Source organism: Colias philodice, chromosome 28, assembly GCF_061535455.1.
Source record: "Colias philodice isolate Cphi_HAF_F1 chromosome 28, ilColPhil1 Martin Lab GWU primary, whole genome shotgun sequence".
Taxonomy (NCBI): Eukaryota; Metazoa; Arthropoda; class Insecta; order Lepidoptera; family Pieridae; genus Colias; species Colias philodice.
This window is the reverse complement of record NC_143113.1, coordinates 811549-863180: the sequence shown is the minus strand read 5'-3', so window position 1 is coordinate 863180 and position 51632 is coordinate 811549. Positions and strand designations below refer to the sequence as shown.

General features: G+C 34.2%; 1 protein-coding gene across 1 annotated transcript; it reads left to right on the top strand.

Moving 5' to 3' along the window:
* Positions 1 to 22558: 22558 nt before the first annotated feature.
* LOC149476154 (uncharacterized) lies at positions 22559 to 47393 on the top strand. Its single transcript, XM_089711994.1, has 22 exons — positions 22559 to 22575; positions 22938 to 23022; positions 23329 to 23430; positions 24052 to 24104; positions 24633 to 24815; positions 25876 to 25934; positions 26590 to 26618; positions 38186 to 38282; positions 38768 to 39443; positions 39742 to 39913; positions 40164 to 40557; positions 40783 to 41178; positions 41648 to 41797; positions 42188 to 42518; positions 42664 to 42736; positions 42971 to 43073; positions 43607 to 43705; positions 44926 to 45048; positions 45479 to 45618; positions 46252 to 46335; positions 46899 to 47136; positions 47227 to 47393. The coding sequence occupies exons 1-22, from the start codon at positions 22559 to 22561 to the stop codon at positions 47391 to 47393; spliced, it is 3771 nt and encodes a 1256-aa protein (XP_089568120.1).
* The last annotated feature ends 4239 nt before the right edge of the window (positions 47394 to 51632 follow it).

The window sequence follows — 51632 nt, the reverse complement described above, 5'->3', positions numbered from 1 at the left end:
TTTATACCTATACAACGTTCACAATTTTTCTGTAGTGTATTTAGTATCAGCATTGCACCCGTGCGAAGCCGGGGCGGGTCGCTAGTACAAAATAAGCGGGAAAACAGTGTGGAAATGTTTCTAAACTAGATGCCTAGATGGCGTAATGTGGTGTGATGGCGTAATTATATTATATAAAAGGCAATGAACTATATATAACAAAACTTTTTATATATTAACTACTACGTTAATATGGAATATAGTTCTAATATGGTCAATCAATAATGTCGTTTAATTATTTTCATGTAATACCTATTTATATTTCTCGTTAATCCATACTAATATTATAAATGCGAAAGTAACTCTGTCTGTCTGTCTGTTACTCAATCACGCCTTAACTACGGAACCAATTTACATGAAATTTGGTATAGAGATATTTTGATACCCGAGAAAGGACATAGGCCACTTTTTATTGCGAAATATGTACCACGGGCGAAGCTGGGGCGGACCGCTAGTTATATATATAATTATGTGTACTAGCTGTGCCCCGCGATTTTACCCGCATTGCTCCGCTCCTGTTAGTCTTAGCATGATGATAATTAATAATTATATAACCCGTATCGATAAATGGGCTATCTAACACAAAATGCATTTTTCAAATCGGACCAGTAGGTAGTTCCTGAGATTAGCGCGTCCAAACAAACAAATAAGCCCTTCACCTTTAAAATATTAGTAGTCTTTTAAAGCTGAATATATAAGATGTTCTCAAGTGTTTTTTTTATGTTTTTTTTTTACAAGGTTTATTATGCGACACTATCATAGAAATCTAAATAAAAAGGCACTGATTTCTATGGACACTATAGAATAAAATCAAATTACACTTATTCTACTCGCCAACAGATGGCGATAAGCTTAGTCTTCACTACATAGTACAAAACAAAGTCGCTTTCTCTGTCCCTATGTCCCTTTGTATGCTTAAATCTTTAAAACTACGCAACGGATTTTGATCCGGTTTCTTTTAATGGATAGAGTGATTAAATAGAAAGGTCTTAATATATAATTTACTAGCTTTCCGCCCGCGGCTTCGCCCGCATTTTCAAAGATAAACCCGCATAGTTCCCGTTCCCGTGGGATTTCCGGGATAAAACCTATCCTATGTGTTAATCCAAGTTACCCTCTATATGTGTGCTAAATTTCATTGTAATCGGTTCAGTAGTTTTTACGTGAAAGAGTAACAAACATCCATACATCCATACAAACTTTCACATTTATAATATTAATAGGATTAAGTTTTAGACAAAGCGGGCGAAGCCGCGAGTGGAAAACTAGTATCTTTATAAGAACGTTTTATATTGTAATACAACTTTTTACTTAAAAATACTCATTTATAATTATAAAATAAAAAAGAGCGAGTGTGCAGAGCACACGACGTGTCAGAAGTAAAACTTGTTTTGCAAGATTGAAAGGTACGAACGACACGACTTTGGAATTTTACTCTCAACACGCAAAAAAAAATATTTCATCAAAATTAAGTCATCTATTTAATATCAACACGATATTTAAAAGCAACAGCTTGAATATACAAACAACTTAAAATCAGATGTTCTATAAAATATCTTTTGCATTCAATAGTGTCAATATTTGCCCAGCAAATTCTGAGCTTCGAGATTCGTCTAGAAATTCTCAAGACTTGGCATTTAGTGCTTTAGACCAAAAGAATTTAGAATATCCGTGAAAATATTTCTACCTAACTATTTCAAATTGGTAGTTAGGATTTGAAACTACAGTGTTTATATTCTTATCAACTTAACTGTCCCCATACAATACAAAATAACACTAGCCCACGTCCATCAGTTTTTTTTATCTATTAGGGTAAAAAACATTCACATTGTCTTAATAAATTATATTTTATGAAAATAGTTATTGTTTTTATGTATTTTATTCAATTTATATTTAAGCCTCATATATGAGCATGAGCGTGGGATAAAAGATTTTTTTTTCCAAGTTCAATGAGTCATATGTGTACACATCAAGTATAGACAATAAAACTTGATTGATGACCCGACGAACCGAATTTGATGATCCCGACGTTATAATAGACTATAATGAAGCAAAAGGTATAGATATTTCGGACCAACTAGCATCCTTTCACTCTCCTTTACGCAAAATCCTAACTTGGTACAAAAAAATCGCTGTTGATATTTTATTTCAAGTTGCTGTAATAAATGCTAGGTGCATTTACAATGATTTGGCATCAGGATGTCCTAAATTGTCTGTTTTGCAAGTACAAGAACATTATTAGTTCGACATTTTCTAGGGCTAGCAGCGAGAACTACAGAAAATAACGTGCCTCAAAGACTTTCGCTTTCTCTGACTCCCAGATCTCCAGTTTTTAGTTCATCTCCTGGCCATAGTGTTCAAGAAATTCCGCGTAATACTACAAACAATAAGTTAGTTCGAAAGAGATGTACCGGTTGCTATGAAAAATTAATAATTCAAGGGCAGTTGGCTCGAAAAGCTAAACAAGTGCACACAGAGTGCAAAACATGTAAAAAAGCATTTTGTTTATATTGCTACAACGAAAAACATAATATTATGTGTTGATTGGTTCTCCTAATAATACTTACAAACATACTTTTCATAATAAAACGTTTTCCTTTTCACTGTATTTTTTGTTTTATTGCGAACAAATAGGATACACACACCTACCTACCTTAGTACCTACCACAGATAATGTATAAAACTTTTGCGAAAATTTATTTAAATTTCTTGAAGGTTAGGGTTTTTGCCACACGTTCACGTAATTATATTTAGTATATCACTCCACGTTCATAACAAAAATATACCCCAAAGATTCTTGAAAAAGGAGTCACCTGTGACTCACGAACTTATTCCAAAAGTTCACCATGAGTCATATGTGACTCATTGGACAGTTAAGTTGTTATAATACTAGCCGAGCCCCGTGGTTTTACATGCATTGCTCCGCAACTTTTGGTCTTAGCGTGATGATATATAGCCTTCCACGATAAATGGGCTATCTAACACCGAAATAATTTGTCAAATCGGTCCAGTAGTTCCTGAGATTAGCGCGTTCAAACAAACAAACTCTTCAGCTTTGTAATATTAGTACTTATAGATACATATATAAGTAAAAAGGTGTAGATAGATTATTATTAGTGCGCTGGGCACGTTTAAATGCAGCTAATTAGCCACAATTTACTTCGTTTGTCTCTTTCGCTCACAATAGTTGAATCATGCCATCTTATTTTGACATCTCATGTGTGCTGTGTTTGAAGATCGAATGATGTGTTGGTAATAATCTTAATCTTAATACTATTATAAAGTACTATTATAAAGGCGAAAGTTTGTATGGATGTATGGATGTATGGATGTATGGATGTTTGTTACTCTTTCACGTAAAAACTACTGAACCGTAATCGGTTGATGAAATTTAGCACACATATAGAGGGTAACTTGGATTAACACATAGGATAGGTTTTATCCCGAAAATCCCACGGGAACGGGAACTATGCGGGTTTTCCTTTGAAAATGCGGGCGAAGCCGCGGGCGGAAATCTAGTATAACTTATACTAATACCACTAGCTGTCCGCCTGCGGCTTCGTTCGCGTTTTCAAAGAAAAACCGGCATAGTTCCCGTTCCCGTGGAATTTCCTGGATAAAACCTAGCCTATGTTGCTCAGTGAAGATGCAGCTTTCTAATGGTGAAAGAATTTTTGAAATCGGTCCAGGTCCGGTAGTTTATGCGTGAAAACCATACATACATACATAATTACAAACCTTTCCTCTTTATAATATTAGTATAGATAATAAGAGCGTGTTAAAAACGAACCACCCTTTCTAAATTCGGTTAAACATGGAACTTCAAGCAATATTTTCCCGCGCATTCCGTCACGGTGGCCACAGATAAAGACAAAATACAGATAAATAAGATTAAATATAAACAATGTAAGATTTCCGCCGGCATTTACAATCCAAGTGGAATAATATTATAATCTGTGACAGCTGTTATGTTGTAAGGGCCGGTTTAACTGACGGTTAAAGATAAACCCCGTTTAGGGTTAATCGTAGATTATAAATTTATTTTTTCTGTGTGAATTTTTCTATGTTTCATGCAAATAATATTAGTTGTGTTCTTCATTCCGCTATTAAATCCATACTAATATTATAAATGCGAAAGTAACTCTGTCTGTCTGTCTGTTACTCAATCACGCCTTAACTACTGAACCAATTTGCATGAAATTTGTTATGGAGATATTTTGGTACCCGAGAAAGGACATAGGCTACCTTTTATTGCGAAAAATGTACCACGGGCGAAGCCGGGGCGGACCTCTAGTAAATAATAAAAAATCTTTCCTTGCAAAATATGAAAATAATTTTTATACGTCGTGAACTATTATCATTTTGAATTTCATCCAAATCTATGCTATAGTTTAGCTATAACAGAGAGACAGACTTTAGCATGTCTAATTTGTGCATAGAAAATATTTAAATTTAAGAACCTACTTGAAACGTTCTGGCTTATCAGCGTATTTGACTTCAATTAAAAATAATCTTTGTATTTTTTATGTAAAAATGCAAAAAAAATTAATTTGATTTCAAATTTCTTAACCTTGTAAGTTTAAGACGAATCGTGAGCTAAGTTTTAATATCTACATGTTTGAAAAAACCACAAAATACGCATATAATATCTATACTAATATTATAAAGCTGAAGAGTGTGTTTGTTTGAACGCGCTAATCTCAAGAACTTCTGGTCTGATTTGAAGAATTCTTTCAGTGTTTCCCATTTATATCACGCTAAGACCAACTGGAGCGGAGCACTGCGGGTAAAACCGCGGAGCACAGCTAGTTGATAAATAAGAAAGATAACAACTGTATTTAAGTTAATCCAAGTTTAAGTAACATTTAGTTAAGCCCGTCCCTCTGTTGTTGACACTTGAATAAAATTTACATAAAAATTATGGATTTACAAAGATCATTGTAATTTTGATCGCGGATGTTGAACCCTGTTTTAATATTTATAAATACACAACGTGTTTCTTTTCATTTCCTATAGACTCTATTTTTATTTTTATATTTTATACTAGTAGTAATTTAAAATGAGACGCAAAATATTCAAACACAAACATATTTTATTTATTAAAGTGAAACTTTTATTACATCGTCTCAAACTGTTTGGTCTGTGTAGCGCATGTCGCGTGTATCGCGGTTACCGAGTAGGTATACCTACTCGGCAGCCGACCGTCACGCGACATGCGCTACACAAAGCAGTGTTCGGAACCGTTCGAACAGTTTCACTTTTACCGTGGTTTCATAAAACCACACAACATTTTTTTCAATAAGACTTATTCTAGGAGCACTTTTGAATCGTCATAACATATTTAGAAATTGCATGGTCACGGGGAGACTCCCCTGGAGAATAGACGCTCGCTGTAAAGTGTTCGAAACGTTGGGAAAATAATATAATGATTAAATCGCATTTAAAATCCGTTAAAAAAACTCTTCTTAAATGTATAATACTCGCCTAAAATCTAACACTAGAAAATACTATGTCATAACACATTTTTTACATTTACCACCGATTCGATTATGTTACTGCATATTATATCATAACTAGCTTTCCGCCCGCGGCTTTGCCCGCTTTGTCTAAAACATAATAAATTATATACTAAGAGCATCCTCTTGAAGCACTCTATCTATTAAAAAAAAACCGCATCAAAATCCCTTGCGTAGTTTTAAAGATAGCATACAAAGGGACATAGGGACAGAGAAAGCGACTTTGTTTTATACATTTTATATACTACTAGTGGTCCGCCCCGGCTTCGCCCGTGGTACATATTTCGCAATAAAAGGTAGCCTATGTCCTTTCTCGGGTATCAAAATATCTCCATACCAAATTTCATGAAAATTGGTTCAGTAGTTTAGGCGTGATTGAGTAACAGACAGACAGACAGAGTTACTTTCGCATATTTTATAATATTAGTATGGATGTAGTGATATGCCAAAGAACTGTTCTGTGGTTCTTACGCGACAACCCTCCATGGTTTTTCATCTGCATACAAGCTTTTTTACCGAGTAACATATGAGATAAAGAAAAGTTTATCCCGATTGAATAAAGCTGGATAAAACTAGTTATAAATCTATACTAATACAAGCGGTCCGCCCCGGCTTCGCCCGTGGTACATATGAAAAATAGATGTTGGCCGATTCTCAGACTTACCCGATATGCACAGAAAATTTCATGAGAATCGGTCCACCCGTTTCGGAGGAGTATGCAGACTAACATTGTGACACGAGAATTTTATATATAAGTTTATCAAGCTGAAGAGTTTGTTTGAACGTGCTAATCTCGGGAACTAATGGTCCGATTTGAAAAATTATTTCGGTGTAAGATAGCCCATTTATCATGGAAGGCGGATATTATCACGCTAAGACCAACAGGAGCGGAGCAATGCGGGTAAAACCGCGGAGGACAGCTAGTGAGGAATAAAACTAGTCACAAATAACATGATTTATTATGAATTTTCCAGCAAACAGTGCTAACAACCCGTATTTACACGTGTTTATTTATATTCAATGCACAATCGTCGATTTTCACGTTAAATGGATTTTAAAAGCGCTGTATTTCAACGCTTTTTGGACGGCTTTAAACAAGAGAATAATACATACGACTGCATACATAATATAAAAAGGTTTATATTTTGTATGAATATTATGACACACTGACTGACAAAAGTGGCGGTTTCGAATCCCGCCTCGTGATAGATTTTTTCTATTCTTTAAAAATTTGGAATTAGGCGCTAAAAAAAAAACAAAATATGAAAGTCATCCAGACTGAATAGAAATAAAAAAAACACAGGAATAACAGTTAACAAATAGGAGAAAGTATTTCTTTGTTCAAGTCGTATAAGTCGTTACGTTTGCAATACACATTTAGTTCAAAAATAAAAATCAAAATCAATAATATTTATTCAGTAACAAATATGTTTACAATTTTATCAGTCATTGAGACATCCTTTTAAGCATTTAAATGCTTGTGTTAGAACATCTCGCTCGCTTAGTTACTTACAAGAATAATCCTCGTTAGAATATTGATATAGATTTAAATATATAAGTACGTACTTGATAAACTTAAACTGTCTAGTGTGTTTGTTAATATGTTAATATTCAATTAGCTGGCCCGGGAAATAAAATGTTTATGGGTATGAAATATAGATGTTGGCAGATTCTCAGACCTACCCAATAGGCACAGTAAATTTAATGAGAATTGGTCCAGTCGTTTCGGAGGAGTATAGCAACATTGTAACACGAGAATTTTATTTAAATGGAGGAGATAAAGTGAATATTATATTTTATATTATATTTTACAATTCATACTGTTGCATAAACCCGTCCCGCGCTGTACGAGCCCTCAGCAATTAGAGCATGACTCAACTGGGGATGGAATCGTCATATCCCCGTAGTTACACTAAAAATATATTTTACACTAGTTTTTGCACGTGACTCTGTTCGCTATTTTTGAGGAAATATATAATAAAATACGCGTTTTAACAAGAGCTTAAATAACTCGTGAAGTTTATATGGTCGTTAAGTTTTCGTATACATATTATGACATAACGAACACATCAAAATAAGAATTATCGAAATAGGTCGATCCGTTCACGCTGTGAACAGGGTAAACAGGGATTCATTGTAATATTATGTATTATATTAAAAGTTTTTATGAAATTCCTCGACAATGACTGAACAGATTTCGTTATTGAACGAATGAATGTATGATTTCGTAAATTCTTGTTTTTTAATTATTCCTTGAAATACGAGAATGGTTCTTATGGAGATAATGCGGTCCGCTAGTCTATAATATATATATATATATATATATATATATATATATATATATATATATAAATGAAACCCGTTTCGCGTTGTCACGGCATCACGTGTGAAAGGCTGAATCGATTTCGATAATTCTTTTTTTATTATATTCCTTGAAGTACGAGGATGGTTTTTATGTAGAGAAAACGTAAATATGTACCACGGGCGCAGCCGGGGCGGACCGCTAGTTACCCATAAAAACCAACAAAAATACCTTTATAATATACTAGCGGTCCGCCCCGGCTTCGCCCGTGGTACATATTTCGCAATAAAAGGTAGCCTATGTTCTTTCTCAAGGTCTAAAGATTGTCTGTGCCAAATTTCATCAAAATCGGTCCAGTAGTTTATGCGTGAAAACCATACATACATACATACAAACAAACCTTTCCTCTTTATAATATTAGTATAGACAAAAGTATAACATCAAAGCCAGGTTAGTACTTTCATTATCCAGGCTTAGGGTCTGATGTAAAAAGGCCACAATCGTAAAAACGTGTCATGTCAGTTTGTCTTGTGGGCTATCAATGTATCGATACAGTTATGGCATGAGCGGGAGCGATTTTATACAAAATAATCCATACTAATATTATAAATGCGAAAGTAACTCTGTCTGTCTGTCTGTTACTCAATCACGCCTTAACTACTGAACCAATTTGCATGAAATTTGGTATAGAGATATTTTGATACCCGAGAAAGGACATAGGATAGGTTTTATCCCGGAAATCCTACGGGAACACGTTTTTCTTTGAAAACGCGGGCGAAGCCGCGGGTGGAAAGCTAGTATTATATAGAATTAAAAAAACATCGATGACGAGGCCGGATACGGGTATAGTTACTTATTTATAGTAGAGCCATTTTAATAGGCAACATTTGACAGTTCAACAAAATTCAACAACGTAACCTAGTAACGACGACATAGAATAACATGATAATTCGTTTTGTTGTAACTGCACATTTGCTTAACTTTTTTCAATTACGATTACATATTTATAATAATAATGACCGATGCAAATAATTTTAGGATTTGATTTTACTGATAAACCATTCTAAACATAATAAACATTTTCTTATTTAAAGAACTGACGTCGCTACAATTTTGTGTCAATAAACCTTTTTTCTTTTTAAATACCAGAGACGTTACTCTAAAAATTGAAATCTGACATCTAGAATCGAATGCATTGATTACTTGGGAATAAAAATTCATCATAAATTATTGACATGTGTTTCAAGTTCGATTGACAAATGTTTCAAGTCCGTATCGATTAATTCGCTTTAATCGATGTTTTTAAGCAGGTTACCACCCTATGAAGATAAAATTGATAGACGTCAAATGTTGCCTATTAAATTGGCTCAACTATAAATAATATTTTCTTGTTTTCGATTTTTTGCTTGCATTTTAAAGACCTACATTTGGATAGAGTTTGAAAACGTATTTTAAACGCGATTTATTCACTCTTCTATTTTCCCAACACACAATTTTATTAAATGACAGTAAACGAAAGATTGAGATTGAGATTATAGTTTTTAATAATTTATAGCCACGATAAACTCAAACTGCCAACCGATCATCGAGCTACTGACTCAAGGAATATAAACCATAGCAGGGCCCGTAACCCCATGCATTTCATATCAATTCAATATCGACATTATGTTGTACACCATAGAGTACATTATAATAGGAAGGTATAGCCACATAACAACTACTCTGTTATTATTCTCTCACATGTATAATATTAGAAGAGCAAGATTCACTATTACAGCATTATCTCAAATTCAAATTCAGTTTCATTTATTTGGCACCAAAATAAGAAAATATTTATACTAGCTGCGCCACGTGGTTTCACCCGCATTGCTCCGTTCCTACGCCTTCCTCGATTAATGGGCTATCTAACATGTTAGTGAACTTAGCAGATCATTTTTAGCAGATCAAAAAAAAAATGTGAGTTCTTATCGCGTGCAGTTGAGTTCTACAGTTCCTGATACTTTTTAGAAATAGTTCTGGCGTTTTTACCTTAAGGTTGATGTTCCGACCGTCCCTCCATACATTTTTGATTACCTCTAAACACTTAACACAGACACTATTTCTTTAAAACTAATCATTTTATCACTTCTCTATAATGAAATGTGTGCGCGTTCGACCTTTTTAATCAATAATTTACAATATTTACTTAGAAAAACAACAGTAAAATACCGGAAAAATTTGACACTTCTACAGTAGTGTGCGTGACTTTTGCCAAGCGAAACACGACATAAAGCACGACATCTAGCGCATAGACTATATACTTATTACAGATCTAGCGCGTCAATGTCTAAACGAAAGGCGATGTTTAGACATTGACGCGCTAGATGTCGTGCATTCGCGTTCGTTATCTTATGCATAATGAGCATAATTCTAATAAATCAAAGTTCTGTGTAAAAATTGAGTAATTTCATTTCCAATCGTTCAAAGAAAATAACAATAAAATAAAATAAAACTAATGACCTTAGAAACTATGTTTTTTTTTGTAAACAATTTATTACTCATTATTGTTCGTGATTAGTATTGTGGCTAACATTGACTCATCAGTTCATCACTGAAACCAGTGATAAATCAGTACCTATATCATATTGTGTTTGAATATTTTTAAACAATGATATAAGTATACAATTATTATAAATCGGTAAACTATCAAAGTAATCACAAACTTGCAAACATTGGTAAAATGTCCAGTAGTTTATGAGCCTATTCATTACAATCAAACAAACAAACAAAGTTTTCCTCTTTATAATATTAGTGTAGACAAACACTATGAATACGATCACGAATGCAAATTCGGGGATTTTCTAATTATTGCTAAATAATAATTGAATTCGTTTTGAAATACTCTATAATTTTTAGTGTATAAATAGACATTTATAATGTGGTGCTCATTTTTTTTTTACTGCTAACGCTATTGTAGGTACCTATTTTCGTTGTTTTATTTCAAGTGAACACGGCCATACAATTTTGTCACGAGCCGCCTATGATTGTAGGTACTTTTGTTAGGCTCCTTCGTCGTCCGCGTCGCGTCGGCTCGAAAGTTCTTGATTTCATTGTCACGCGCTATGATTTGCGCGCGGATTTTCTTGTGTTGTGAATTTATTTTTGTATTATTATTATTTTTTATTTTTTTTTATTTTATTGATTCAAATAAAATATTTCACTAGTATGCATTTGAGACTATATTGTATTATGTATAATTTATCGTAGGTATAGTTATTCTTATAACGCAGTTATATTTTCGGTGGGACAATTTGACCCGTGATTTTTCTGAAATATCACCACGTTGCAAATCACATCAATCATACACACGTATGACGAAAGTATAGTGGCTAACATTGACTCATCAGTTCATCACTGAAACCAGTGATAAATCAGTATATCATATTTTATTGTGTTTGAATATTTTTTAAACAACGATATATACAATATTATTATAAATCGGTAAACTACCAAAGTACTTCCGAATTTTCAGACAGACAAACAAGTAGTTTGAACACGCAGTTTTCTTATACTAGTAGCAAAAATCAAAACCATAATATTATGTTTACCTACTATATTTTACTAAAAGTCGAGTGCGTCGAAATCGTAAATAATAGGTAGGTAATATAATGTTTTTCACCTTCCTGGTTATTTTCCCATAGTAAATAGTGTTTTTAAAACTATTTAAAAATTTTGTAGAATTTGGTTCATTATGAATGTTAATTTCGGAGAACGTTTACTACGTTTAAGATCGAAAAATAAAATTAAATGATGTTATAAAAAAAAGACGGGTTGCACTCCGGGAGTGCCGACTGCCGGCAGAAGTGAAAACTTGATTATTAACGTTCAGCATGTTTGATATTTTGGAATGGTATCCGTCTTACGCATGGAATACATTTAGGCTAAAAAAAAACATCCGTCTTACGCTTTTTCGATCAGGCCACGTGTCCTGACGCGAGTTTTAAGATTTTATACCCAACGCCGCTAAGGCGCGGGTCAAACACAAGCGGCGCGGGCGCGGGCGTGCCATAAGCGCACCTCTTGAATCTGTTTTGCACCACGTCCTTCTTAGTTCTTATACATTTTGTATGAAAGAATTTTGGAAAGGCGACGAGGCGGCACGCCACGGTTGCGCCGCGGGCGTACCGCAGGCGTACCGCAGGCGCGCTTCCCCCATCGCATCCAAATAGAGGTCAATTCACGGTCATACACAATCAAAAACAAATCGGGTGGTAGGAGACGGTAGCCTGTCAGTCAAAAATGTGTTCTCTCTGTGTGGAATTATATAGAGCTGCTATTACATACCCTTCTTCGTTTTGTTTTTAAAGGTGAATTGAATTAATCGATGAAATGATTTACACAGGTGATGGCAGTAGGGAAAGTGAAAATGAAGAAGAGCATAATGAAAGTTCCCATGTATTTACAATGTCAGAAATAAAGATAATCCTGATTTTGATTGTGTTTTTTATTTATTTGTAATTGTAATAATATTGTGGAATGATCAGTACTGTAAATACTTTTGAACTGAGATTTTAATGATAAGATTTATATGGTTTAAATGTAAACCTGTGTTTGAAAACCATATTTTATCTATACTAATATTATAAAGAGGAAAGGTTTGTATGTATGTATGTATGTATGTATGTATGTATGTATGGTTTTCACACATAAACTAGGTACTGGACCGATTTTGATGAAATTTGGCACAGATAATCTTTAGATCCTGAGAAAGAACATAGGCTACCTTTTATTGCGAAATATGTACCACGGGCGAAGCCGGGGCGGACCGCTAGTACAATATAAATTTTGTGTTATTTTAACCTTCTTTTCTTCCATCATTACACCAGTACTACTTTAAAATTACTTTAAAAGTACTATAAAATTTTCCAAGTAAATTCCAACATTTCCAACAAAGATAATATATTTGCAATCGTGGGGTTATCCTCGCTATTTACTTACAAGGAATTATCAAAACAAAATCGTTACTTTCAAATTAATGTTAATCTCTTTTAGCACAAAAAACATAATTTTACTAAATTATGCATGAAGAAAATGCATTTAACCACTCTATATAAATATCATTTTCGGACGCCAACAGCGCGCCCGATGCGCGCCGGCAGCGCGCCCGCGGTACGCCCGATGCGCGCCGCGCCGCTTGTATATGTCCCGCGCCTAAAGAAGTTTTCACTTCAAAAACGGAGACAAAAGAAGCATTATATCAAATAGTTATACGTTAACGTTTATATATTTAGTTCCTTTGTAATAGTTTTAAGTTGTGAAGGAAAATAAATAAACTTTTATTATTATTATTTATTAAAGTGAAACTTTTATTACATCGCACTGTGTTTCATTAGATCAAAAAAATTTCCCTGTGCTGTTTATTGTATTTATCGATCAAGGGATGTATTTATAATGTAAGAGTAGAACACCCACGTGTCAATTTCTTATACTTTATTTAAAAAAAAATGACAAACTTTAGGTGAATTTTTCATGAAAAATATTGAAATGTATTCTGAAATCGTAACTGTCTAAGATATTTATTTTAAATAAATATAGACTTATAAAGCATCTTTGGGCGCATATTATCCAGTTTTTATTTTTTGAAAACTACCTCCGAATACCGAGAAATATATTTTTTTCAGATTTTCGTTTTTATTTTTTTTCTCCCTAAAAACGCAAAAGTGCGGCTTGTCACTAGCATAGAATTATTGCTCGTAATAAGGCCTATCACTCATAAAAAAACCACGCCGCACTATTGCGGTTTTTGGGAATAATACGCTATTTTCAAATAGGTCAAAAAACACAACATAGGGTTGTCGCAAAAAGGTCAAATCAGTTTTTTTTTTCTAAGTGTGGATATACAAGGAATAAAAAGAGATATAACTTACATACTTATCACATCGCAAGCCCGAATTTATATATTAATTGTAATAATGTCCTATAATATTTATTTATTAAAAAAAAATAGTATAAATAAAAAAAAATTAAAAAAAGGTTCCCCAAGCATGTCATTAGATTTCATGCCTAAATATCTCATTTATTGTAATATGGTAAAAAATATAGTACAAAACAAAATAAAAAGAATGATGGTCAAATTTATTGACAACCCTTACACTATGTTTAGAAATTGGATTCCTTCTAAAAACCGCAATAGTGCGGCGTGGTTTTTTTATGAGTGATAGGCCTTATTACGAGCAATAATTCTATGCTAGTGACAAGCCGCACTTTTGCGTTTTTAGGGAGAAAAAAAATAAAAACGAAAATCTGAAAAAAATATATTTCTCGGTATTCGGAGGTAGTTTTCAAAAAATAAAAACTGGATAATATGCGCCCAAAGATGCTTTATAAGTCTATATTTATTTAAAATAAATATCTTAGACAGTTACAATTTCAGAATACATTTCAATATTTTTCATGAAAAATTCACCTAAAGTTTGTCATTTTTTTTTAAATAAAGTATAAGAAATTGACACGTGGGTGTTCTACTCTTACATTATAAATACATCCCTTGATCGATAAATACAATAAACAGCACAGGGAAATTTTTTTGATCTAATGAAACACAGTGCATCGTCTCAAACTTTTTGGTCTGTGTAGCGCATGTCGCGTGTATCGCAGCTGCCGAGTAGGTATACCTACTCGGCAGCCGACCGTCACGCGACATGCGCTACACAAAGCAGTGTTCGGAACCGTTCGAACAGTTTCACATGTTAGTGAACTTAGCAGATCATTTTTAGCAGATCAAAAAAAAAATGTGAGTTCTTATCGCGTGCAGTTGAGTTCACAGTTCCTGATACTTTTTAGAAATAGTTCTGGCGTTTTTACCTTAAAAAACGACATTTGAAAAAATGATCTGCCAACTTCCCGTAGCAGATCATTTTTAGCAGATCAAAAAAAAATGTGAGTTCTTATCGCGTGCAGTTGAGTTCTACAGTTCCTGATACTTTTTAGAAATAGTTCTGGCGTTTTTACCTTAACAAACGACATTTGAAAAAACCCGACCTGGACCCGGCTTAACGTGATGCTAAGACGTAATGCTACGACGTGATGCTACGACGTGATGCTACGACGTGATGCTACGGCGTGATGCTACGGCGTGATGCTATGGCGTAATGCTACGGCATGTGTTACGGCGTGATGCTACGGCGTGATGCTACGGTGTGATGCTACGGCGTGATGCTACGCTGTGATGCTCCGGCGTGATGCTACGGCGTAATGCTACGGCATGTGTTACGGCGTGATGCTACGGCGTGATGCTACGGTGTGATGCTACGGTGCGATGCTACGGCATGATGCTACGGCGTGATGCTACGGCGTGATGCTACGGCGTAATGCTACGGCGCGATGCTACGGCGCGATGCTACGGCATGATGCTACGGCATGAAGCTACGGCATGATGCTACGGCATGATACTACGGCGTGATGCTACGGCGTGATGCTACGGCATGATGCTATGGCATGATGCTACGGCATGATGCTACGGCATGGTGCTACGGCGTGATGAAATATGACATAAATAAATTTTCTAGTGTTTCATTTTACGCGAGTATTTCTAAAAAGTATCAGGAACTGTAGAACTCAACTGCACGCGATAAGAACTCACATTTTTTTTTGATCTGCTAAAAATGATCTGCTAAGTTCACTAACATCTATCTAACACCGAAATAATTTCTCAAAGCGGACCAGTAGTTCCTGAGATTAGCGCCTTCAAACAAATAAACTCTTCAGCTTTTTAATATAAGTACCTATATTATAATATTAGTATAGATAATAGATAATATGAATAAATCGCTCATCGCTTATAACAAATACCACCAAAAATTTCACCCCTTTTCAGTTAACAACGCGAAACAAATATTGGGTCTCAGGTAATATAGATGTAATTGAATTATCTTACATCTGTTAGGATTTTGTATATGTTCATCCGTCCAAACCTCGTAAACGGAAGCAGGGATTTCAGAAAAATATAGACTCGTTATGAGGAATATCGAATACACTTTTTAACACGTTTTTATTAGCTTCACCTGTATGTTTGTAACCGACTTCTTTGGGCGCGATTTTGACCCACTTTAAACGGCCAGATTTCGTTCAAACTTTGTACACTTATCAAGGACTGGTGACAATAATTTCATGAGTTCAATCAGATTTTTTTTAACTACATAGATATTATGTTTAATATGTAGTTGTTACTAGCTAATCAACCCGGTTTCGTTTCAGTTTCGTATTATGTAATTAACTTTGTTTTATGCATATATAACAGTACTTATCAGTTATTATTCAAAGTTCGTAGAAAACATACAAATACACTGAAAACTCATCGTTTACTTTGAATTATTTTTTACGTAATTAATTTTATGGCGTATAAAACAAAAAAATATTTAAATCTTATATCAATTTCAACATATTTATGAAAGACATCCATACTAATATTATAAATGCGAAAGTAACTCTGTCTGTCTGTCTGTTACTCAATCACGCCTAAACTACTGAACCAATTTTCATGAAATTTGGTATGGAGATATTTTGATACCCGAGAAAGGACATAGGCTACTTTTTATCCCGGGAAAATGACGCAATCCTGGAAATCCCACGGGAACGGGAACTATGCGGGTTTTTCTTTGACTGCGCGGGCGAAGCCGCGGGCGGAAACCTAGTACTTAATAAGGTATTTGTTTAGATCCTTCATTAATAGTACCAATATATTTTCCAATTCCAAAATATATTTAATCAACCAACAAGGTAAATACACCAAGTGTAGTATACTTCCAATTTTTAAGAGTTGTAATTTTGAGGCAACATCCGCAACGAATTCAGAATGTAAATGTCGTAAGGCGACTCCTGATAAATAAAATAACAGGTTAAACGGCAGAGGTGAGCGTAAACATGGCCGCTATAGGGCTGTTTACCCTGTGGGAATTTTTTTTTTTTGTGAAATAATTTAATTGAAAATAGTTACTGTACCGTTTTGTCCTATTGAAAAATATTGTTTAAATTTTAAAGAAGAAGAAATATAGAATACGCTGCGTTTGTTTATTTATTACATAAATAATGGTGCATTATAAAAAAAAAAAAAATTAAGAAATAAACATACAATGAAACACTCGTCATTCGTCGTCTCGTTGCAATGTTTAAAATGTAACTGAAAAATTTTAAAGTAAAATTTCAAGGTCGTGTCATGGCAAAACCTTTTTGGTATCTATGAATCTTGCCAAAGTTTTTTTTTTTCATTAAGGAATGACGATGCAGGTTTTTTTTTTCCTTTCCTTTTTTTATTTCCTCCTTGTGCCAACCCTGTGGGCTAATATGTGAGTGACAGACGGGCATAAATAACATACGTCGCATGATGCCCCTGGGTTAGGGTTCAAGATTCGATTCCCGGGTTTATAGCCTAGTGTCGTAATATTGTATGTTTATCCTACTTCACTTGCGGTTGAAGAAAACATTGAGTTTGAGTTTGAGTATGGTTGAAAAAAGGATTTTAGGAGGATAACTAATTATCTATACTAATATTATAAAGCTGAAGAGTTTGTTTGTTTGAACGCGCTAATCTCGGGAACTACTGGTCCGATTTGAAAAATTCTTTCGGTGTTAGACTAGGTTATAGGCTATATATCATCACGCTACGACCAACAGGGGTGGAGCCACGGGGGTGAAACCGCGCGGAGCAGCTAGTGTTTTTATGAAACTCAAACATTTATTTATTCAATTAGACTTCTTGCACTTTTGAATTATTGTCATAACCTAGTATAGTGTTAACATAGTGAACATTAAAATTGTATCTCAATGTTTAGTATTCAAGTTTATCAACGGTTAAGTGTGTAATTTTTTATCGAAATCTGTTCAGCCATTTAAATGTAAACATGTACGAACAAAAAATATTCAAAATGCTAATAAAGCTTGATAAAACGAGGGAAAAGTATTTAATATTTTTGAAAAAAAAAAAACGTCTTATTATTAGATAATAATTTAAATTCGACTTACATTACGCCCAATTACCTCACTTTATAATCAATAATCAATAAAAAGGGACGAATAACTTATTACACAAATAAACATATTAAAGTAAATTCCGTAGGAGGGTAGGTAACTTTATGGGACCTCCCCGGGACCGTCCCCGGGGACACATATCCGGGGCATGTCGAAATACCACCTAGTACTTATAAATTTTCCCCGGATACGAAGATATTGAGGAATTATTGGTATTATAAATCTTTTACATAAGTAATTTAGTACCTAAAGAACTGAAGAGTGTTTGTTTGTTTGAACGCGCCAATCTTGGGAATTACTGGTTCAAATTGAACTCAATTTACAGTAAGAGTGGTCACGGGTAAGTCATAATTTAACTAATTTAAATAATATATAATATACAACTGAAGAGTTTGTTTGTTTGACCGCGCTAATCATAGGAATGGCTGCTTCGAATTGAACTCGCTTTACAGTAAGAGTAGTCACGGGTAGGTAAGGTCTAATTGAATAAAAAATTATTTATTTTATTTATAAAATAAATATTTTGTGTTCGTCATGAAAAAAATTATAGTGTAAATAACCATTTACGGGTATAAAAAGGATAAATGGATATTTCATACGTATTTCAAAAACTGCGCCCAATAAACTCTTAAAGTGGTCAAGTGTGATCCAATTATTACAATTGGTTCCGTAGACTAAACGTTATTTATTATGTAAAGTTCAAAATATTGTAAATCTATACTAATACGAGGGCGATTCAATAAATACTTAGCCTACAAAAAGTATACGAAAATTTTGGAAAAATGGCAATTTATTTTTCAACGTAGTCTCCTTTTAGGTTGATACACTTAGCCCAGCGATGTTCCAACTTTTTTAACCCATCCGAAAAATAGGTTTTCTCAAACTCTGCAAAATAGGCCTCCGTGGCGGCGATAACCTCCTCATTTGATCCGTACCTATTCCCGGCGAGTGATTTTTTCAGGTTAGGAAACAAAAAGAAGTCACAAGGGGCCAAATCTGGAGAATACGGTGGATGAGGCAGCAATTCGTACCGTAATTCGACCAATTTGGCCATGGCAACGGCAGACGTGTGAACCGGTGCGTTGTCGTGGTGAAACAGCACCTTTTTCTTAGCCAGATGGGGTCGTTTTTTCTTTAATTCGGCGTCGAATCGGCCCAGTAAATCGGCATAGTAAAGCCCTGTAATTGGTTTACCCTTCTCGAGGTAATCGATGTAGATCACTCCTTGTGAATCCCAGAAAACGGTGGCCATAACTTTTCCGGCCGATTTTACAGTTTTCGCCTTCTTTGGGGCACGTTCCCCGGTCTGGATCCATTGTTTTGATTGCTCCTTGGTCTCTGGTGTGTACCACTGAATCCAGGTTTCATCGACGGTCACAAAACGACGCAAAAACTCCCCTGGATTCCGCTTAAACAGCGCCAAACACGTCTCCGATGTGGACTCACGGTTGCGCTTGTTTTCCGGTGTGAGTAAATGCGGCACCCATCGCGCCGACAGCTTTCTCATGCTGAGTTCCTCGTGAAGAATATGATGCACTGTTCCTTCTGAAATGCCTACAGTCTCAGCTAGCTCCCGAACCTTCAATCGGCGATCTGCCAATACGAGATCATGGACTTTTTTTATGTTTTCCTCCGTAGCAGCTCTTTTCGGTGCACCTGGACGTGGTTCATCAAAAACCGACGTACGACCACGTGCAAACTCGTTGAACCAATTTTTGACGGTGGCCATCGATGGAGAAGAGTCACCGTACACAGAATCTAAGCGCTCTTTGATTTCGATGCGCGTTTTCCCGTCCAAAAATAGAAATCGAATCACCGAACGATAGTGCTCTTTTTCCATTTTTGCAAAACCGATCGACACGTTCGCTTCCATAAGTTGTCAAATTAAAACAAATGAAGGGATTAGAATGAAAATTAAAAAAAATAATTAAAAAAGAATGAGCTACACTATGGTAAACCTCTTTTGAAAAAATAGCGCCCTCTGGCGATGAGGCTAGGTACTTATTGAATGCACCAGGTATTATAAAGCTGAAGAGTATGTTTGTTTGAACGTGCTAATCTCAGGAACTACTGGTCCGATTTGAAAAATTATTTCGGTGTTAGATAGCTCATTTATCGAGGAAGGCTATAGGCTATATATCATCACGTTAAGACCAACAAGAGTGCAGCAATGCGGGTGTAACCGCGGGGCACAGCTAGGATCTTAAGTTTGCAAATCTTTCCTTCAACATAACCCAATTCATACACAAAAAGCTTTCTATCCGCATAGTCAGATAATTATTATTATCATCATCATCAGCCCATAATACATTCCCACTGCTGGGACACGGGCGTCCTATGAGGGTACAGGCCATAATCCACCACGCTGGCCAAGTGCGGGCAGATGTCACATGTCGTCGAACTTTCGATTCTTTGACATTACGCTTTCCTCTTCTTCAACTTCACCGTTCGAGCAGTGGTGATTCTATCTACATACACATTGAAAATCAATTTATTTCCGAACCTCCAACTTAGTATTTTCTAGTGATTGATTTCACGCCAGTATTCTACATTTAGAAATTAAAGATATTAACGGATTTAAAACGCGATTTATTCATTATATTATTGTCTCGACGCGAAGTGTGCGAAATGCACACTTCGCAGCGAGAGTGGTCACGGGAAAATAATATAATGAATAAATCGCGTTTAAAATCCGTTCAGATTTTTAGTTTCTAAACCTCCGTCTTCGATTTAACGTCGGAGGTCTGCTACTGAGCCACCGCTGCATTTTTAGTCGTATTATAAATATTATAAAAACCTACGGAACCCCAAAGTTAGCGTCAAGAGTATCACTCAAGGATATTGCGTGCCGTTACTTGCCCGCAATAAAAATATATTTTATGTCGTACATTTGTTAGTAAATAATTGTTATTATCGGAGTTTAGCTGCCCCGCGAGAATGTTGAATGTTTTATTATAATACTAGCTGTGCCCCGCGGTTTTACCCGCATTGCTCTGCTCCTGTTAGTCTTAGCATAATGATATAATGCCGAAAGCCTTCCTGGATAAATGGGTCGACACAAGTAATTCCTTTTCTTGAAACAAACAAACTCTTCAGCTTAAAATATAAGTATAGAAGTATAGATACTAGCTTTCTGCCTTTTTTTTATAGTGGGGAAATCTTCCAAAGATACCCACGGCCCCCGGGGAAGGAGCCGACTAGCTTTCTGCCTGCGGCTTCGCTCACTTCGTGTAAAACCTAATAAATTATATACTTAAACTTTCCTCGAGAAGCACTCTATCTATTTAAATAAATTGCATCAAAATCCGTTGCGTAGTTTTAAAGATTTAAGCATAGGTAGGTATGTTATAGTCAAATCCCGATACACAATCTCTTCGTGGAAGGACTGGTTTATCTTAGTTCTATAATTTGAGCATTCTCGTTTGAGATATAAATATAAAATATGTATAATGTATAATGTATGTGTATAGGTATCTATTTTAATTTATTCATATTTTTCATTTTCTGCCACTATAGGCGTCATTTGGGAACACGGGAACCACTGAAAATCAGTACTGCAGCTCTTAATTCCTGAGTGGTGTCCCTGTTCAGCACACAGAATCACACCTAATTAATGTTAATGTTTTATAACGCAATTTCACTCTGTTTTTATCTTGTTTTTATATTTAATTTCTGTTTTATTTTTTATTTTTAAGTATTTATGTGTGTGTTGAATTAAATGTCTTTTCTTTCTTTCTTTCTTTCAAAATAATATAATAAAACTTCTTAAGCAAGGTCTTCAGGAATTAAAATAAATATAAATAATGTCTATCACAAATGACAGATTTTTGAAATGTTATATCAAGTATGGGATTAGGCAAAAAAAGGTAAATAATAATATTATTCTTACTAATATTAGAAGAGAAGAAAGAATGGATAGTTTGTTAGTCTATCACGTTAGAACGGCTGGTTCGATATGAATGTAGATTATTTATAATTATATCAAACTAGCTTTCCACCCGCGGCATCGCCCGCGCAGTCAAAGAAAAACCCGCATAGTTCCCGTTCCCGTGGGATTTCCGGGATAAAACCTATCCTATGTCCTTTCTCGGGTATCAAAATATCTCCATACCAAATTTCGTGCAAATTGGTTCAGTAGTTTAGGCGTGATTGAGTAACAGACAGACAGACAGACAGAGTTACTTTCGCATTTATAATATTAGTATGGATTAGTATGGATAGGCTACGACGATCTCGAGCGAAACCGCGGAAAAACACCTATATTCTATAATTATTGTATTCCTTACATTTGATTAGTAGATATTTTTTACATTTACTTTGTAGAAGGTTCTAAAACCGTTATGGTAAAAAAATGTGTGCGTGTACTAGTGTACACACGTAAGAAGTGAAACTTCTTTATGACCTTATTTTTCAAAAAAATAATTTACTATAATATGCAACTTTACAGAAATACGTCGAATCACGCGTGGTAGGGATAAGAAAAAGAGGGCGCGTAACGGAAAAATGTCACGCGTAACGAAAAAATGTTACTCTAAATTTTTTTCAATCCCGATAAAGAAGTTTCACTTCAAAAAAAATGCTTGTGCAAGTGTTGTAGTTCGATTCCGTTTGAGTAAAGTTTTTGTATTTTTCCAGTCATGGCGCAAAAGAAAATAAAGAGACACAATCACCTGTTTTGAAGATTTTTAAAGATATAATGCAAAAAGAAAACACGTATGTAATCATTTAAGTAATAGTAATTTTAAATTATCTACTATAATATTATAAATGCGAAAGTTTATGGGGATGGAAGTGTGTGTGTATGTTTGTTACTCTTTCACGCAAATACTACTGAACCGATTACAATGAAGTTTAGCATACATATAGTGGGTAACTTGGATTAACACATAGGATATGTTTTATCCCGGAAATCCCACGGGAACGGGAACTATGCGGGTTTTTCTTTGAAAACGCGTGCGAAGCCGAGGGCGGTAAGCTAGTATTTTTATATATTCCATCAAAATCCGTGCCTTAATCTTTAAAATTATAAAATTATTAATATGATCTGTGTAATTAATCTAAATTTATTTATTCAGAGACCCCGAGAAAATAACACTATTAAAAGATAAGCAAAAGGAAAAAAAGAAAAAGACTTTTCCCTCACGTCCTAAATATGATCAGGTAATATTTTTAGTTACCACCAGTGATCTCGCCAGCACAATCGATGCATATTATATTATTTATTTATAAATGTATAATACACTAGCTGTGCCCCGCGGATTTATCCGCAGTTTTCCGCACTTGTTGGTTTTAGCGTGATGATAATAATATATAGCCTTATAGCCTTCCTCGATAATTGGGTTATCTAAAACCGAAAGAATTTTTCAAATCGGACCAGGTTCCTGAGGTTAGCGCGTTCAAACAAACAAACAAACTCTTCAGCTTTGTACCTAGTATTAGTATAGATAATGTTATATTATATTGCAGAAGTCCTACGATTCCAGCAGTACAGATAGATACAGGCGTATAAAACAACATAAGATCACGGTCCAGGGAGTGAGAGAAGAAAAGAATGAAGACGGAAGCGAGGTACACCTTCTATCTCTTTCACACTTTACTTTTATCTAATAGGCCTGTTCACAATGGGCAGCGTTGGCCCAACAAAATTGCTCGTCGATGTTTGCCTCCATTACGGCATTCGACATTGACCATAACAATATACTAATTACGATACATTTTTTGTTTTGTCTGTCTGTCTGTTATGTTTGTTCATCATGTCTCTGTTATCTCAGAAACAATTTGACTTTCACTGGATGATAGTATTCATAGAGTATAAGAAAGCAATAGAAATCATGAAATTTGAACTGTATTTTTTATAGTTAACTTGTGATTTCTATCGATACGAATAAAACCATCATTTTCAGGCTCTCCAAGAAGATAAAAGAGAGGTTTGGTGGTTTAAGGTAATCTGAAATTTATTTTTTATTAAAAATTTATATTAAACTATAAAAAAAGCTTACATCACCAGTGAAAGTCTCGTCAAATTCGGTCATGCCAATTCGGAGATTAGGCAGCATTTTTATATCAAGTTTTTAATAATAATTACAATGTTAATTGATTAAATATGAGCTACGTTTCGAGGATTCTATAAATTAAATAGACGCAGAAAATAAAACCTAAAAAACTGATGAATTTACGTTTTACTTACAGAAAGATAAAACTGAGAGGAAAGCGGACGACACTTGCTCGTGCGTATCTTGCGCGTAAGTTAAGTTTTAAAGTTTTATGAAATTTAGCACACATGTAGAGGGTAACTTCCAAGTTACCCTCTACATGTGTGCTAAATTTCATTGTAATCGGTTCAGTAGTATTTGCATGAAAGAGTAATAAACATACACACCTACACATACACATACATCCATCCTCACAAACTTTCGCATTTATAATATTAGTAGGGTGATATTAATTATTTTGACTACAATGAAGTTTGTTTACATTTGCTTGTATAAACAACGTTATTATTTTAAAAAATACAGCGATATTTTAACTTAGTTTTTGTGTTAGTTTTGTTATAAAAACAACAATGTTAAAAAAATTACAATCTAATCTTTTTAAACTATTTTGGTATTACCACAAAACAATTTAAACACAGTCTAACTTTAAGCCAGGGATCTGTCACTTTAATAGTTGTCTATGTGAAATACGACAAAATGATATTAAAGTGAACCCGCGCTTAAAGTTAAACCCTGTCTAAAGTTTTTTGTGGTAAGACAGTTTATTTTTTACCATAGACTTAAGAAGCTAATCGGCTCCGAGTACATGTGCGTGGCGTGTCTACTCGTTCTGTTCACTGTGTCTGTGGCGGTCGCGTTTTGCATGGTCTTCCGGGCTCCCGTGCTGGAGACACGACCGGACCATGGACCTGTGAAGGGATTGCACTTGAGGAAGCGGCAGCTGAACGATGGGTATGATGGGTGAGTGCACTGAAACTCAAGCAATTAGATAATATGAAAAATGTACACAAATCAACAGTCTATCGCTACCGTTTGACCGCCTCCTTGGTACAGACGCGTGAGCGTAGCAGGTGGAGACGAAGAAAAAAAATGTCTTGGTCTGATAGAACACAGAAGGCTGATCACCTACTTGTCCCTAAAGAAAATCGATCAGTGAAACAGATGTATAATGCATCTGCCCCTTACCCCACTTGGGGATATGGGACTTCACAACAGTCTAGGGATATTTTATAGTGTACCTTAAAATGAGCTAAAATTCTTCTATTTACAATATCACAAAATTCTAGATTTTTAGACATTTGAACAATTCAAAATATTGTCCCTAGACTTAGTTGATGTGTGTATTTAGAATTAGTGATGGGTGTAAGGTGCAAATTGATTCAAACTCAATATCAAGCTAAGATAAAAATATATACAGAAATAAGAGTAAAAATATTATTGATCTATGAAGTAGTTAGAAAAAATAACTATATCGCAGTTTATTGAATATTGACCTGCCTATATACAAGGATTACACCCTGAGTGTTTAAAGCATTTTTAAAGTAACATTTTTCGATATTTCTCGTTTTATTTTTAAAAACTTATTATTGCCATTTTACTCATTAGGTTAAGTACTTTCATTATCAGTATAAAGTTTTTTGATATCTGCAATAGTTACGGAATAATCGCCTGTGCACACTTTAACGATTACATCCGGTATAGTTTAATTAACCGACTTCAAAAAAGAGGAGGAGGTTATCAATTCGGCCGGTATGTTTTTTTTTTATGTATGTACACCGATTACTCCGTGGTTTCTGAACCGATTTACGTGATTCTTTTTTTGTTCGATGCGGGATGGTGTCGAATTGGTCCCATAAAAATTTTATTTGGATAGGCCCAGTAGTTTTTATTTTATGAGCATTTTTGTCTGTATTTGTAAATGTTGCAAGTGCAAGTTTGAAGTCGGTTGTTTTTAACGCAGTTATCACTTGTTTATATTTGCAGTGCATTAAAATAATCAATAAGTATTATATTCTTGCAGCAAAAACTGGAACACTCTGTCAAACAGTTTTCCACAATATCCTGGATATATGGGATCAGGTAATCCATACTAATATTATAAATGCGAAAGTAACTCTGTCTGTCTGTCTGTTACTCAATCACGCCTTAACTACTGAACCAATTTGCATGAAATTTGGTATAGAGATATTTTGAAACCCGAGAAAGGACATAGGATAGGTTTTATCCCGGAAATCCTACGGGAACGAGTTTTTCTTTGAAAACGCCGGCGAAGCCGCGGGCGGAAAGCTAGTAATACAATAATTGATAAAATAATTACATTATTATTATAAATTGTAAACTAACTGTGTACTTCGACTTCGTTTGTGGCATCTTCTTGTGATATTTTTCTACTTTGCATATTTTAATTTAAAACTGATAGTCCTACTAATATTATAAATGCGAAAGTTTGTAAGGATGTGTGTGTGTTTGTTACTCTTTCACGCAAATACTACTGAACCGATTACAATGAAATTTAGCACACATATAGAGGGTAACTTGGATTAACACATAGGATAGGTTTTATCGCGGAAATCCCACGGGAACGGGAACTATGCGGATTTTTCTGAAAACGCGTGCGAAGCCGTGGGCGGAAAGCTAGTGTTTCATAAAAATAACCTCTCGAATTTTTCACGAAATATCATCACATTTTAAAGCGCTCACAATTATATTTATAAAATGGTATTTTTGTTTGTAGATGTCGCTGAAATGAAACTGCACGGTTCGGTAAGTTCATATTAATATACTTATTATACACAAAAAAATAAAATAAAAGTTTGTGAAAACATTAAAAAATTGAACACGGGACACGTTGATAATAATTATAATTTATATACGAATAACACTCAAAATCCGCAACAATTTATACGCAACAAGCAACAAGCAACAAGCGACAAGCAAAAAGCAGCAATCAGCAAGCGACAAGCAAATCATCCTCGTACTTCAAGGAATAATATGTATAATGAAAAGAGAATTAACAAAATCGGTTCAGCCGTTCTCGAGTTTTGCGCTTACCAACATAATATTTGGCGATTCATTTTTATTATATAGATTTACATACATATAGAAAAAAGTTTACGCACAAACAGACAATGGAACACGACGCCCAAAGGTATTGAAGTGATAGATGCAAAATATTTTGTCGTTTAGAAATCCCTTTGATGCAGTGCGTCGTATATTTTTATCAATCAAAAGCCCCTACTATTGGTTTTCGAACGTAACTTGTTAGGGAGGTTAAGTAAATTGGGGCACAGTCAGCAAGAGGATGGGTGAACGGATTTTAAATTTAACTCGTTGAATTGATGCAAATGCCTGCAATGTATATAACTTATTAAACTTACTACATTACTTAATGAGGGGTAAGGAGAATGGTGGGTGATTTAATTGAATGACTAGGCCGAATGTTAATGTAGTTAAAAATACAACGAACCTGACCTAACAGACCGCCTTATCTAAACCAACGACTATGCTAAATGATGTTTAGTCAAGACGTTGAATGTTACATTTAATAACTTGACGATTTGTCCTTTAGTCATTCAATTCAATGCCGTCATTCAATGAACGCGTTACTCATTCAAATAGCAGATTTAAACAGATGACTGCGACAATAATATACCTATGTAGGTATATGTACGAAATTGTTTTTATTTCGCGATTTCGTATCGAGTTTCTATAGTATGGCAAATCTTTATGCAGGGCTGTCTCGCGGAATACCGCAGGACAAAATAGAGGGTACTGTTGGGACGTAGGGTTGGCAAAAAAATATTTTTAACGTATGAAAATTTATAGGAAAAAAATTATATTTGGAATTCTTAATAATTATCCGTTTTATCCGTGGTAACAAAACAATTTTTTGTAGATATATGTGTGTATATTTTTATAATACACAGTATACTTGCAATATACTAGTGATTAGTGCCTAGAGAAATAAAAATGTGTGCGTGTACTAGTGTACACACGTAAGAAGTGAAACTTCTTTATGACCTTATTTTTCAAAAAATAATTTACTATATGCAACTTTACAGAAATACGTCGAATCACGCGTGGTAGGGATAAGAAAAAGATGGCGCGTAACGGAAAAATGTCCCGCGTAACGGAAAAATGTTACACTAAATTTTTTTCCAACCCCGGTAAGAAGTTTCACTTCAATTACAATTAAAATTCCAAACGTTGAGTTCTTTAGAGGTATGTTAACTACTAGCGGTCCGCCCCGGCTTCACCCGTGGTACCTACATGTTTTTTTTCATAAGAACCGTCCTCGTACTTCAAGCAATAGATTCCGCAGCGCACGCGATGACATAATTTTTATTTAGGATTTTTTTACACCTTGGGTTACATTATTGCATTTTTGGTAAGGATCTCTAATTTTTTTGAAAATGCAATATAGCCTTTGTTGCTCAGTGAAGATGCAGCTTTCTAATGGTGAAAGAATTTTTGAAATCGGTCCAGAAGTTTATGCGTGAAAACCATACATACATACAAACAATTACAAATCTTTCCTCTTTATAATATTAGTATAAACTAACTTATTTCGAAATCCACCAATCATAATATTACAATATTGTTTTGCTTTTTCTGCTGACGATTTTTTTGCCCTTTTCTGCTAACGCTACCGGCCATAGAAAAGACGTTCACATTGTTTGCCACGGGGCTATTCCGTGATGGATTGTGGGGGACGCTGTGGTGATGTTTTTTTTTTAAACTGCAATTGTCAAAACGATGGAAAATGAGCATTGCAATTAGTGTAAGCCATACATGATACTACCGTACGGGTTTACCGTATTTATTTTTATTTTATTACTAGCTTCCGCCCACGACTTTGTACGTGCATCCCCGTTTTTCCCCGTTCCCATAAGAATTTCGGGAAATCCTTTTTAGCGGATGCCTACGTCCTAACATCTACCTGCATGCCAAATTTCAGCCCGATATGTCCAGTAGTTTGGGCTGTGCGTTGATAGATCACTATATCAGTCACCTTTGAGTTTAATCTTCTTCTTCTTATATATAAAATTCTCGTGTCACAATGTTAGTCTGCATACTCCTCCGAAACGGGTGGACCGATTCTCATGAAATTTTCTGTGCATATCGGGTAAGTCTGAGAATCGGCCAACATCTATTTTTCATATGTACCACGGGCGAAGCCGGAGCGGACCGCTAGTTTATGTATATAGATTTAGGTGAACGCCTGTTACATTAAAGTATTAAGAAAAGTAACATCTTCATTTATATTTTAGGCGTAATTTTCATGACCAAATCTTAAAAATAAAATATATATAGGTACCTATCAAACTAGATGATATTTCGAGGATTCTGTTTGATCAAAATCATAAAATATTTTCATATTTTCTCATAAATTTCCTACATAATAAATAACGTACGAAAAGGTGTAATAAATCACGATTTAAAACCACAACCACTTTAAACAACATAAACAAGGTGGATCTATTAAAAAAACATTTCACATACGAAGTACAGCCAGCAAATAAATCGGGTTTAAAATCAATCGCGATTTGAGCCATAGATAATATATCGTTCTCAAAAGACAGAGGAGTCCTTAAATGCAAAAACCCTATACATTATTTTATAAATGTAATTTATATGGAGATACACGTTGTGTTTAAATTTGTACCTTATGTTTAAGGAAATAAGGTTGGTTTTAAATGAGGGTAGTTTTCAACCCTCTCGCGGGCCATAAATATTAATATATTTAGAAGTGGTGTATAAGTCAATTGGTTGGACGCCTTAAAGCTATACGGGATGGTCTTTATTGGGAAATTTTAACCGACTTTGAGAAAAGAGGCAATCGATTTCAGATATCAGTCGTTTTTAATTCAAGGCTAAATTACTTTTATTTCATGAAATTAAATTTTTTTTTCTATATTTTGGTTTGAATTTATCCAGCATAATTCAGCACATTAGACACACATTCACTATTTTGCGTTTTTAAATTATTCACAAGTCACATCTATTTATATCACAAAATTCTTCAAAATCATTTACCATAATAAAAGCACAGTTTCACATTGATAACATTAAGCTATTTATAAAAAAAAACACTCAACACAAACTCCAATATACCATAACAAAAAACTCAATTGTGGTAAGGTACAAAAATATTAATACAAAATAATCACCCCTTCGAGTCCGTAGCGCGTAAATCATTTTGCGTCTTACCACGCTTTCCCGTGGGCTATGTGATTTGTGGGTGTGCACAACTCTTTTTTGGGGTTCCCGCGGTGAATAAACGTAACCTGAAACAAGGTAACATCTGATATTTTTTATTTGTATAGCATTCAAATCAAATGATTTATAAATATATTTTTTTAAAGAATAGAAAAAAATTATTCACGAGGAGGGATTCGAACCAGCGTCTTTCGCCATTCCGAGGTCACGCCTGACCACGGATGATTTCGCCTGAACAATCGAATTTATTCCACTCTTTTCGGTTATATCGCACTAATAATACAAAACTGTCGTAACTCCAAATACTACATCGAATTTGACATAACATTATTATGTGTCCAATATTGCTGTCATACTATCCATAGTATTTGTATTCTCTTTGATACTATCTTGCAACACGCAGTGTTGCTAAAAACTTTAAAACATGGTGATTCAAAGTACTTATTTTTTGACTCATATTTTTGAACATAATTTCTCGTGATTTTTGATAATAACAGGATTTAGGCATAATAATTAATTATGGTTTTTTATATTACTTTTATAAGACCAAAAATATTTTGTGTTTTATGGCCTTTTTCATAATAAAATTATCACAAATCAAAATACTACGGAACCTCACTTACCTGTAAAAACTGTCACGCTTGCCGCCATCTTTCTTTTCAAGTGACAGTCGCGGTGTAACTTTTTCTATAAAAACTAATGTCAGATTTATAGGTCTTAAACGTGTGTCCAAGGGATTTCTGAAACAATACAATAATGCGAGGGAAGCAAGATGAATATACTAGCTTACGATTGTCTAGCTAAGAAGTTTTATAAATACTGAGTTACTTATTAGTTTTTTAAATGGAAAAAAATATGATGTTTTTTGTTAAAATGAAACGGCTTCAAGGGATCTCGTTGAGTACAAAGTTAGTGTTCAGTAGGTACACCTATCCCTACTAATAATATTAATGCGAAAGTAACTCTATCTGTCTGTCTGTCTATTACGCTTTCCCGCTTAAACCTCTCAACTGATTTTGATGAAATTTGGCACAGACAACCTTTAGACCCTGAAAAAGAACATAGGCTACCTTTTATCAAAACACCACGCGGGCGAAGCTGCGGGCGGAAGCTAGTAATTGATAAAACATTCGATACAATTGGTTATTGTTAATGTCTTCTTATATGTAGCTAGCTTTTCGCCCGCGGCTTCGTGCGGTTTATCTAAAACCTCATAAATAATATTGTACGTACTTGTAGTGATGATGTAATATTATTGTGTACAACCAACAACTTATTAGAAAGAATTGTTGTTGATATCAACGCTAAGCGGCTAGGTACAGCCGTTTCGTAGGCTATCGTACTTATGTTTTACCGTCTAGTGACTCTAGTTTTTAATCTAGACCGGCCCCAGGCGGCCATTGTTGTGTGCCGGAGTGTTTTAGCCGGCCTTTGTGTGCATTTTTAATATTTTCATTGCGCACTGATGAAGCGTGACGATCGCGCGTCGATGAGTGATGGTGGGTGATGGTAAATGACGGTGGCTTACGTTAAGTGTCGCTGAAAGAAAAAAATGTTGTGTGGTTTTGTGAAACCACGGTAAAAGTGAAACTTAGGCACAAAATTATCGTATTTGTACGTTAATTATCGTACGGTTCGACCGTCACGCGACATAGACCAAAAAGTTTGAGACGATGTAATAAAAGTTTCACTTTAAAAAATAAATATTTCAGGACAATTTTCACACACGGCACTTTCTGATACTAAGCTTTCGCTTGTGTTATGGAAACCAGATGGCTGATAAACATACATATATAATTTTGAATATAGATAATTAGCACCCAGACAATTACAATTACGTAGGTGATGGTTTATGATTCTGTGATCAATATTGGATGTAGGTATTTTTTTTTAATTTTAATATCATTGAATTTTTTTGTGAATTATGGTTTATTAATTATCTGTGCCACCACAGACAATAAAAACGTGTCAAATGGACGAACTATGAATATCCATACTTAATATTATAAATGCGAAAGTATCTCTCTGTCTGTCTGTCTGTTACTCAATCACGCCTAAACTACTGAACCAATTTGCATGAAATTTGGTGTGGAGATATTTTGATACCCGAGAAAGGACATAGGCTACCTTTTATTGCGAAATATGTACCACGGGCGAAGCCGGGGCGGACCACTAGTTCTATATAAAAAAATACTTAGACCACAGACTATAAATACGAGGCAAATACACTTCTTTATACGTTTTTCTTGTTACCAACATATTTCGGTCTAGAATTCTATCTAAATAATATTTGAAAAAAAAATACCCAGACCATAGACTAAAAAAAACGCGGCAAATATCGTTATTTTTTTCTTGTTAACGTATTTGGTCTAATGCTATACTAAATAATAATAAAAAAGCACACAGACAGACCACAGACTATACAAAGGGATGCAAAAAGCGGCATTCAAATAAGTTCAAGTTGCATTCACAATGTAGGTACTATTATACTCCGGGAGACCGTTGTTATTCATTCCTTTTTATATCCTTTTTATTTTGAAAGTATATTGAAATATGCGTAATGGTTGTGTTATGGGGTGCTTTCGCATTGACGGTGAAACATAAGTGAATAAGTAGTAGGTAGGTATCTGAAGAATTTGCGGTTTACCACACGTCGAAATAATTATTATATCCATAAGAACGATCCTCGTACTTCAAGGAATATTACAAAAAAGATACATGAGATGGTTTGCGTTAATTTATTTAAACTCCTGCATATTAGACAACTGAAAATCATACTTCATTATTTTAAGTATGATATGTTTTTCTAAATAAAAAAGTTGTCAAATTTTACTTTATACAGATAGTTAAAAAGAGCGTGTGCGCCGAGGACACGTGTCAGGAGTGAAACTTCTTTGGCAAGATTCAAAGATACCAAAACCATCGCCTTACTGCATGACGTGACGGCAATGCCATGACGCGACCTTGAAATTATATTCGCAACGCGCTTAGATAATTTCCGCTTTAATAAGTAATCTTAGAGCCGTCTAATGTGAAACGTCCTTTTAGATTGTCTCATTTCTGTTTAGTTTTCTTACAATAAAAGGCTCTAACGTTGCAAAGATGATTAATTATTGTGATTAAAAGTGTTTCTTTAATACTTTAGATTTGTATCTGTCTTCTTTTAACTGCTATTATAAAAAAGTGATCACTATTCGAGACGTACCTCAATGAATGTATGAATGTATGATTGAAGAAAATTATTATGTTTTGCGTACATAAAAAATGTGTTGATTAGTTTTTATTTATTAGTTTTTTTTTTAATTAGTATTCTATAGGTACTGCTTGTTGTCATTGTGCTGAATAAAAAAAAAAAATAAATAAATCGTTATAAAATACTAATATCTCAGCATCTACGTGGTTTTTATTTGTATTTGATAAATACATGTTTTATATTATGAAATGAAACTAATTAATCTATATATATTAGTAGTATAATTTAAGTAACTTATACTACTAATTTATATCGAAAGAAAGAACTTTCGAAAAGAGCTATTTTACAAAAATTACCGCAAGCCCCCGCACTATAACATTATGAACTAATAAAAAATCGTATTTAGCAGTTTGTGATCTTTAAAGTTTGTAAGGTACCCGCGTAATAACTACGAATGCATTTAGCAACGGTGGTACTCATTTGGTTGCCATGGCAACTATCTCTGATACGGGACTTTATGCCAGGTGATATAAACAGTATCTTGCTTGTTATTTTGTATGTTTGTACATTGATTATTCCTATTTTTGTAGATTGTGGCTAATTAGCAACAATATTTCGACGTGCCACTCCCGGTGATTACCTATCCATACCTATCTACTCCTTTTTACTTACAAAAATAAATTGTAATTTTTATTGACATATACAGGGTGTCCCACTATTGGTATACTAAGCGCGAAGGAACTTGTAGTTTTGCATACACTGATCACGTAAAAAATACTTTAAAAAAAAATTACGTCCAAAATTTTTTGCTAAATTTTTCCTGAAAATCCATGTTTTCTTCTCTAGCTTCGCGTAGCCGGCATATACCGCTTCTCTAATATGAGCATTTTATCTATGAAAACATAATCTTAAACGATAGCTCACGTGCTGGTGGCAAAGATGGGCGGCTCGCTTGTTATGGGTGTACACATAGAGTTTTAAGAATTCATCTATTTGAAAAAAAAATGCGTCTGGAATTTTTTAATTATTTTTTACGTACTCAGCGTATGCAAAACTATAACCTCATTTGAGCTTAGTATACCAACAGTGGGACACCCTGTATAGCTAGTCTTATTTGTTTTACAATATATTTAAAAAAAGACGTGTGGCACTCGGGGACTGCCGCGGTAAAGCTATTGCATGCTATGCCTTCAAGCCACACCTCCGAGCCCGTCAGAGTGGGGAGCGTGAGGTTTTTCGTTACTAAATTTCTGGATTCGGTCCCCGCGCTCATGGCCCGCGATAGAAGCTATGCAATAGCTTAAAAAGTGATATAAGATAAATTCATGAAATTATTGCATCCTCAGTCCTCACCGATCGTTTAAAGTTGGTCAAAATCGAGTCTAAAGGAGTCGGTTACAAACATATAGGTGAAAGTAATAAGCTTGTTAAAAACTATTTATTACAACATATTACATTTACAATTAAATCGCAATTGTAACTCACTAATAATTTATCGTTTCGGAAATTAACAAAAGGGCTTGATCGTAATTTCGTATATCCGTCCCTCTCACACGTACGTTGATGGAGCGAGACGGCAAGTGATTTAATGGCGTTTATTACGCACTCTCTTTCTAATTGATTGAAACGGAGAGGGACGGGTGATTTTATTTCAAGATATACGTCACATGTTAATAATGACTGCTTAATTTGGGAGATGTTAAGGGGAGGTTGTCGTTTTGTATGTTTATTGAAAACAAAAGATATTGACTTAATGTTTACGAAAAAAAAACTCATTGTTAATGAAAAAAATACGATTATAAATTCAAGTATCAGTATCTCATAGCAGTTGGTAATAAATAATAATAAAACTTGAGAAATTTTTGAAGAACAGAAAAAAGTAAAGGCGAAACACGCGAATTGGAATCCCGCCTTGTGAACGTTTTTTTTTTCTATTATTCTAACTTTTCTCATTTATAAAGCATTTGATTTTAAATGCTACCCATACCTAAAACTAAATATCAAATAATAAGAGCCAGCGCGCACGAGCAACTTTGTCTCCGCAACTATTTTGTCTCCGCAACTATTTTGTCTCTCCGCCCATGGGCTAGTATGAAAGTGCGCGCACGTAGCGACGCAACTCCCCATACAAATTGATGGGAGAGACAAAATAGTTGCGGAGACAAAGTTGCTCGTGCGCGCTAGCTCTAATAGAACAAAACGCATCATAAATTTCCTGTAAGTTTCTTTCAGGTAGTTTAATCACGTATCAATGCAAATTTGATACATACGAAAGTATGTCCGTCAGCTACATTTCTGTTAAAATACAGTACCGATTAAATTTTGAATTAAATACCGATTTGGAATGAAATATTGAATGACTAGATTTCCGCCCGCGGCTTCGCCCGCGTTTGCAAAGGAAAACCCGCATAGTTCCCGTACCCGTGGGATTTCCGGGATAAAAACTATCCTATGTGTTAATCCAAGTTACCCTCTATATGTGTGCTAAATTTCATTGTAATCGGTTCAGTAGTTTTTACGTGAAAGAGTAACAAACATCCATACATCCATACATCCTTACAAACTTTCGCCTTTATAATATATATTAGATATGTGGCGTATGAAGCGTGCTTCGCCTTAACAAACACCAGTTAAACACATTGTTGTATTTTACGCGTTTCCCTTGCATTTGCGAAGTTTCTTAACTTCATATTGGAACCGTACTTCCTCGTATGTTATCGTATATTACCGATATGTTTGTTAATCAACTATTGTATATTATTATAATTTATATCAACTGTCGTGTTTGTTAATCCAATTACAAGTCGGGCAAATATGGATTAAAATATTTATAAACTTATAAATTTGATTGTACTCACAATAATTACACACACGATTATATTATACTAGCTTACCGCCCGCGGCTTCGCCCGCTTTGTCTAAAACCTAATAAATTATTATACTAACACCTTCCTCTTGAATCACTCTATTAAAATAAAAATAACTAGGGTATAGTGTACGTTAAAAAACCGACTTCAAAAACGGAAAAGTAAAAAATAAATAAAGATTAGTTATTATTAATTACTACAAATTATTTAGATGTGCTATTTACTAAATATGTAGGTTTGATGTCGGTGCCAAGGCAATGTAAAACTTACATAGGTAGTTTTGATTTCAAAATGCCCAGTTTGCACGGGCTTAATACTAAGTGCTTAGTGCTTGCACCAAATGTAAAAACCTGTATAATTGTATATCTTATAAATAATATAAAATGAATTGCCAAATGTGTTGGTAAGCGCATAACTCGAGAACGGGTGGACCGATTTCGATAATTCTTTTTTTTTTATTATATTCCTTGAAGTACCAGGATGGTTCTTATGTAGAGAAAACATAAATATGTACCACGGGCGAAGCCGGGGCGGACAGCTAGTAAATAATATGAAATGAATCGCCAAATGTGTTGGTATTTGGTAAGCGCAAAACTGGAGAACGGCTGAACCGACTTCGTTAATTCTTTTTTATGATATTCTTTGAAGTACGGCGATGGTTCTTAAGGAGAGAAAATTGAAGCATGTATGAGCGAAGCCCGGGCGGACCGCTAGTTGAGTATAGATTCATCCTAACAAACTCCCAAGTTTATTTTCCCAAGAACAGAAATGAGTTTTAAAAGACGATCGGTTCACAGCGTAACAGCTTAGCCATAAATAAGGAAACAATTAACCCGTTCTGAAAAATTAAAACAGTGTACTTTATTCGGGACATTATTTAACCCGAAAGCGCCCACCTGGTACAAAGTGGCTAGATATTTATTGTTGAGGGTTAATATTGCTAATGGGGTCTTAAAGACCCCCGTAATTGCGACTATTTAGGGTTTTCTTACAGCTGGTCAATGTTTATTTGATGGGTTATTTTCGTTTCGTTTTAATTAATTATACATTGTATATATGGTTAAAATATTATATGAAAAATTTAGCTGCGCTTCGCGAGCTAAGTGTGTGCTAGATAGATGTAAAATTGAAAAAATGTCATAACTCCTAAAATATGAAAAGTCACATAACATACGTGGGGATGATTCGGATAGCCCTCTAGGTCCTCTGCCTCCCAGCTTCCGTTCATCACTACTTTTTGGGACACCCTGTATAAAAAAAAGACGGGTTGCACTCCGGGAGTGCCGGCAGAAGTGAAAACTTGATTATTAACGTTGAGCATGTTTGATATCCATCCGTCTTACGCTTTTTCGATCAGGCCACGTGTCCTGACGCGAGTTTAAGATTTTATAACATTACAGAAAAAGTGCTCAACGCCGCTAAAGAAGTTTTCACTTCAAAATTTGACTTATTCAGTCTGACAGTATGTTAAGTTCTTACGATAGAATTGTTATAGACATGTGCCTTTTGTCGCCGTTACAATACTTGATAAGGGTGAAATCGGGGGTTGAAATTTGAATGAATGTGTATCGCGATGTGGTAACAAACTGTTTAGATTACAAATTTCATATAAAGATATGTAGAAGTGGGTTAATGTTTAGATGTACCTACGTAATGAAAATTATTATTCCCACACAAAAAATAGTTATTTTTTTTAATTACATAACTACTATATACATCTTACTATATATATAAATCTCGTGTCACAATGTTTGTCCTCAATGGACTCCTAAACCACTTAACCGATTATAATAAAATTCGCACACCATGTGCAGTTCGATCCAACTTGAGAGATAGGATAGTTTAAACATGTAGGTACCACGGGCGAAGCCGGGGCGGACCGCTAGTATTATATAAACAGTGAAATATCATCTAAAAAGACACTGTTTTTATAATTTAAGGACTTTACTAAAATAACAACTCGAAATAAATAACTAAAAATATAATATACTTTGTATACACACACACACACGCACACACGCACATAATTAAATAATAAATATTTCTTACAGGTAAGTCTAGATGACCTAAACGGCATAAGCAGTGATCTGTCCAGTGTTTTGGGGTCTGAGAAGCTGGCAGACAGCCAAAATAGTGATAGATTGAGAGGTACGTGTGTTCCTTTACTTGTAAAAATAATGTTTTTATGTATCACTATTAAGTAAGTCAAAAAATATTAGTTAGTAAGAATAAACAGAGAAATTAAAAAAAAGACGGGTTGCACTCCGGGAGTGCCGGCAGAAGTGAAAACTTGATTATTAACGTTGAGCATGTTTGATATTTTGGAATGGTATCCGTCTTACGCTTAAGCTTTTTCGATCAGGTCACCTCAGGATCAGGTCATCAGGTGTCCTGACGCGAGTTTAAGATTTTATACCCATTACAGAAAAAGTGCTCAACGCCGCTAAAGAAGTTTTCACTTCAAAAATCATATTTTATAAAACAATCATCTGATTCATTTTTTATTATTTTTGGTTAATGAGCAGAAGATTATAAATAGGACTACTGTGATACGTCACATTTTAACAACTGGAGATAATTCATAACAAGTGCCTAAAGATAACTCTGTCTATTATATTATTTATGTTACACAGATTTCTACAAGAAACTAATACAAACTGATGCACAAATAAAACGTCTCAAGGAATCACTAGCACACAATTATCAAACTGAGACTGATATAAAATCTATATCGGAAAGATTCAAACGGTCCATGGAAGATACAGTTGATTTCAACAATGAACTCAATGCAGATAACAATAAGGTTCATAATAACAATGATCAGCATAAGAACGCGATTGTTTATAATGCTAAAGAATTAAACAAGCGTGGTAAAAGAGATAATAATACGAAATTAACAGGCTTTGTCGTACAAAAGGAAAAGTATTACGTACAATATGAGCCAATAGTTCAGAGAAGGAATTTCCCAAAGTGCTATCATGGACACAACGGTAAATATCACGAGAAGAAACTAAAGCATCCGTTTTATAAGAACAGCCAACGATTAGATGAAATGCTGTATCAAAGTGATAATGGAAAAACTACTGTCAAAGATATAGTAAATTATAAAACAACAAGAAAGCCACAAGAAGATCCTAGATATAGAATTAAAAATAATGATTACATTGAAAAAGATGAGGATTACAATGATATGCTGAATATTAATTTTACTATAGCTAAAAATTTCTCAGATATGAGTCCAGATTATTTTGAGAATAAACAAGTAAATATACCGCAGTCGACTATTGAAACTATATTTACGCAAACGAAGTTAGTATTTAGTTACTTTTCCTTTTCTTTTCATATACATTAAGTTTATTTTAAATTGTCATATTATTTACTGAACTTAATTGACGTTCAAATTTGTTGTATAGTAAGTTGTATTGTACCTACCTGATGATATTTTTGTAGTAAAATTTAAGCTTTCAATTATCCTATTCATTTTCTCTACAGCTGCAGCGTTTCAATTTGAAAAACGTAAAATATTGTCAATTTATAAACCGTACAATTATATGTACAATTTATAACCGTATTTATAGGTGAAATTATCATCATACATAAATTTCAGAACCCCTAAAGACCCTAATGAAAAGAAATTCGAGTTCGGACGAAAGTTGATGCAAGTTAATGAAGAATATGAAGAAGCCCTAGGATATGATGATCTAAAAGAAGTGTTGGCTGATGATCAGGAAACACACGATGAAACTGACAAGCAAGTTGATAGAATTAAGCGTAATAATGTAAGTACTAACTCAACTTTAGATGCCAACATTCTTGTTCTGATTGAACTCATTACTCAAATGGTTCCTTAGAATCCTTTTTTTTATTAAAACAACCGAATAAAGTGTAGAGCAATGAATGAATTCATTCAGCAAGGGAAGACACGGACTGAAGCTATTTTATTATTCCTTTTCAACTAATATTTATTAGATATTCCCAATATGACGTAATTCTCAAATGGTATTTCTATCATAGTGAATTTACTCTTAGGACGACAACACACCAACAATCTTCATGAAAAACAATCCGTATCCCGGTATTTACAATCCCAACTGGAAAGGACCAATGCCGCTATATCCAGATGAAATTAATGCCATGATAAAACAAGCGGCTCTTCACAATCTAAACATACAAGTACCAGTTGATACGAAAGATATTAAAATCGAAAAAGACAAAGCGGAGCGCGATATAACAGACACAGAGTATGTGGAAGATTATCTCGATGATAAATATAATAAATTAGTTAATATGGCACAAGCGTACAGTGATTATGGAGTGCTTGATGCTAAGCAGGATAGTAACAGTGCAACAACTAAAGGAACAGAGAAACCGGAGGAGGGGATGAAGGTGTTTAGTGATGTTAGGAATGGTCGTATGAAGAAAGGTAATGATATTTTTGATTCTAAATAAACGTAACATTCCTTCTAAAGTGTAGTTACGGAAATAATTTTTAACAATAGTGTTTGTACAATAACTGTTTTTTTTTAATAAATGTAAACATACCAACGATATTTGCAAAATCAGAAAGTTTATCGTAAAAACAGCCTACATAATTCCATCCCATTTAACAGTTTAGTAATAAGTAATAACATACTCAATATTCTTGTAGGTGGCATTCAATACGATCCAGAGGGCGTAAGAATCGAATACAAACCAGGCACAGTATCACAAAAGAACGACGTCAAATGTCTAATGAATTCAATCCGAAAACACATTCGATTTGTAAAACCTCACAAAGTTGTTTGTCCCGTTAAAACTCATACAAAATCAACAGCAGCTGACAAAATATACACTCCTGCACAAACGACAGATAATTTAAAAACTCAAAATAAAGAAGCAAATAAAGTTATTTTCACACTGAAGAAACCGCTGAGATCACTCAAGTCGATTGATAATGAAAAAACGCAAATAGTGAAGGCAAATGATACAAATGGTTTTGGTGAATTCTTGGCAATGATGGCGGACTTCTTTTTCTCTATGGCTAATGATCCTAGAGAGATGAAAGGCAATACGACAAATTTTAATGTGTACGTATGTGATATATAGCTGCTTGAGATAATGTTATGAAAACACCTCAATAAATGTAAAACTATTTTTAGTTACTTTTCACTAATTTTAGAAAGTCAAAGCATTTTAGATAATCTTTGATGATCACTGTTAAATATTCATGCACATTAAATAATATTTGAAATTGATAGCATTTTCAATCAATGTGTTCTCATCCTTTTAAATATTGCAACCAGTGATATTAAAATTATCTAGACAAATATTTATTACCTAGACACTATATTTATTTTGCAACTGTATATTTCATGCTTGGTACTGGTCGCTTGGAAGAAATTGCTATTTAGCAATAAAGCCGCCAATTGCTTCTGATATCCTTGTATTGTAATAATAAAAATTTGTGTGCAAGAAAGAATATATAACTATAACTAACTAACTATTTTACAGCTCCAAAGAAAGCACAAACATAGGAAACAAGAGTGAAATATTATATCCAATGTACGATTCAGAAATGATTGAAAATATTGGTCATCGATCTAGAGTTCTGATGTCTGTTGATGATAATGTAACTTCTACTGAAGAAAATAATAAAACTGATGCTGCTCTAAATAACGGAACAGGTAAGCATAATAAATAAACTAAATTGACTTTAAAATAAGTTACCAATATTGTGCAGCGAATTGATTTAAATGTCACCGATGACTGGTGATTGCTTTTGCAACTTCATCTGATCGAAAAGTAAATATATTTTGTCCTAATTTTGTAATTTTTATTATCTGCTGCATCTGCAGCATTTCTCTTAATCGTCGCCATCCAGCAAAAAATATTTCTTATAAATTAGACCCAGTTTCTGATATAACCGAGTTTAAACAAAAAAAAAAAAGCTCTGCATCATAACGTTATTGTTATAAAGAATAAAGATCACCTTTAAAGATATGATATTTAAAATTATGCCAGAAAATGTAGTATCTAAAGTCATAATTAATATTGTTTCAATAATATATTTTCAGTTGCCAATACAACGCTAACATCAATAAATGGTACGAATAAAACTACCATAAGTGATAATAAAACCCACGAAAATAACAAGACAGTAGTCAAAAGAAGTATTGGCAGTAATTTCATTTTCTGGAACGATCTATACGATGACGATGAATACGGAATGAAAATGGATTATTTAGATAATATACTTAGAGATAAACACGCGGCAAAATATGATTATAAAGGGGCACTATTGAAATCTAAAGATTGGGTGCAAGATAAATTAAAAACTATGACGGATAAAATTCGTGATGATATCAATCAGAAATGGAAACTTGTGGAAGATAGAAAAGATCAAAAGTAAGTAATAAATAGCTGTTTAGACCAGATTTTCAAGTTCCTGATGTTTTTATACCATAGTACGTATACTATAATTTAGCATTTATTGATGGTCTCGAAGTTTTCAATCACTTTGTAAGAAAAATACTGATCTTAATATTTTTAGGAAACCTAACCCAAATGTTCTGCCCCATAAAATTGTAAGTGTCCGTCGAATGAGAAGCATTGATAACAGTAATGTAAGTAAAATTAATATATGAGTTTATTCATTTGATTCAATGAAAGCGGAAATTTTAATCTTAAACATGAAGTCATATCTTTTTAAATACATATTAATTAAAGCTATTGCACTTATTGATGACTATTTTAACAAGAATGAAATTAGGATTGTTTTGGAGTAATACTTTTTAATCGCTAAAGACGAACACCTTATATTACATGCTATTAAAAATAATTTCATTTAATTTATACAGGGTGAAGATGAAGTAAGAAAGACTTTTGCAGTGTTAAATGCGAATTTAAAACGTGTGTGTAAACAGGCGGCAGAAGCTGTCAGGAACACTAGGAAAATTGAAAGTACGTATAGTTTAAGGAAAGAAAACAAACATAATACTTACAAAAGTTTTATTTAGGGCTGATTTTTCAATGCTTGGATAAAACTTATTCGTCGAATAATGTATAAAACTACCATTTTAAAAACGTATTCTAATTGCCCGTATTTGACAGTTTACGTGACATTTTAATATTATCGTGTAATACTTTATTGGACGGATAAGTTTTATCCAAGCATTGAAAAATTGGCCCTTAGAATAATGTAATTAACTGACTTGATAATATCCTTGAAACAAGTCTTATAGACAACCAGTGGAACTGGCTCAATTTTTCACAAATATTTCTTAAAATAACTAGAGTTAGAAGCGATCGTCATAATATTATCAAATCTTGATACCACCAGTTGAGAAAGCAGTGTCTAAACAACAAAAACAAGAGATAACCACATTGCAAAATTTTATGTATTTTTGTCATGTAAATCAATAAAATTTCCAAAAAAAAACCTCATGTTTGAATAGATAATTGATGAGATTTTGTTCCACATGTAGCACGTGCAGACAACGAAGAGGGAACACAAGCTACAGGTCTAATGCAGCAGCTCGTACGACTCATGTCCGACCTGGTGGATATACAAGTACAGCAGAAGACGTGCGCAAGTAAGCCCAACCACGTATACAAAAAAGAGCGTGTGTACCGAGCATACGTGTCAGAAGTGAAACTTCTTTGGCAAAATTCAAAGATATCGTCGCCTTACTCCATGGCGTGACGGTATTGCCATGACGCGACCTTGAAATATTACTCTCAACGCGCCTAAAGAAGTTTCACTTCAAAAATTTTCTCAATTTGGGCATTGTTATGGGGCCTGCATAAACGCATTCTCAAACTCAAACATTTATTCATTCAATTAGAATTCTTCTAGATGCACTTTGAATCATCATAACATTTTTAACATTTACCACCGATTTGGAAAGCAGTATCTATGGAGAAGAACCGGCAAGAAACTCTATAGTTGCTCTTTTTAGTATTCAAAAGTCTGATTAGAGCCACCAGTTTAAGTAAAGATAGATGAAAATTTAGTTTTCTGACTGATACAGGTGGCTGTTTAACTACCTTTTGTTGAAATAAGATTCTTATACCTGAAGCGAAGCTCTTAGAATTTTAGAACTACTATTGTGAAGAAAATTCTATTCGTGTAGTATTTACTTTGCTTAGCATTAGGAGTATTGTAAATTAAAATGCTATCATTAATACAAACACGTGAATTCGCAAGGATATCATTATCTTAAAAATACTAAAATACTGTAACACAAGGGAGATTGCCCAAGTGACTATGGCACTTGGTATCGCAATCAAACTTATTGTGTCAAGATGAAATATAGCTCAATTTAAAGCTTGATGTTAGTACTTTTAGAAACGATTAAAGTTTTTATGTAAATAAGCCGCAGTTCGCGACAATAAAAATAAAACAATAGTGTTATTCAACACTTTAAAAAAATACTTTATCGAGTTTAAACTAACGATGAACGTTAAGTTTTACATTTATTACATAGGTAATATTTCAATTTACAAGACAAATGTGAAAAGTAAATCGTAATAAACATTATTTCAAAATAAATAACATTGAACAATGCGTCGAACACAATGACAGATGACGCAGGACGCTTGCAAGAGAGATAGATATATGTTTCAAAACACAAACTTTTACTATTATTTCAATTTATCCGGTATAATTAAGACTTATTAGTGATACATATGATCATTATAAATACAAATAGGAATTAACAATATCACGAATACGTGGCACAACTAAAATTTTACCGATACCACCCGTGGTCATTCTCGTTTGCATAGTCACTAAAATCTGATTTATTTTCAGAACTACCACCAGACCTTCGTGACTTTTTAGAATGGCTGACAGCACCGCCAGAGAACAACCCGATTGTAGATAACCTGCCACCGCTCTCTGAATATAGTCACATGTTTCCTGATGGACGATTTGGTATCAATTTTAATTTCATTCAACCAATTTGTCGTGGAGTAAAGCGACGATTTGGTCTTTTGAAATTTGCTACAAGTTTCACTTCTGACACGTGTGCTCCAACACACACTTTTTTACTTAATGCTCTTGGAAATAGCAATATAGTAAGACAGAATCAAATTTATTAAAGACTAGCTTTCCGCCCGCGCTTTCGCCCGCTTTCCCGCCTAGTTCCGCCCGCATAGTTCGTAGGATTTCCGGGACAAAACCTATGTGTTAATCCAAGTTACCATCTATATGTGTGCTAAATTTCATTGTAATCGGTTCAGTAGTATTTGCGTGAAAGAGTAAAAAACACACATACACATCCTCAAAAACTTTCGCATTTATAATATTAGTAGGAAGTAGGGTACAGTAGCAGTAAAATTAAATAAACAAATAACTTTTCCAGAAAAATCTACATCAGACTTGTACGATTTACCAACACTAACAGAAGATACACATCAAGATGACAGGACGGAGTGTTTGGGTTCGATCCGCGCGGTCCAGGATCTGATACAGCAGTATGATGGAATGACTGATGAGGACAAAGTATGAATTTGATACTGCTAATAATGTTATACTATAATTAAAGATGTTATTGCTTTAGATTTTCGCATTTTTGCTATAGACAGGTAAGATAAACCCCCTATGCAAGTGGCTTTCTGTTAGCGTAGCGTATCTACAGCTAAAGACAAACGTATCTACAGGTTACGTCAATCTCATACATTCGTAGTCTATTCTATTGAACGCTACGCTAACAGAAAGCCACTTGCATAGAATTTATTTTACTTCGTGATTTTAATACCAAAACATTTTAGTTAAAATAACTTTCAGGAGTACTGTATGTATATGTCGCAGGCAAATTGTAATATTTCGCCGTTTACAAACTGTCGGCATTTTGTAATATGCCGAAAATTCGTCTTTTTCCAAAATTCTACAAAAAGACGGTGGCGAGCCGACAGAGCCCCACTTCATGGGGCTCCTATTTCCGTGTAGTTTTAAAAAACACGAACCTAACCTAACCCACCCCCTTATCCAAACCAAAAATTTCTGATTACAAATTTTCGGCATATTATTACAAAATACCGACCGTTTGTAAACGGCGAAATATTACAATTTGCCTGCGACATATACATTAAGATTATATTCTAACAATAGGTAATACATTATCATTACTTGCAGAGCAAAATGGCTGGAGTGAGAGAGTACTTAGAACATCAACTGGAGTTCTTAAACAGGAAGTTAAACAGTCTCAATGAATACGATGTAAGATTCTCTTTTAAATCATTTAATATTTAACAAATCTTCTTATATATAAAAATGAATCGCAAAATGTGTTGGTAAGCGCATAACTCGAGAACGGCTGAACCGATTTCGATAATTCTTTTTTTATTATATTCCTTGAAGTACGAGGATGGTTCTTATGCAGAGAAAACGTAATTATGTACCACGGGCGAAGCCGGGGCGGACCGCTAGTAACACAATAATTATAGTTGAGCCAATTTAATAGGCAACATTTGACGTCTATCAATGCTATCTTCATGTTATTCTATGTCGTCGTTACAAGGTTACGTTGTTGAATTTTGTTGAACTGTCAAATGTTGCCTATTAAAATGGCTCTACTATAATATAAAAAATGTGTAATGTTATGTGATAATTAAGGTATTTGCAATGCAGAAAATAATAACAATTTTAATACTTTTCAATAAATTGAACCTGTGCCATTTGATTATGATCTTATCAAAATTATTTATTTAACTCAACAATAATCGCCATTTTTTTGCTACTCTCATTTAAGTATTAAAGTAATTGTACATCCTATTTTACAGACATTCAATTATAGAAAGAGGGAAATAAGAAATAAGCGAAGCCTCAAAAAGCCAAGATTCAGACGGCTTTTTAACAAATATCTGTTTTACAAGACACCAGACCCAACAACAACTTTGAAAGCGAATACGAAAACAAAACATAAGCATAATGAAAAACACAAAAGTAAAAAACACAAGAAAAAAGGTGATAAAAAGGGTAAAAAAGAAGAATTAATTGCAAAAGGACCTCAAAAGGTTAAAACAGAACACGAGAAATTGGAAGAAGAATTGAAACATTTAAATAATATAGATATTGTTACTAAAGAAAATGTAAATAAAGGATTTGCAGATTACAATGATGATTTAAATGCACAAGAAGAAAATAATAATGGTGTATATTTTAATGATAAATTGGACGCCATTGATACGAAAGTTAGAAATGAAAGGAATCTCAGAGATGTGTATTTTAGAGCGCTAGGTGAAGCTAAAAAGACGACTGTGAAAAAGAATGACTGAGAAATTACTTTGTCTAGTTTTAGTTTTATAAATATATTATAATTATTATTTATTAGACTGTCGTTTTATTTAATGCCATTTTCAACTCGATAAAGAAATGGCACAGAATCTCAAGTATGAACTTTGCTCAACTGTTTACAAGATGATAAATATTAATTTATCAATTACTAGCTGCTCCGCGCGGTTTCACCCCCGTGGCTCCACTCCTGTTGGTCGTAGCGTGATGATATATAGCCTGTTGCCTTCCTCGATAGATGAGCTATCTAACACGGAAATAATTTTTCAAATCGAACCTGTAGTTCCCGAGATTAGCGCGTTCAAACAAACAAACAAACTCTTCAACTTTGTAATATTAGTATAGATAAAATGTGTTTCTGAACATATTAATATATACCTAGGTTTGCCATTTAAATATAATATACCTAGATTGATGTAAATAAATCATGTATATGGTATAGAATTGGTTTGTTTGTCCAAGCATTTATCAGAAGCCTTTTAACTCTTTGTGAAAAATTGTCTAAACAATTACAATTAGTTGAACGGAATGCCTTTAATTACCTATGTATTTTTCTGTTTATTTTACTTGTACATTTTATAACCTTTATTATCAGAAATAAAACTTAGATTTAATTTATCGTATAGGAGCTACCAACGTTGACAAGAGAGCATTTTAGTATAGTTGGTTCTTTGATATACTGTTCCTCTTGCTATTTCGGTTAGAGTCCGGGCTGTCTGGCTGGTCGCAGTGGTTGCGTTTATTATTGCGCATCTTATCTGCACAGGAAAATATCCTTAATAGTCCGTTTTCTTATGGGCATGCTTGTATGGAAAGGTATACATTTTTGAGTAAAGCAATGAAATTTGGTTCGAATGTTGTACTCGTCCACCTAAGCCCAAATCGCCTGGTAGCCAGTGTCTACTCCCCGGCATAAGGGAGGGAGGGGGGGTTATAGAACAGAGCGCCCGGCGCTCGGAAAAAAAATTCTGGCGGATTCATTTGGCCCTTTGAGTCAAGTTTGGTGTCGTTATCAGGTAACTAGATGATGCCCGATTTATTCCCCATACCAGTTTTTTAGGGTTCCATAGCAAAATATGTCACAATCTTTAAAATAATAAACTTTTGGCAGTGGCAAAATCCAAACAAACCAGAATATTTTTATATTTTTGTATGAAACTTGGTTTATAAAAAAATACTGTCTGAAAGGCCATTTTATGCAGATTATAAAAACATTAACATGTAACATATATCTTACCATTTTCAATGTGAAATAAATTATAGAAAGTACAGGAACGTTCGTCAGCGCAGCGTAGGGGACGGCTAATAGGCCCGAAAAATAAGCAATAACATAAAACAAAAACCAGTCAAGTGCGAGTCTGACTCGCCCATCGAGTGTTTCGTACTTATTGGTCCTATACCATGTTATTTTGTCTGGTATTACCTGGTTAACTGATACACACACACTTTCGTCTTTATAATATTAGTGTGATTTTTAATCATCTTTAAATTATAAATGAAGTCAGGTAACATTGTTAAAAATAAAGATTGATAATAATAGAACGTTTTTGTATTAATAATAATGACAACCACCTCCACAATTACATAATTCGGTACATTTGAGCTGGCGTATAAAACACTTCAATCTGGAATTGCAAGATTTCACGCACCGACATCTTATCAATTCAAAGCTTCTCTTTTCTTTTTATTTCAGATGGGCAAGGAATATTTTGATTTTTTTAGGTCCTTAAATATATTATACAGCCTGTAAAACTGCCCTTAAGGTGTGTTGTTTAAGGGCAGCTTCTGTGGGAGGCAGATTTTCGATTTGCCTGTCCGTTTTTGTTAAAAATTTGTTTGCGACCCTCATTTTCTGTCACAGCAGGGTACAATGTGAAAAACAAACATGTACTTATAATAATTATAAAAAAAATATAAGTTCTGGATAAGAGTATCCTTAAAATATCGTGACCGTCCTTACCTATCATGCATTGTCATTACAAACTTTTCAATTTCACTGTCTGCATATTTGCCACTGTAAAGTGCTTCAAATCCTCGTGTGACATTCGGATATGCCTTCTATACCTCAAATGCAGGTGTACCTATAGTTCTTTTAGACCTTCTAGCTTGGAATACATGATATTCTGTACTAGCCATATCTGTCGACTGTTCTTAACATTATTTTGGCTACTACTACTATATCGTGTGTTCCAAAGCTAGAAGGTCTAAAAGAACTATTGGTACACCTGCATTTGAGGTATGGAAGGCATATCCGAATGTCACACGAGGATTTGAAGCACTTTACAGTGGCAAATATGCAGACAGTGAAATTGAAAAGTTTGTGATTACAATGCATGATAGGTAAGGTCGGTCACGATATTTTAAGGATACTCTTATCCAGAACTTATATTTTTTTATAATTATTATAAGTACATGTTTGTTTTTCACATTGTACCCTGCTGTGACAGAAAATGAGGGTCGCAAACAAATTTTTAACAAAAACGGACAGGCAAATCGAAAATCTGCCTCCCACAGAAGCTGCCCTTAAACAACACACCTTAAGGGCAGTTTTACAGGCTGTATAATATATTTAAGGACCTAAAAAAATCAAAATATTCCTTGCCCATCTGAAATAAAAAGAAAAGAGAAGCTTTGAATTGATAAGATGTCGGTGCGTGAAATCTTGCAATTCCAGATTGAAGTGTTTTATACGCCAGCTCAAATGTACCGAATTATGTAATTGTGGAGGTGGTTGTCATTATTATTAATACAAAAACGTTCTATTATTATCTATCTTTATTTTTAACAATGTTACCTGACTTCATTTATAATTTAAAGATGATTAAAAATCACACTAATATTATAAAGACGAAAGTGTGTGTGTATCAGTTAACCAGGTAATACCAGACAAAATAACATGGTATAGGACAAATAAGTACGAAACACTCGATGGGCGAGTCAGACTCGCACTTGACTGGTTTTTGTTTTATGTTATTGCTTATTTTTCGGGTCTATTAGCCGTCCCCTACGCTGCGCTGACGAACGTTCCTGTACTTTCTATAATTTATTTCACATTGAAAATGGTAAGATATATGTTACATGTTAATGTTTTTATAATCTGCATAAAATGGCCTTTCAGACAGTATTTTTTTATAAACCAAGTTTCATACAAAAATATAAAAATATTCTGGTTTGTTTGGATTTTGCCACTGCCAAAAGTTTATTATTTTAAAGATTGTGACATATTTTGCTACGGAACCCTAAAAAACTGGTATGGGAAATGAATCGGGCATCATCTAGTTACCTGATAACGACACCAAACTCGACTCAAAGGGCCAAATGAATCCACCAGAATTTTTTTTCCAAGCGCCGGGCGCTCTGTTCTATAACCCCCCCTCCCTCCCTTATGCCGGGGAGTAGACACTGGCTACCAGGCGATTTGGGCTTAGGTGGACGAGTACAACATTCGTACCAAATGGCATTGCTTTACTCAAAAATGTATACCTTTTCCCATAAGAAAACGGACTATAATTTAAAGTCATTTTTTAACGCGTAATTTTTAATCTTTTGCCTTTAGATAGATCCATGAGACATAATTTTTTTATTGCAAGACGTTTTTTTCGTTGTTAAATAGGTGCCAGACGCAATTTTTTATTTCAAAATCATTAAAATGTCATCTAAATAAGTGAAATTCCATCAACATGAGTCGCCGTGAAGGATATACTATGTATAATATTCATTTTACTATTTACAATTTTTTAGCAACAATCTACCATGGTGCCTCCTTTTCCCAACGAACCTCAAATAGGACGTTAATGTAAACTTGATAAAAACTAAATATCATCAAATTCATATTAATACCCAAAAGTGTAATAAATATGAAACCATCTATTAAAAATATTAGTTTACTAATTATTCAATATAAGTATTAAAAAAGGATAATATAATATAAGTAATAAAGTTATTACTTACCTTTTAAGCGGACTCATGTTGATGTAATTTCATTTATTTCGATGACATTTTAATTATTTTGAAATAAAAAATTGCGTATGGCACCTATTTAACAACGAAAAAAACGTCTTGCAATAAAAAAATTATGTCTGATAGATCTATCTAAAGGCAAAAGATTAAAAATTACGCGTTAATAAATGACTTTAAATTACGGATATTTTCCTGTGCGCACTAATAAACGCAACCACTACCGCCAGCCAGACAGCGCGGACTCTAACCGAAATAGCAAGAGA

Coding starts and splice junctions, on each gene's coding strand:
- LOC149476154 (XM_089711994.1), top strand. Junction 45,049..45,478: donor GTTTCCTGATGGACGATTTG/GTATCAATTTTA, acceptor TAACTTTTCCAG/AAAAATCTACATCAGACTTG. Junction 45,619..46,251: donor GAATGACTGATGAGGACAAA/GTATGAATTTGA, acceptor CATTACTTGCAG/AGCAAAATGGCTGGAGTGAG.